We start from the raw sequence: 72089 nt of genomic DNA on the forward strand, positions 1-72089 counted from the left end.
GACATCAGGGTGAGGCAGACGGAGATCCTGAAGAAGGACTTCAGGAGCCTGGTGGACCACATCGCCCCCGACAAGGATCATCGTGTCAGGACCACTTCCCACGTTCCAGTGAGGAATCAAAAGGTTCAGTAGGCTATTTGCATTTAATGAATGGTTACAGTCTTTGTGTCAAGAACAGAAAATACCATTTGTTGATATTTGGAATGTTTTCTGGGAGCGTCCTAGGCTCTACTGTTATGATGGCCTGCACCCTAGCAGAGCTGGAGCAGCAGTCCTCTCCGACAACATATCCAGGACACTGCGCACCATCTGACTGGTAAGTCATACCTCAGATTACATCCATAATAGCTACTGTTCAACCCGCCAGACTAATACAAGCAGGTTAATCCGACCGTCTGCTAACTGCAATGAGTCGTCACTCAGGGTTCATAACATTGAGACTATGTCTATTCCCCGAGGCAAACGAAAATGTTTTAACAGAAATCAGAAAATTTGTTTTAGTAACCTGATTAACATAAAACTAGATCATAGTGAATGCACAGCCAGCACCTTTGATCTGAAATTAGGACTGTAAAAATAAATATAAATATAAGATCTGTCAACTAAAGCACTTATTAATGAAGTGATTACTGATCAGGAGTTTAGTCTTCTGTGTTTAACAGAAACATGGATTAAACAAAACAAGTATGTAGCATTAAATGAAGCTTGTCCGCCTGGTTTTAGCTATATGCACCAACCGAGGAGGTGTCGCAGTTTTTCATGATAATAAGCTAGGCCCCACACAAAAACCCATACATCAATTCAACACATTTGAAGTTCTTTATACTAACCTAATGTATGCAGCCACAAATAATAAGTTCACAAAGTCAGTCCCACTAATTTGTTTACAGACCCCCAGGGCCATACTCTGAATTCCTCAGTGAATTTGGAGACTTTACTTCAAACTTTGTTGTTTCTTTAGACAAAGTATTAATAGTAGGAGACTTCAACATTCATTTTGATAAGCCAGAAGACCCTCTGAGAACAGCAGTTGTATCCATCTTAGATTCAATAGGTGTTAATCAAAATGTAATAGGACCCACTCATAATGGAGGTCACACTTTGGATCTCATTTTTACATTCAGATTAAATATAGAAAACATAGTCACTCTTCCACAGTCAGAAGCTATCTCAGATCACTATCTTGTTTAATTTAAAATGCGGCTTAGACACGAGATGTGTGACCTGCCACGTTACCGTATGAAGCATACATTTACGTCTGCTACTGCAGATAGATTTACCAATAGTCTCCCAGAATTATCTCGCATGATTGGTTCACCATCTGACCCCACAGAACTTGACCAGGCGACTGATTACCTGGAGTCAATGTTTCGGAACACCCTAGACACTGTAGCTCCACTTAAATGGAAAATAATTAAAGAGAAGAAACTAGCACCCTGGTACAATGACCACACACAAGCTTTAAAACAATCAGCTAGGAAACTAGAGCGTAAATGGCGTCAAACTAAATTAACAGTATTTCAGTTAGCGTGGAAGGAAAGCCTTCTGAGATACAAAAATTCTCTTAGTGCTGCTAGATCAGTGTATCTTTCTGCCCTAATCGAAAATTAGAAAAACAATCCTAAATTTTTATTTAGTACTGTAGCAAAACTAACTAGGAGTAAAACCACTGTAGAAAAGCGCACACCATCTATATGTAGCAGCAATGACTTCATGAATTTCTTCAATGATAAAATTGACAATATCAGGCAAAATATTCAGACTATTAATTTAAAACCAAATTATTTGTTAGATAATTCCTTAAATAATATAACTATTTCTGATCAGAGCTTAGAGTGTTTCACTCCACTTCAAGAGCCTGATCTAATTTCACTAATTTCCTCTTCAAAACTCTCTACCTGCATCCTAGATCCTTTACCCACATCTTTCCTTAAACAGATATTACCAGTAGCTACCGAACCCCTTCTAAAAATCATTAATTCTTCCCTAAGCACTGGCTATGTGCCTAAATCTTTTAAGCTAGCAGTTATAAAACCCTTGATTAAAAAACTGGACCTCAACCCTGGTCAGCTGTCTAACTATAGAGTAATATCAAACCTGCCCTTTATCTCCAAGATCCTAGAAAAGGCTGTAGCACAGCAGTTATGTTCAGACCTGTATAGAAATAATATTTATGAAATGTATCAGTCAGGATTTAGGCCTCATCATAGCACAGAGACAGCACTGGTTAAAGTGGTCAATGATTTGTTACTTGCTTCTGATCAGGGTTGTGTCTCCTTACTGGTGCTACTGGATCTTAGTGCAGCTTTTGACACCATTGACCACACTGTTCTACTTGATAGGCTAGAACATGTTGTTGGGGTTAAAGGAACAGCGCTCTCCTGGCTCAGGTCTTATCTGACTGACCGATATCAGTTTGTAGATCTAGATGGTCACTTCTCTATGCATACCAAGGTTATGTTCGGTGTTCCACAAGGTTCTGTTTTAGGCCCACTGCTTTTCTCCCTATATATGCTACCCCTTGGTGCAATTATTCATAAACATGGTATTAGCTTCCACTGTTATGCCGATGACACATAGCTATATGTTTCAGCTAAGTCAGATGAGAGACACCAGCTTATTAAGATAGAAGAATGTGTAAAGGACATTAGACATTGGATGGCCACTAACTTCCTCCTGCTTAATTCAGACAAGACAGAGGTGCTAGTACTAGGACCACATGCAGCTAGAAGTGAGCTTTCTGATTACAAAGTAATGGTGGATGGTCTTTTGGTTTCATCTTGTCCAGCAGTAAAAGATCTTGGTGTGATTATTGACTCTGGTCTTTCGTTTGAAGCTCATGTAGATAATATCACTCGGGTAGCCTTCTTTCATCTCAGAAATATCGCTAAGAAATATGATGTCACTTCGTGATGCAGAAAAACTAGTTCATGCTTTTGTTACCTCTAGGTTGGATTATTGTAATTCCTTACTGTCTGGATGTTCCAGTAGGAGCATACACAAGCTCCAGTTAGTCCAGAATGCAGCAGTTAGAGTCCTAACTAGAACCAGACGATATGAACACATCACTCCTATTTTAGCCACATTACATTGGCTCCCAATCAAATTTCTCATTGATTATAAAATACTGTTACTAACCTTTAAAGCACTAAATGGTCTCGCGCCGCAGTACTTCAGCGATCTTTTAGTCTTTTATGATCCGCCACGCCTACTCCGATCAAAGGGTGCTGGTTACTTGGTAGTACCTCAAGTAGCAAAGGCTACAGCAGGGGGCAGAGTGTTCTCTTTCAATGCCCCACAGTTAAGGAACAGCCTTCCAAGTAGTGTTCGGGATTCAGACACAGTCTCAATGTTTATGTCTAGGCTGAAGACACATTTGTTTTGTCAAGCTTTTAATATATAGTTCTTAGGTAAAGGAGCAGATCTGAAAGGTTCATGGGCATAGAATGTTTGGTGTACTGGGATGTTTGGCTGCTGTCATTTTACCACCCTCACAAGTTGCTCAGGTTTGCTGACTGTGAAGTGGTTCGATGCCTTATGTCCCGGGAAGCCTTCATGTCTGTGACCTTCTGGCTCTCTCTTTTAGTTATGCTGTCATAGCTAGTCTTGCCGGTCTCCCTGCCTGCACTTTATACATAATCTACATTGTCTTAAACATCACATGATCAGAATCATTCTTAATATCTTTCTTTCTCTCTGTCTTTCTCTGCCAAGCTATACATCCCACTCCTGAGCTCCCACTGTTTGCCAGTTCCAGTGTGACCACTGCCCTACCCCTGGTCGTAGTCTCGTCGCTTGTTGGTGCCCACTGATGCTGTGGATGGATCTGTGTGGACCAGGAGACAGCCATGGACAGAGCCACTTGGGGACTTTCATACAGTCACAGATCTGCCATTACATCTGTCAACTTGTGACAGCAAAGAATTAGTGTCTATAATGACCTTAGAAACTACACTGACCTAATAGTTCCTCGTGGGCCATTGATTTCTGTCGTAGAAAGGACATTAATCAGTTACAGTTACATTATTTACTGTTTAGTGTCACCCAATGAGGATGGGTTCCCTTCTGAGCCTGGTTCCTCTCAAGGTTTCTTCTGTTTCCATCCCAGGGAGTTTTTCCCTGCCGCCGTCACCACAGGGTTGCTCATTAGGGATAAAATAGGGATAAAACAGTTTAATTATTAAATTTAATGATATACTCTTATTTCTAGTTATTTAGTTATTTTATTTTATTTTATTTTATTTTATTTTTATTTATTTTTCACATAAATATCCTGGAACTGGACTGGAATGTCCAAGGCTATCCTGCACCCGAGGATGGGATATGTCCCCAAGGTGCCCAGGATGGCCAGTCATCCGGTCATCTTACAGGCCTTCTGTCCTTTGCCCCATGAGTCATTGGAACAGGAGAGGCTGCACTTGCTCTGCCTAGTAAGGGCCCTAAGAACTTATGTCCACTTATGTCCTCCTCCCTGTTCATCTGCTTTGGGATCCAGAACAAGGGCTCCAAACAGTGCTTGGCATACTGGGTAGTAGTGGCCATTATCCAGGCCTACAAGGCACATGGTATTGCTTCACCTCTAGGTGTTAGAGCTTACTCTACTAGGGGTATCACCTCATCCAGTGCCTTGGCTAGTGGTGTTCCCCTCCAGGAAATTTGTGCTGTGACAGGCTGGTCCTTTCCACACAGCTTTATCAGGTCCTATAATCTGGACCTGTACCCCAATCCTGAGTACCAGGTCCTTCAGGGCTAATTGATGTTCTATTCCTGGTTTGCTCATGCTCTCTCATGGCCCCTGGGAGAGATATCGACCAGCGTGTGGCAACATGGGTATTGACATTCCTATAGCATCAGTCATGATGCACCATTGAGTTCCCTCAAAAGGGAACTTCACCAGGTTACGTATGTAACCCTGTTCCCTGAGAAGGGAACAAGATGCTGCTTTGCTTACCCCAGGCGTCCACTTGGGCTTAGTTCAGACAGAAGAAGCTGGAGTAATGTAACATAGATGTCCTTATATGGACTTATAGGTGCATATTCCTTTCGTCATGGGTCCTATCAGAGCCTTTAAATTGATATGTGCACACAGAGCTTCAGACACAACTCAGTGAAGCATTCCCATAGCATCAGTCATGACGCATTTTGTTCCTTTCTCAGGATGCAGTTTTCTGGGTACAGAAGCTGAAATTGTGCTACATTCTAGTTTTATAACTCATCAAGCTTTCATGCTTCTTCCCCCAAACTCAGCAGCCTCTTTAAGGCTATTAGGACTGATAAAGGTGTACATTTTCTAACTGATCGGAATTGCGGTTATCCTGTAGCGGATGATCGAATATCTCAAAAGCTGTAGCTGTGAAGACTCTCAATTCATTTACCTATATGGCATCCTATATATCCACTCACCTTACCACATGCATGTATCCACTTGCTTTCAATAGTATTGGCACCCTGTCTGTCCACTCGGACAGAGTCTCCCATGTTTGATCCTGAGGTCAGGATAGTTCAAACTGATTTGATGAAATGTTCAGTTACAGATCATAAGAGGAGTAGTTCTAAGAACCAGACATGTAACACTGACTAGCTGAGTGTATTTAAACTGCTTTTTGTATTGAAGATGTTAAGGATTTTAAAATAATTTTAGTAATTGATGCTGATGCTTAGAAAGAGATAATAAGTACTGTTTTATAATGCTGTGTCTAGATTATACTCCACCTCTATGTACCTTTGGACATTTCTGTACTTCTTTTGTGCTGTTTGTATTTTATCAAAGTAGCTGCAGCTGTCTTTTCTTTGTGCTTTTTGTTATGGGGTGAACTTCGGTAATGCTAGGAGGGGTACCGGGTCAGCCCCGTCCTCCACGAGGATGCTGAGGGGAGAGTGGACTGGTGTTTGGGGCAGATAGAGGGAGTGTGCAACTGAACAGGGGGTGATGAAGCAATGTATGGTGGAATTGTTGGGTGTACAAGTTATGAAGGATGGGAAAATAATATAATGGGATAATGAGGGTTTAATGGATTGCAGATGAAAAGTGGAGTAGAGTGCTTGGGGTGTGGAAGGCACGTCCAGAGCAGGGTTCAAACCAAGACAATTGCAACCTTTGGACACGGGCCCAATGCTCTACCGCTTCGCCAAGCAAAGCCAGAATATTTGTTTGTGGAAATGTGCAGAAGAGGATCAGGAAGCTGCACCACTGCTGAAACTCTTGTGCACAGCACACTTTTGATAATACCTCTCAGAGCGCTGTGCACGCCAATACGAATTACCATGCTGTGACCTTAGTGAAACCTTTCTTAAATTTCTTTCGAGAAATTACCTCTCAGAGCGCCTAGCGCTCTGATACAAATACCGAGAAGAGAATTCAAGGGATGCCTTTAGTAATCCCAGACCTCTAGAAATTACCTCTCGCCGCGCTATGCACTTCGATACAGCATACCACCCTAACTCTAGCACAGACTATGTCCGCACACAGAGTGAAGGAATTCTGAGGTTTAAATAGCAACGCATGCAGGTGCCATGCTGGCACGTGAGCCGGAGGCAATAAGGGAGCGTGCTGGTGGCTGGCCGGCGACGTTACACTTTTGATTGAACCAGAGTTGTTTATGGGATTATTCTTCAGAACTTTCACACTTTGAGAGTAAAAAAAAAAAGAATCAGCCAGAATTATAAGAAATTATTCAATTAAGGTGGTTTTAGTGTTGTTTAGTCTAAACAAATCAAATTATAACCAAAATGACAAATGTAAACATGACCCTAACCTTTAGCCCTTCATCTTTGTGTGTATGTTTGTGAAGTAGAACACAAAATGCAGAGAAACACTAAAACACATACTTAAAAAAAATATTTTTATTTGATAGGAAACTAAACTGGCAGCAGTCATAAGTCCATATTCTTGCACATTAAAGAAGCAAGTACAGAAATCATCAACATGTAATTATGCAGATATCCTGATAACACACTCAAAAAGCAAACAATTAAGAACTGCACAAAATTAAATAAGAAAAACTATTTAAAAAAAAAAAAAAAAAAAAAAAAACATATTGAGGCCGCTGGTGGCTCAGTGGTAGGCCAGAGGTTTGAGTCCCAGCCAGTGCCCAAAGCCCAGCCATTGGATGCAGTGCCAATCCCAAGGGCATCTGGTGTAAATCCTGTGCCAAGTTGTTGTGTGGACCACTTGGTCTGTATGGTTCCCTATTCTGAGAAAGAATTTTAAAAACAATTAAATGTGCAAACTAAAGACACTGTAGTTTAAACATCAGGTAAATAGATTCCACCTTAATTACCCATAAACCCTCTATTTGTAAGAACAGTAAGTAGTATATACATAACATACTACAGATCATGCTGTATGGAGACAGTTGAGTTTACTGAATACAACATTAAAAATATGATGAAACATCTGTATTAAGAGGATACAATAATAATAAAGTGTAGAAGAGTATAAATGAGACAGTACTGTAGATCAGCTGATGCTGGATACAGATGGACCACACCATGTCTTTAGTGCTCATATTTTATACTTCAACTCTACAAAACAAAGAAACAATTTTAATTTCAATATCAAAAAAATACATAATTACACACGCATAAAAAACCTTGGTGACTAACCATCATAGGTAGAACAGATGAAGTTGAGCTTGTGGCTCTCATGCAGCTCGATCCACTTCCTCTCTCCTTCAGACTGCACTGCTCCACTTCTCTTCTCATGGCTGCAGTCTTCATTCCAGGTCCCATTCCCCGGGGCCCAGTCCTCATAGCAGATCATTGATCCAAAAACCCAGAACCAGACACGCTGGACACAGTCGTAATGCAGGCCGAGCCACACATGTTCAGTGGAGGCATCTTGAGCCACTTCCTTCACCCAGAGCTGCATCTCCTCAGTGCGCACTGAGACCAGGTCATGATAATGGTTCCTGCAGTATCTCAGAGCTTCCCCCCAGGTCAGATTCTCCTTAATCAGGATCAGAAATTCTGAAAAAAAGCAGCATTTACTAAAAGCTAAAATGAATATTTACAACACAATATTGTTTTTTTCTGTCTTTTTTTCTAGTAGAAGAACATTAAACCAGGAATCTGGATATAATATTCTGAAGATAATGTTAACATAAATAGTATTTTTTTTGGAAATGTTTATACAAAAGTTTCATTTTACCCAGAGATCCAAGTGCAATGTATTTGGAAAAGAATGTATAGTATACAGTTCATGGCAATACAAAACAGCATCAGTAATCATTAATAAAAAAAATTAAAAAAAACATTCTGTTGAAAAAACATCATTTATCTCACCCTCCTGGCAGATGAATGGGAGTTTTTCTGTGCAGTCCACATCACTCCAGTAACGTTGCTCAGACTCAGATACTGCAGCACAGTTAAAACCACCACTGGGTTTATTAGAGCCCCAGTATCTGAATGAGGAGTTACTCTGATCTGACCACTTCCAGGAGTCATTAAACAGACCAATCCAAACTCGCAAACCCACTGGACTTTGAATCACTCTCCAGATCTCCTCATTCTCAGTTTGGTTCCTCACACTGACCAAGTCTGCGTGATTCTCTCTGCAGTAGATCTGAGCATCATACCAGTTCTTTCTCTCATTAATCAAGACATATTTTTTAGTGTTTGTGTTTATTTCTACAAAAAAATAATAAAAAATAAAAATAATTATAAATAATAATAATTATTATTATAATAATAAAATAAAAATGGAAAAGAAAATCACGGAAATAAATAATATGATTCGATACTCCAGACATTTACCTTCATAACATACAAAAGGATTTAACATCTCACACTGGTTATCATTCCACAAGCCATTGCTGAACATTTCAACACAGTACTCATTTCCCCCATAATTGTTTGGTTCTCCACTCCTCCAGTTTCTGTAAGTGTCTCCGTCTCTGTAGAAAGTTTGGTCTGCCAGAGACCACTGCCATTTCCCAGGTCCCTCTCTCTGTAGACCAATCCAAGCTTTCTTTGCATTTTCCTTCATCAGTGTGTGATTCAGCTTCTTTATCTCTCCCATGTTGTTGATGGTTGCCAGATCAGTGTATTTCACTCTGCAGTAAGTCTGAGCTTCACTCCAGGTTTTATTTTCATTCACAAAGTGATAGCGATGAGGAATATATGCTCCTTTACCACATACTTTTATGAAAAACACAAGGAAGAGACTTGTATTTATATGGTACTATAATAAGATTTTATTTGTCATCTCTTACTTGTAAATAAGTGTCAGGTGAACATTGGCAGATAATCCTGTCTCCTAAAACACACAGCGGTCTAGGGACTTGGCCACCCTGCACTACGATACTCAGAATCCATCACCTTTTTGTAGAGCTCTAAACATGCAATTTCCAAAGTAAAACTTTTTTCATTCAGACTGTATAGCTATGAAAATGACTTAACCAATACACAGATATAATACAGTGTAGAAAGCTCATGCTCAAAATGAGATCAGTAAGTGAAAATTGCTCATTGTATGCTGAGACATATTGGGGTGTTGCAAATATACTTTGACATAATAAATATTCTATTGTATAGATTCAATAACAATGGGAGAATATTTATAACAGTAAATCGTAAAATAACGTATTAGAAAACTGAAAAAACAAAACAAAAAAGATTCTATCTCAAGTAACTATACCTTGATAATAATTTTTAGTTATAATTTTTTTCTTAATAGTCCAGGCTAAAGAAAGATCAAATCGAGTTCACTTTATTTTTTTCTGGAATAACAAACCAACTTTTCACATTATTGTGGGCTTCATACTTTCAAGGTTGTCAAATAATCCACAAAAAATTCCACAAAAAAGATTGTAAACTTATATTTCTTTCTTGAGTCCTTTGTTATTTAAACAAAGTGTCTTTTTAATATAAACATTTTAATATTATGAATTTTTGTGCAAACATTTAAATATTTTGAGGAAATCAGAAACAGAAAGCAAAGTATATAATGTTAATACCTATTTATTATGATACAACATTAACTAGCTTGAAAGTAATTGTGGAAGTGGAGGCAGAGTCAAATGGAGGGTTGTGAATGGAGGATGGAGCTTGTGGGAGAGCATGGTAAGGTTTATTGTTATATACCTATACTTATTGTTAGACGCACAGGGGGATAATTGGAGGGAAAAGAGAGCGGAGTGGGGAGAGAAAACTGAGCATGTGAGAGTGTGTGAGCATGTGTTTGATTACGTCAGAAATAGTGTAACCATAAATAAAGTTTCAGCTCAAGAAGTGTGAACTTGTCTGCCTCTCATTTCCACACCCACCTGGTCAGAGTTTTTACAGTGATGATATTCATCTTCATGATAACATGCTAATTTAACATATAGCGAGTTTTTATGGATTTCTTATGTGATTGTTTATTTTGCTGTGTGATCAGATCATCAAATTACCTTTTACTTCAAATAAAAGTAAACAACATCACATTCAAGTGTCACTGTTTAGATCTCATGCGGCTTGGAATAAATCCTAAATGATGCTGTCATTAAAAAGATTACAGTCTATTTTTGTAGATCAATGTGAAATATTTAGGTCAGGCACATATTAAGTATGTTAAGGATCTAATTAAATTATTTAGAATTAAAAGATAATATCTTCTAAACAGATACAAATACAGAAGGAGTACCAGTAGGAATACCAGTAGGACTAATAATAAAAACTTTCAACTAATAATTTTAGAAAGCTTCAAGACTTCACGATTGGGATCCCACAGAACAAAACATGTCATGTTACTGTTAATTTTTTAAAAAATATGACAAATAGTGGGCATCCACAAAACTGGTGTAAAAGTAGGACCTGGCCTTTAAAACTGATTCACTAAAATACAGTCTGACCCCTGCAATGGAATTTCACGAACTTCACTGGTGCTGCATCAGCAAATGTTTACACCCACTTTTGAGCTGCTCAGTAATTTAGCATGGATAGTTTCATTTATCTATACAAAAATAGCCACTGATTACAAACAGAAAATAACTTATCCAAAATATTTTCAAATTGAAGCTAAAGTGAAAATTCATGCACTGGCATCAAAATAAAGGCCCAAATCATTTTTGAAACCACATTCACAGACTTGATCTTACTTTTTCTAATAAACAGTACACACACACATGTACACACACACACACACACACATGCACGTATGATTCATGTGTACACACTGACCTGAGAAGAGCAGGCTCACTGAAATGAGGTGAACCATATCTGTAGAAAAACAATGTCAAAAAACATTTCCAACATTACGTCTTATATATATTATTATCAGGCTCTGTCTATATCTCCCTTTCTATGTTCTGCTAGCAATTATTCTCTCTCTCTCGCTTTCTTTCTTTCTTTGTCTAAAAATGACGAAGAATCTGAAAATAATAAAATCCTCTATGCAAAGTACCATGACTGTTACAAAACACTGAGAGCTAAGATGTCTTTCATACATGTCCCTGTGCAAGCTGTTACTATAGAAACAATGACGCATTAGAATGATTGTATTTTTATAAACCTATTGATTGTGTAAATGTGTTACTTTCTGACCAAAGTGTACATCAAATTCGAGAAGCCAACCTTGCTGTGATACATTTAGACATATGAAATTTAAATAAACATCTATACATTAAGAAATAGATATCTGTACCTCTGTTAATGTCATGTACTCCAAGCAGGGTGTGTGTTGTGAGTGTGCATCTGTTCTTCACTTCACCTTGTGCACCTGAACCTAATAAACCTCTTATTATACAGTATCACTGTTCTCTTTCAACCCCTCTCATTACTTTGCATATTGCCCTAAAATAAGACACAGTGTTTTTATTTCCAGGATGTTTTTTCCCCTGGAACATATTTGAATAACACACAAATATGTCTGTGTGAGATGTTCATGCTAACAGACTGAAGCTGCATGTTTTTTTTTTCATGAATTTGAATAAACTAAAGACAGGTGAACAGATAGAGCTGAATTTACAGGGTGGTGAATGTTAACTTAGTGCTGATGCTTATTATGCTGTCTTTAAAAAAGTCATCATTCATTAACTTATTTTACTCACACAATTAATTATCTAAATGTTACTCCTTCTAGGGCATTCATCCTGGTCTGACTTAAGTTAGTATTACTTTGGTAAATGATCAGAATATGAATATGAAGAAAATGCACCTCATACTTCAATCATTCAAATTCACTTTTGTCTAATTAATCTATTAAAAAATTGCAAATTTTATTGGTCATGTACATAATTGTACACAGTATGATATGCAGTGAAATGCTTACATTTATATAAACCACAATTCACAGTAGGTAAATAAAAATAGAATATAATATGAATAAAATAAAAATATAAATAAAGTAAGGTAGGGTATCTGTGTATACAGAATATATATATATATATATATATAATATAGAATATATATAAGAAATGTAAGATATGTAAAATGTAAACAATTGTATTATACTGTATTATACAGAATTATATAAAAATGTAAAATGTAAACAACTGTATTATACAGTGTATAGTGTGCAATAATGTGCAAGGTGCAGACAGCAGCAGTATGGAGTGGTCATTTAGTGAAATAAGGTGATGAGCAGTGGTACTGTCCATCGTAAAGCACAGGGCCTCTTTGTGTATAACGGGACCAGAATGTCCCATATATGTGCCATATACTGTATGTTTATGTTTTATGTATTGTGTGTCACAGTCCTGTAATGTGCAAATGTACGGTATGGTTTGGTGTTTTCCAACACATGCGTAGGAAGGATAGAGAGTCCAATCAGTGAGTCCTATGTGGAGTTCTGCTGGACAGACCATATAGCCTGCAGGAAGAAGCTTCTCCTCAGTCTCTCTGTTTTGGCCTTCAGGGAGCAGAAGCACTTCCCTGACCTCAACAGGGAGAAAAGTCCATTGTTGACTGAGGTCCTTCATGATCTTCCTGGCTTTGGTCCAGCACTGCTTGTTGTAGATTGAGTGTAGGTCAGGGAGCTTGGTACGGATGATGCACTCAGCTGACCGCACCACCCTCTGAAGAGCTACACCCAGTACCCCATAATATTAGTCACCAAGAAATTAGGACACAAAATACAAAATGCAACAGGGGTTAAGATAAAGAGACTTTAATGATAATTTAAATGAAAAAAAAAACAGGCCAATGAGCAGGTTTGCACAGGCTTGAGTCTGGAGACATGGAAGGTATGATGAAAGTGCAGAACTCTGGGGAGCTTGAGTTGGACCGCTAATGGGTTGAGCACTTTGGAGCTCGGGAATGGACCAACAAATTGTGGGGCATGCTTCCTGTAGTCAAGCTTCAGGGGCAGGACCCTGGTGGACAGCCAGACCCTCTAGCTGACACGATAAGAAGGTCCCAGCAGGTGTAGCTTCTCACAGACTTGAGCAGTGTTGCATGAGCCTTTTTCAAGGCATGTTGACACCATCTGACCAGGACAAGGGCAGAAAGGATGAGGCCTCTAGTTCCTGGGTGGAGAACAGTGACAGCTAATACATGTGATGGAGGCGATGCCCAACAACATAACCAGGTACTCGTAGTGTCAGGTGGTGGTGTTGAATGTCGTCTTCCACTTATCCCCTTCTATGACGTGGACAAGGTGGTAGGTATTATGCAGGTCCAGCTTGGTGAACATGGTGGTTCACTAGATGAGTTCAAAGGCTAAGGACATGACTGGCAGGAGATATCTCAATTCTTGACAGTGATGGTGTTCAGTCGATTAGTTGATGCTTGGGTGGAGTTACTTGTCATTCTCTGCGATAAAGAACCTGGCTCCAGCTGGGTACTCGTGGATGTACTTGGTGATTTTCAGGAGGTGCAGGTGGCCTCATGGGGGCATGCTTCCAAGCAGAAGATTCATGGTGCAGTCATATGGTTGGTGTGGAGGCCGTGGCTTTACTGAAGACAGTAGGTCATTGTAGTCGGCAGGAATGGAGCTGAGGTTGGGAAGGGGCTTGTCAATGACAGCACCAGGAACTGGAAAGGCAGGGCAGAGACAGTGGGCATAGCAGTGAGTGTCCTAGTCCAGATCCAGGTCTGCTGGTCCAGTTAATGTAGAGGTTGTGCTTCTCGAGCCAAGGGAAACTAGGAAGGATAGGAATACTTAGTGAAGCTCCTTGACTGCCTGGGCTTGGGGCAGCAAAGTGCTCGGTGCAGGACATGGCCATCTTGGCGGGAGGCAGATGCCGATGGCCAATCTCCATGGGCTGGGTGGAAGGTGGAAGACCCGAGAAAGAAGTTCTTGGTGCTGGTGATGACAGTGAAGGAGTGTGTAGCTTGTCTCAGTCTGTGGTGCTAGGTGCATCGCTGTCAACTGCTGCTGTACGAAAATCCACTGTTCATTTCATTCAACACTCGCATGGCATCGTGTTGGGGTACGGTGGTGTCAAAGACCTTGCACAGCTCGCTGGAGAAGACCTAGTAGGAAGCACAGATTGACTGACACTCCCACTTGCCGGTTGCCAACAGACTGGCCTTGTCTGAGAGCTGAGAGATGACCTATGTAACTTTGGAGCACTCAGAGGGAAATGAGGAGGGCTGTAGCTCGAACACCATGGCGCACTGCATTGCGGACAGCTGACAGAGTCCAAGCTCTCTGGAGAAGTGTTCTGCATAAGGCAGATGTGGTTCTCGAGGCACGGCTGGCGAAGATGCTGGTGGTGCTTCTTAAGCCTGTGACAGGGTTAGGAGGCGCTTTTGCATATTTGAAACATCTGCTGGGTCCATGACTGGCCAGATGGTACTATCAGGCAGCAAGTAATTAGGAACGCAGTAGTGGTTAGGATAAAGAGTTTTTAATGATAGAAACAAGCAGTCCTTGTCCTCTTGCTCTCTCTCCCAACTTGGATTTCCCGGCTTCGACTCTGGGAGCTCATTTTGGGAATTCTCCCAACCCGAATGGGGAATTACAGTATTGTCTTCATCGGACTCTGAGGAGCTTGATGTGGGCGATGATGAGTGGTATGTTAATGAATTGATTCTTGAAAGAAAGAAATTAGTGCCATTCATGCTGGTGAGTTTCATGCACTGTCGCATGCTTGTATTTCCAGCTTGAGTACCACTTCTGTCGAGGCAGCGTGCTGGATTCGGTCATTGTTTCATGGCTTTGTGAATCCCTTTTGTCCTCTGAGCTGACTCTAATACCCCCATGTTTTATATATATATAACATACATATATATACACTATATTGCCAAAAGTATTCGCTCATCCATCCAAATAATCAGAATCAGGTGTTCCAATCACTTCCATGGCCACAGGTGTATAAAATCAAGCACCTAGGCATGCAGACTGTTTTTACAAACATTTGTGAAAGAATGGGTCACTCTCAATAGCTCAGTGAATTCCAGCGTGGAACTGTGATAGGATGCCACCTGTGCAACAAATCCAGTCGTGAAATTTCCTCGCTCCTAAATATTCCACAGTCAACTGTCAGCTGTATTATTAGAACGTGGAAGTGTAACGAAGTGGTAGGCCACGTAAACTGACGGGGCGGGGTCAGCGGATGCTGAGGCGCATAGTGCAAAGAGGTCGCCAACTTTCTGCAGAGTCAATCGCTACAGACCTCCAAACTTCATGTGGCCTTCAGATTAGCTCAAGAACAGTGCGCAGAGAGTTTCATGGAATGGGTTTCCATGGCTGAGCAGCTGCATCCAAGCCATACATCACCAAGTGCAATGCAAAGCGTCGGATTCAGTGGTGTAAAGCACGCTGCCACTGGACTCTAGAGCAGTGGAGACGCGTTCTCTGGAGTCACGAATCATGCTTCTCCATCTGGCAATCTGATGGACGAGTCTGGGTTTGGCGGTTGCCAGGAGAACGGTACTTGTCTGACTGCATTGTGCCAAGTGTAAAGTTTGGTGGAGGGGGGATTATGGTGTGGGGTTGTTTTTCAGGAGCTGGGCTTGGCCCCTTAGTTCCAGTGAAAGGAACTCTGAATGCTTCAGCATTTTGGACAATTCCATGCTCCCAACTTTGTGGGAACAGTTTGGAGCTGGCCCCTTCCTCTTCCAACATGACTGTGCACCAGTGCACAAAGCAAGGTCCATAAAGACATGGATGACAGAGTCTGGTGTGGATGAACTTGACTGGCCTGCACAGAGTCCTGACCTCAACCCGATAGAACACCTTTGGGATGAATTAGAGCGGAGACTGAGAGCCAGGCCTTCTCGTCCAACGTCAGTGTGTGACCTCACAAATGCGCTTCTGGAAGAATGGTCAAAAATTCCCATAAACACACTCCTAAACCTTGTGGACAGCCTTCCCAGAAGAGTTGAAGCTGTTATAGCTGCAAAGGGTGGACCGACGTCATATTGAACCCTATGGATTAGGAATGGGATGTCACTTAAGTTCATATGCGAGTCAAGGCAGGTGAGCAAATACTTTTGGCAATATAGTGTATATTCAGATATGGGGTATGTACACAATGTAAAATGAGATAAGTATTGCATACAAAAGTGTGAGTATTGTGTATAAAAGTGTAAGTTTGAATGAACAGTAGTGCAATTTAGAATGTGAAAGTGAGTGTCCAGGGTGGGAGGGGGTCATCTGGGGGTAAGTGAGGCACTGTTCAGCAGGCTGACTGCAGTGGGGAAGAAACTGTTCTTGTGGCGTGAGGTCCTGGTCCTGATGGTCTGGAGCCTCTTGCCAGAGGGGAGGGACTGAAAAAGTTCGTTTCTGGGATGAGAGGGGTCGGCTGCGATCTTGGCTGCATGTCTCAGGGCCCTGGAGAGGTACAGCTCCTGGAGAGATGGGACACTGCAGCCGATCACCTTCTCAGGAGAGTGGATGACATGCTGAAGCTTGGCCTTGTCCCTGGCTGTAGCTGCAGCAAACCAGACTGTGATGGAGGATGTGAGAATAGATTCGATGATGGCAGTGTAGAAGTTCACCAGCATCAGGAGCTGGGCTTGGCCCATACACCCATCAGAGATGAAGCTGATGAGGGTGGTGTCATCAGCAAACTTCAGGAGTTTGACAGACTGGTGACCAGATGTGCAGCTGTTGGTATACACAGAGAATAGCAGAGGAAAAAGGACACAACTTTGGAGGGATCCAGTGCTGATGTTCTGGCAGTCAGAGACATGCTTACCCAGACTCACAAACTGCCATCTCTCTGTCAGGAAGTCCATAATCCAACTGCACATGGAGTCAGGTACATTCAGCTGGAAGAGCTTGTCTCTAAGTAGAGCTGGGACAATCATATTAAACGCAGAGCTGAAGTCCACAAACAGTATCCTGGTGTAGGATCCTGGGGAGTCTAGGTGTTGGAGGATGAAATGGAGGGCCATGTTCACAGCATCATCTACAGATCTGTTGGCTCTGTAGGCGAACTGTAGTGGATCCAGGAAATGGTCTGTAATGTCCTTGAGGTAGGACAGCACGAGGTGCTCAAAAGACTTCATGACCACAGAAGTCAGGGTGACAGGTCTGTAATCATTGAGTCCTGTGGTCCTTGTCTTTTTGGGGACTGGGATGATGGCTGAGGTCTTGAAGCAGGCTGGCACATGGCAGGTCTCCAGTGAGGTATTAAAGATGTCTGTGAACACTGAGGACAGCTTGGCACAGTGCTTCAAGCTGGAGGGGGAGACAGAGTCTGGGCCTGCAGCCTTTTGAGTGTTCAGACATTTAAATAGCCTATTCACATCTTCCTCTTTGATGGTGAGAGGTATCAGGGGTGGGGGGTGGGGTGGAGCTGAGGTGTGGAGATGTGTGGGTGATCCAGATATGGAAGTGTGTGTGTGTGTGGGGGGGGGGGGGCGGCTGCTGATCAATGGCTGGTGCGGGGAGGAATGGGGGAGGTCAGGTCTGTCCCATTGTCTCTCAAAACGGCAGTAATACTCATTCAGGTTGTTGGCCAGGTGCAAGTCGTTCACAGAGTGGGGGGCACTAGGCTTGTAATTGGTGATCACCGTAAGCCCTTTCTAGACAGAGGCAGAGTCGTTGGTTCGGAATTGCTGTTTCATTCTTTCACTATGCTCTGATTTAGCTCTTCTCACCTCCTTGCTAAATCTGTACTTAGCCTCCTTGTATTTTCCATTGTCCCCACTTCTGAATGCAGCCTCTTTCTCTGACCTAAGCTGTCTGAGTTTAGCTGTGAACCAGGATTTATCATTGTTATAACTCACCCTGGTGCATGATGGAATGACGCTGTCCTCACAGAAGTTAATGTATGATGTCACAGTGTCTGTGTACTCATCCAGACTGTTGGTGGCAGATCTAAAAACATCCCAGTCTGTACAATCCAAACACCCCTGTAGTTCCCCCACAGCCTCACTGGTCCACTTCTTTGATGTCATCACAACAGGTTTGCAGAGTTTGAGTTTCTGTCTGTATGCAGGAATCAAATGCACCATGATGTGGTCGGAATGGCCCAGAGCAGCACGGGGAACAGCACGATAAGCTGATGGTGGTGTAGCAATGGTCCAGTACGTTCCCCTCTCTTGTCGGGCACTTAATAAACTGTTTGTATTTGGGCAGTTCGTGGGAGAGATTACCTTTGTCAAAGTCTCCTATGACAATAACCAAGGCATCCGGGTTTGTCCTTTCCACACACAGTATCTTGTCAGCCAGCGCGCGCTGCGCTTTGCACATATTGCCTTGCGGTGGGATGTAAACACAGACGAGAATGACGGAGGAGAATTCATGGGGCGAGTAAAAGGGCTTACAGTTAATGGTGAAGGACTCCAGGTCCGTGTAACAGAGTTGAGACAGTACTTTCACATTGTTGCACCAGCTGTTGTTAATATAGCAACAGATTCCACCACCTTTTGTTTTGCCTTAAAGCTCCGTGCATCTGTCCACTCTAAAAAGATTAAATCCACCCACTTGTAGCGCAGAGTCCGGTATACGATCACACAGCCACGTTTTCCATGAAGCACAAAACACAAAATGTAGAAAATGTTTATTTATATTTACCTCGCCCTTTACATTTACTTCACTCTTTACATTTATCTCCACTCTACACTCCACTCACTCTATTTTCTTCGCTGTTTACAATGGCTAGCCAAGGAACTGAAGAGGAAGAGGTGGCTGCACATTCCTAAAATTGTGGTAAGTCTAAATTCTTCTAACAACATAACCCATGCTTTCATTTGGCAGAACCAGTGTAAGTTTTGTAACAAAGCATTTTTACTTGTATTTTGTAGGAGGCAGTCTGTTGGCTACACAACTCTGAGGCAAACTGTAGGCGCTATGACCCGGAGCAAGGGTACAGATGAAAGATATGGGCTAACATGCACTCTGTTGTTTCAGAAGCAAATAAACACATTGTTTTAACTCTGTACTTTTTGCCTCCACAGATTAATTACATCATGTACATCATTACAGTTTATACTAATGCAACAGAAATAAGTAAAAACAAATTTAATTCTAATCTGTCTTACCCTCTTCCTCCTCTGGCGACTCTGGGCTGAGGTCTTATTAGCTGCAGCCACATTTGCTAGCTCTGGCTGGCTGTACCGGAAATTTCTGTGCACGGTCTCGTAGTATGTCTTGCGGGCAACTAGAAAAAAAATGAATGGGTTTTTTAAAAACCACAACCAACCAAACATAACTACACAGATAAATAGCAAAAACAGAATTAAGAACAACAACATGGTGACAACAAAATATAATAACACTTTACACTTTATGTGGCTTGGGCAAACTTTTGGACCTAGCTCTGTGTTGTTCTTGTGTTTGAACTCTATGTTGTATGTTTATGTAGCACCAGGTCAATTACAGATTATATGTAATTGTATTTTCAGCTCTTGGAGGCGAGGCAAAGTGTACTGGCTGTGGATGAAGTGGACTTCTGGAAGGGAATCACCGCTGACATGAAGTCAGACGAAGAAGATGATGCCATTGATGGAGTCTCGGGGTGGATTGTGAGACCTCCATTGTTCCGCAGCCAGCGAACCCCAGGCAGCAAAAAGACATTTGATGCCAAACGTGATGCCATGAAATAATCTCTGGCTACTTTTTGTGTATTTATATTTCATATGTCTATTTAATAAAACTCTTACATTTAATCAGCATGTCTCTCTCTCAGCATGTTTAACAATTTTTATGGATTAATATAATAAATAAATATAAATGAAAATTTTATATATATATATAAATATATATATATATATATATATATATATATATATATATATATATATATATATATATATATATATATATATATATATATACATATATATATATATATATATATATAATAACAAAAGGGAAAAGGGGGGTTTACTCAAAACGGTACTCAGCCAATCATAGGTGATCTTTCTGTTTTGAAAATTGTGCTTTCATCCAGTAGGTACTGTAGAACATTCAAGGTGGTTTCATTCATATGCTAATTCTCATTTCGCACCTTGTACCTCCACACAAACCTCCCTCCCTATACACCCCCTGGTACGATAATGACTGTTTCTGTCACTCGCAAATGGGAACTTCCCAGGCTGTGAATTGCCGGTGATTAGAGAGGTCATCAGGCATTCACAGGGATGAAAATCTGCCTTTTTCATGAAGTGTGAGGGAAGGGGCTTATCAATGAGGTCTGAACTCTGCCAGGCCACAGATTTAGACATCTGTGCCACAAAGCAGATGTTTCATGCCATATCATGACTGGCTCATCTTGGCTCACTCAAAGGAAGTGGCAGCCAGGCATTGAGATGCTGTGCTTGCCCACATGAGGTCCCTAGGCCTCAACCCAGTGAAGTCTGTGCTTTCTTCCTCTCTGAGAACCACCTTCTGGGGGATAGCCACAATGCAGATCGCTCTGGGTCTCTCGCTCTGGGGAATTCCATCCTATCTGCCATAAAGGTCTGACTTTGAAATCTGACTAGGCCAGTGCCTCTCTGCCTCTCAGGCTTAGAGGGTGCTCAGCTCACGACTGTAGCAGTCAAAGCTATTCCTTTGGATCTTCTACACATGAGACTATTTCATCTCAGGAGCAGGGGTTTTCACCCCCGCAGACACCCTTTTCCTGGTCACAAGGGTTATGGCACCATGAGCTTCATACTATTCTATGTGGACAGACCCTGGTTTCTCACCCTGGGTCCCACTCTTAGGGCATGTCCTTGTCGCAGGACTCTTTCGACAGATGCCCTCCCCTTGGGCTGGGGAGCAACCCTGGATGGCTGCCCTGCCCATGGCATTTAGAAGGGCTCCTGTCTCTCTTAGCACAACTTGCCTGAAGATGGGGGCTATGTTTCTAGTGCTGAAACCTGAAATCCTGTTCACCAGATCTGGCCCTAGGTAGAGACCAGGGCCCGTATTCACAAACCTTCTTAAGCCTAAAAGTTGCTCCTAGTAATGAAATTCTAAGAAAATTCTCAGAATTATGACATTTTCTTATAATTTCCCCTTAAATTTAGGACTAAATCTTAATGAAGATATAAATGATTCACGAAATATCTTAGCCCTAAAACAGCCCCAAAAATTGTTAAGAGTAGAGAGGAGGACTTTTAAGAGGCTTAAGAATTTCTATAGCAGAGGACAAAATGGCATAAAGAAGAAATATTCTCCAAACCCTGAAAGAATCGTGAGTTAATTAAATGTTACCTAACCTTACCTCCACCCAGACCTAGGACCACAGCTAAATTACAACATGTACCTAAACAGTAGACTAACAGTGAATCATTATGTACGAAAATAAAATGTAGTTACAAATGTGCTTGAATATACTACAAACAAGAGATAGGCTATTTAATCAAACATATTCATATTATTGTTGAGTGCATCAGGCCACCTTAACTTGTGATGTCTTTTGCACTGACTTTTAGAGCCCACAAGAAAACACGCTCAGTAGTTGAGCGGGGTATTGGCCAGCTGAAGAGGAGGTTTCATGTGTTGCATGGAGACGTGCGCCTGTCACCAGTTAAGGTCTGCAAAGTCATTACAGTCTGTGCAGTGCTTCACAACATCTGCAAAGCACGACAAATCCCAGAACCTCTCGAAAGCAGCCATGGTAACAGTGATGAAGATGATGGTGATGAAGACATTCAGTTTACCCAGTGGAGAGACATGTCCCAGAGTGGGATTTGTCACAGAGCTAAATTTACAAATTTGCATTTTAGGTAAGTAACAGTTGATGTAATATCCAAACTGGTGTCTGTAGCTTATTGAACATATCGTATTCCATACAACTGTAGATGAACACAACTGCTGTTATAAAGACCATGTCAGAACTCAGAGCCCCCTCCGAGTGGACATATCACTGGGTGGAATTTAGTTTGTGTCTATTTCTTTTAGCTTTCCATAGTCTTACCCAATAAACTCAACTCAACTATCGAAAACTTAGTCAAAATAAAGATCTCAGTCAGCAGATGAGAAGAAGCAGGTTTCTATATTCAGCCATGCAGTCAATCACATGCATTTCTGAAGAGAGCAGCTGGTCTGAACATCTCCAAAAATTCCCCTCTACTTATATCTTGAGTGCCCTATGGTGCCTCCTTCTTTAAATTTGAATATGCTGAGCAGTTTCCGATTATTTTCATGTTTGAGCCACTTTGGCCCCTCCTTTCCCATTTCCCATTATTTTCTTATTTGTCCCGATACCGCCCCCTTTTTCCCTCTCAAGTTCCCCTTATTTTTAGGCACATGCAGCTAGAAGTAAGCTTTTTGATTACAAAGTAATGGTGGATGGTCTTTCTGTTTCATCTTGTCCAGCAGTAAAAGATCTTGGTGTGATTATTGACTCTGGTCTTTCATTTGAAGCTCATGTAGATAATATCACTAGGGTAGCATTCTTTCATCTCAGAAATATTGCCAAGATAAGAAATATGATGTTACTTCATGATGCAGAGAAACTATTTCATGCTTTTCTTACCTCTAGGTTGGATTATTGTAATGCCTTACTGTCTGGATGTTCCAGTAGGAGCATAAACAAGCTCCAGTTAGTCCAGAATACAGCAGCTAGAAAAAGAAGATATGAACACATCACTTCTATTTTAGCCATGCTACATTGGCTCCCAGTCAAATTTTGCATTGATTATAAAATTCTGTTAATAACCTATAAAGCACTAAATGGTCTCATGCCACAGTACTTGAGCAATCTTTTAGTCTTTTATGATCATTGACCTTTTACTCCGATCAAAAGGCGCAGGTTATTTGGTAGTACCTCAAGTAGCAAAGGCAACAGCAAGGGGCAGAGCTTTTTCTTTCAAAGTCCCACAGTTATGGAACAGCCTTCCAATTAGTGTTCGGGATTCAGACACAGTCAATGTTTATGTCTAGGCTGAAGACACATTTGTTTTGTCAAGCTTTTACTATATAGTTTTCTAGCAGATCTGGAAGGTCCATGGGCATAGAGTGTTTGGTGTACTGGGATGTGTTGGATGCTGTCATCTTACCACCCTCACAAGTCACTCAGGTTTGCTGACTGTGAAGTGGTTGGACGCTTTATGTCCTGGGAAGCCTTCGTGTCTCTCACCTTTTGGCTCTCCCTTTTAGTTATGCTGTCATAGCTAGTATTGCCAGAGTCCCTGCCTGCACTTTACACATAATCTGCATTGTCTTAAACATCACATGATTAGAATCATACTTAATATCTTTTTCCTTCTCTCTCTGTCTTTCTCTGTCGAGCTATACACCCTACTCCTGAGCTCCCAGTGTTTGCCAGTTCCATTGTGACCACTGCCCTACCCCTGGTTGGAGTCTTGTTGCTTGGTGGTGCCCACTGATGCTGTGGATGGATCTGTGTGGACCAGGAGACAGCCATGGACAGAGCCACTTGGGGACTTTCACACCATCACAGATCTGCCATTTCCTCTGTCAGCTTCTGAGAGCAAAGTACTAGTTTCTATAATAACCTCAGAAACTACACTGACCTAATAGTTCCTCATGGGCCATTGATTGCTGTTGTTCAAAGGACATTAATCAGTTACAGTTACATTATTTACTGTTTATTATCACCCAAATGAGGATGGGTTCCCTTCTGAGCCTGGTTCCTCTCAAGGTTTATTCCTAATATCATCCCAGGGAGTTTTTCCTTGCCACCATCGCCACAGGCTTGCTCATTAGGGATAAAATAAAATAGTTTAATAATTTAATTTAATAATTTCTTATTTCTAGGTATTTAGTTATTTTTTTATATTTTTATTTTCATTTTTCCCCTCCCTTTTCTCCGTTTCTCTTCTTTTGTAAAGCTGCTGAGACAATGTTCATTGTAAAAGGTGTTAAATTAAATTAAAATAAATTGAATTGAATTGAATCTTGACCACGTATACTGTTTTCCACAATGAAGTGTAAGTACCCTGACTTTTTCTCTATGTCATCTTGACATTGCATTAAATGATTAATCTAAGTTAGATGCACTTCTATTTTTTAATGTAAGTAAGCCTTGCCATTATACTGTTTCGCATCCTCCGTGCTTCATTGCCATTAATTACTAATGTTCCAATGCTGTTGATTACCATAGACCAGGTGACAATACTCAACAGCCTACTCCTGTTTTGACTATGTCACAGTAACCTAGCTTACTGCCCACACTGCCTTCCCCAACCTTGGTGCATATCCTGGGCCCTGAGCCTTTAAGCGTTTCATTGCTTTTTCTCGCTGCCTGCTAGGCCTTATTTAAGATTACATAGTCACATGATATGCACCTCACTCATCCCATTCTATTTTTCCCTTTAGCTCAGTCAGCCCGCCGTGCTATCTTCCGAAGAAGTCCCAGGGGTGCTTTGTGATGCTATTGCCAGTATCAGCTGTCTTTCCTGGCCACTGAGCTTACTGGTTTCCTGGAACACCTTTCTGAAACTTCTATTCCTTGGTCTCCTTACCTTGCTCATCATATTGTGAAGGACACCATCTGTCATGATCAGAGCACCCAGTTCTTTCCCAAAACCCGTGACCAGTCCACCCAGACTTTCTACTGGCATTGGACATGCACCACTTCTCAAGGCACACCACTTCTCCTCTTTTGACACCTCTTCGCCTCCTAGCTCTCCTGACATTCCCCTAACTTCCCCTGGCTTTGTGCCTTTGCCTTACAGTTCTCCTCCTTCTCCTGTGTATTCACCTACAATTTCCCCCACTGATTACTCTCCCACTTTTCCTAAGCAGCCTGAGGTCCCTTCTTCTACTACTAACCCTCTGGTCCCACTGATCCCATTGGATTGGCTGACTGAGCTGTAACTCCTTATGTTTCAATAAATTTCTCTCTCCTTTTTCCAGTCTCAGTGTGGTTATTACACTAGTACACTAATATTAATGGTTATGCATGATTATTATAAATTTGCATTAATCAAAGCCAGCTACTAATCAATAGCTAAATAATTTTGATAGATAAACACTACTTTTAGACAGAGTATTGCTAATTTAAAGCAAAGCACAAAATTTTCTCTGACAACCGCGTGACAGTGATACATTTTTTATTTGTCATTCTTCTTATATTTTAGCAGCTCAATTTTTAGCTTATAATACTCCTCCTGTAAACAGAGAACTTTTTTGTGCTGTGTGAGGGTATCAGTTTCGATCTCCAATTTTCTGTCCAGCAGGGATGGTGTTGGGGTGGCTGCAGCAGGCAGGCTTATCTGAAACACTGGCTGAGGCTGAGGGTTGCACACCTGCAACATTGATGGCCCCGGTTCCTCTAATGGCTCCATGCTGCAGAAAATACAGGAAACAATTCTTTTATTTATTGTTTTGTTTGTTGTTCACATGTGAGAGCACAAAAGATGGCACATGGCCTATATATTAAATAGCACTTGTTCTTGTGATTTCTCTTTATTTGCCTATTGCCTACTTGTCCTACCTTTGTTGTATTCCCATAAGCTGGATCATTGAGCTGTCTGTGCCTTCCTTCAGCCCAGTGACAGATATTTCCAAGTGTCCAAGTACATTAAATACAGTTTCCACTACCTGAGACAGTTGTTTAGTGGGTGGTCCTCCACATAAAAACAAAGTAGCTTAGGTATATAGTTCTGTAGGCATATTTAACCAAACCAGATATAGTAAGAAACTGTAATATCACTCACCTGTGCTTGAAGAATCCCGTTTGTGTACTGCAATCTACCTCCTGGCTTCAGACTGCAACACATACCACCACTTTTCACATTCCTCGCTGGTGCACACAACCAGAGGGAATGAGGAGTTTATCTGCTGAGATATTTTCTCCCAGGTCTTTCCTTGAGCTGTGATGCCAGAGCCAAATTTACCTTTTAAAATTGCTTTATTTTCTTCAACTAACTGAGCTAAAAGTAAACACTGCTCTTCTGTCAAATTTGGTTTTCTTGTTCTTTTACTTCCTTCCATCTCTCTTGGATTGTTGGCTACATACTATCCAAAAGTGCAACTTAAATAGACTGTTCTGCAATCATGTAAATTGGTAAAAGGTGAGCCAATTTGCTCCCATCAATCTGAAATGCTGATTACAAGTAATTAAATCAGTATGGTAAATAAATGTAAGAACATAAATATAGTAATTACTGCATGCAAATTGGTTGCTTCAAAAGTAGACACATTTTCAACATTTGGCTGTTTTAATTAACTTTAAGATATTTAGCCTATAACAGAAACTTTGCATAAAGCAGCCTTTATTCATGATTATACAATTTCTTTATATACAGACATTATGATTTCACTGTCCATTCTAAGAGCGCATTTTAAGACCTTTACAGATTTTTTTTATCATCCAATCACTTCTTGAATTGCTGCATCATCCCTAGCAACGGGGTCAACCACACCTCCTCACTAAGATAAAGGTTTTTGTACTTTCCTTACTCAGAGTTGCTCTGAGAAGTTTCCTATATCACTTTTAGTCTAGGACTCCCAGCTAGGACTTTTTAGGCTAAGATAGGAGCTATCTGAGAGAATTCTAAGAAGCTTTGTGAATACGGGACCAGATTTGTCTTACTGAGAGCTTTTTACACTCCAGAGTTCCTGCAGACACACCAAGTTGGTGGAGCAGGAGAGACTGCATCTCCTGTGCCCAGTTCAGGTTCTTGGGACTTATGCCTATTGCTCGAGCACAAGATATCAGTCCTTTCCCTTTTCACCTGCTTTGGTGGCCACAACAAAAGCAATCTTGTCTCCAAGCAGCACCTTGTGCTGGGTAGTGTTAGCTATCTCCTATGCTTATGAGGTGCATTGTGTGGCTTCAAGTCTAGGGATTACAGCTCGCTCCACTTGGTGTATCACCTTGTCCAGCACCCTGGCTAGGGGCAATCCCCCCAGGATGTTTCTGCTGTGGCAGGTTGGTCCTTTATCAGGTTCTATAACTTGGACCTGAACCCCACTCCTGTGTCCTGGGTCTTACAGGGCTAATGATGCTCTGCTCCTGGCTCATTTGTGCTCTTTCAGGACCTCTGGGACAGACATCTCCTGGCGTGTGGAGGCATTGGTATTGGCATTCCCATAGCATCAGCTATAATGCAGCATGGAGTTCCCTCGAAAGGGAACTACACCAGGTTATGTATGTAACCCAGTTCCCTGAGAAGGGAACAAAATACTGTGTCATAGCTGGACACGCCCAGGGTGTCCACTTGCACTTCCTTCAGACAAGTAGAAGCTGGAGTGATGTGATGTAGATGCCATTTTATGGTCTTGCTGGTGGGCTCCGCTTCATCAGATGAGCTACCCGAGTCAATAAATCGGCCAATAAGCCAATCAACTTTATTTCCCAGGTCCATCTCCCTGTAGACCAATCCAAGCTTTCTTTGCATTTTCCTTCATCAGTGTGTGGTTCAGCTTCTTCATCTCTCCCATGTTGTTGATGGTTGCCAGGTCATTGAAATTCTCCCTCCAGTAAGTCTGAGCTTCACTCCATGTTCTAATCTCATTCACAAAGTGATAGGGATGAGGAATATATGTTCCTATACCACAAACTACTATGAGAAATATGAGAAAGAGTGCTGTGAGTTATTGGGGTGTCCCATGTCATATACATTTTGATATGATAAATGCTCTAATGTATGTATTTCAATAACAGTGGGAGAAAGTTTATAACAATAAGTAGTAAAACTTTGGAGAAAATTTAAAAAAGAAAATTTCTAAGCTAAAAGCTGTAGTGCCTTGCCTTCACATAGAAAGCTCACATAGAAAGATTCAAAAGCAATTTTATTTTATTTTATTTTTCCTTGAATAACAGACCATTTCTTCACGTCATTGTGGGCTTAACTGTTACCTCAAGCAAATTGTTTCACTCCTGGGTACTTTGCTATTTAAACAATGTGACTTTTTAAAAAGACTATTTTTTGCACCTGGTACAAATATTTCAATAATTTAAGTTATAGTAAGTGAATTAATACAGTCTAAGGGAGACAACATTTCTAATATGCATCCTGATACAAAAAGTCAGCATATTGTTGGACAATATTTCAGATATTAGCTGTGGTATTAAATCATAAAAAGTATTTTTTTTTTAGTCTGGCTTCTTTATATTCTGATGATATGTTCAACCTTGAGGTGACTTTTACTTATAGACTACATGACACCTGAGTTAACACAATGTTACGTTTTACACTAACTTGATCATTTAAATTTTATATTTTAGCCTATATACAGTATAAGCAACTATAAATAAAAAATATGAATTCTGCCTGGCCACAAATTAAGAATTAATTCACATCAGTTATTTTGTCATGGTTAGATGTTGTGAGTTGATTCCATTTACTTGAGCTTGCTCTTGTTGCTGTAACTTTGGCAGGATTCCTAACACACAGACAGAGTATACTCTGAGCGAGACTCAGAAGCGGCTGGTTAACAGGATTGGAGATCTGCAGCGAGTGCAGAAAAAGAATCAACAGCTGGATGAAAAGAACGGTAAGGGGTTTATAATTGCATGGCTTTAGTGGGAAGTGACACTTGCCCAATTTTCTGATATACCCGTTGATTTAAAAAATTGTAAAATAAATAAATTTCCATGTTAATTATGGCAGACCCTGAAATATAAGTCTTAGATTGTAGGAAATATTTTTGGGATTTCCATTACAGTGTTCTTCCTAGGTTCATCGCTGCTTCTCATCTGTGGTTTTCTCTTGAAATTATGCCTAGATGTTTATTTTTTTTATTTATTTATTTATTTATTTATTTTTTTACTATAATTTAAATATTTGTTCAAACATTTTAATATTTTGAGGAATCTGAAACAGAAACTAAAGCATGTGATGTAAAACTACAACAGGTTACGTATGTAACCCAGTTCCCTAAGAAGGAAACGAGATGCTGCATCATGACCGACGCTATGGGAACACTTTGTTGAAGAAGTGTGTCTGAAGCTCTGTGTTCATTGGCTTGGATAGGACATGTGACAGAGGAATACGTGCCAGCATGTCCATATAAGGGCATCTACATCACATCCATTCAGCTTGCCTTTTGTCTGAAGAAAGGGCGAGAGGACGCTTGGGGTGTGGCCAGCAATGCAGCGCCTCGTTCCCTTCTCAGGGAACCGGGTTACATATGTAACCTGTTCTAGTTCCCTTTCAAGGGAACTCAATGCTGCGTCATGACTGACCCTATGGGAGCATCAATACCCATGCCACCACACACCATTCGATGTCTGTCCCAGGGGCTGTGAGAGAGCATGAGCGGACCAGGAACAGAACACCAATTAGCCCTGAAGGACCTGAGACCCAGGAGTGGGGTCCAGGTCCAGGTTATAAAACCTGATAAAGGTGTGCGGAGAGGACCAGCCTGCCACAGCACAAATCTCCTGTCAGTGAACACCCCTAGCCAGGGCACTGGATGAGGCCCCCAGAGGCGAAGCAATATCACGTGCCTCATAGGCCTGGGTAATGGCCTCTACCACCTAGTGTGCCAAGCACTGCTTGGACACCGGAATACTCTTGTTCTGGCTCCCAAAACAGACGGATAAGGAGGGGGACATTTGCAGAGCAAATGCAGCCTCTCCTGTTCTGCCAAGTCATGGGGCAGAAGACAGAAGGCCTTTGGGACATATCCAGCCCTGGGGTGCAAGATAGCCTTGGACATGCCAGGGGCAAACTCCAGGCAGGCAGGGGCAACCGACAGAGCCTGCAGATCCCCTACCCATCTAAGGGAAGCCAAGGCTAAAAGCAGAGCCGTCTTAAGGCTCAGAAACTTCTCTGAGGTTTACTCCATGGGCTCAAACCGGGCTTCCAGCAACCCATCCAGGACCACTGAGAGGTCACAGGAGGGGAGGCGTGGTCTGCAGGAAGGCCTCAGCCACCTGGCCCAGTGCAGAAAGCGAGAGACCAGACGGTGCCTACCTAGGGAGGCACCAAGGACAAGTGAGTGGTTCACAGCAATGGCGGCCACATACACCTTTAAAGTAGAGGGGGATAGGCCCCGAGAAAGGTGAGACTCTAGGAATCTTATCACTGTACCGACTGGGCAGTGTACTGGCTCCTGCTCGCACTGAGTGCACCAGAGACTAAAAGGCCTCCACTTTAGAGCATACAGCTTCCTAGTGGAGGGTGCCCTAGCATTCAGCAGAGTCTCCACAATCTCTAATGAGAGGCCTGCCTCTAGGTACTGGTACCCCTCAGGGGCCAGACCCAGAGCTTCCACACTTCACCCAAAAGTGAGGCATCCATCAAAGGAGTCCCACAATGATGACATGCCTCTAGAGTGGGACCCAAGGTCAGAAACCAGGGTCTTCCCCATAAGAAGGGTATGAAGTGCATAACCCTTATGGCACTGAGGGGATGCCCATAGGGATAAAAAGCCCGCATCTCTGAGCCAGAATTGGAATAGCCTCATGTGAATCAGACCCAGAAGGATAACGCTGGTTGCTGCCACCATGAGGCCGAGCACTTTCTGCACCTCAGTGACAGAGAGGCTTCAGTCTAGCTGAATAGCATTCACTGCTAACAGTATGGAAGCCACCCAAGCAGGAGATAGACATGCCAGCACCGCAGTGGAATCCAAAGTTACCCCCAAGAAGGTGGTTCTCTGAGAAGGAGAAAGTACACACTTCTCTGGGTTCATCCTGAGACCTAGAGCCTTATATAGGCAAGCACAGCATCCCGATGACTGGCTGCCATGGCCTAAGTCTGTGCCAGGACGAGCCAGTTATACAGGAAATTAAGTACATGGATGTCCTGGAGACGCAGCGGTGCCAGGGTAGCATCCATCCACTTCATAAAAGTGTGCGGTGACAAGGCCAGACCGAAAGGAATAACCCGATACTGGTAAGCTTCACCCCCAAAAGCAAACCTGGAGAAATTCCTGTGTTCTGGCTGAATACCTATATAAAATAGGCATTCTTGAGGTCTACTGTCACAAACCAGTCCTCGGACCTGATCTGAACAATGAACCTGAACGTCATTAGGGCAGAGCTCAGAGCTTGCAGGCCCAAAATTGGACATAGTCCCCTGTCTCTCTTGGGACTTCTGTAAAAGCCAGAGTCTTGATCTTGATCCATGTAGGCCTTCCCCCCAAGGGCTGAAGTGTCTTTATATGTTTTAGAAGGGAGTGCCAGCCTCCTCCATGCCAGTGATTTAGTGGAGAGATAGCTCACAAGCGTCTCTTCCACCTTAACCATAACCATGTATATCCAGCTCCATAATGGCTGAATAATTAGAGGAGGCGGGGGAAAAAAAGGTGCACCAAATATACTGTAGGTTCTTCCAGGACCTCAATACCTCAGCATGGAGGTCTGGAAAAAATGGCAACTGTCTGCATGATGATACTTACACACAGCACGCATTATTACATCGAGAAGCTCCTCGGATGCCACGGATTGTGGTGGCAAATCAACGGAGGGATTCCCCTCATTGCCTACTATGTAGAAAAATATATATCCACTTCCGGGTCAGTAGAAATCGCAGAGTGAGCTCCCGGAGCCAAAATGCGGACATCGGAGTCAGGAGAGCGGACAAGAGAAAGGGAAAGACCCGTCTCTTGTTCTGCTTCCGCTAACTCTATCTGTGAAGCGTAGATAGACAAACAAACAAACAAAACCACACAGGATCGGATTTGCGAGGAGTGAATCTCCAGCAATGCACACAGCCAGATCACTCGAGAGCCGACTAGGCATGCTCCTCACCCAAACAAAGCACACAAAGAGTGTGTGTGTCATCCTCCCTAATTCAATTCAATTTATTTTGTATAGCACCTTTTACAATGAACGTTGTCTCAAAGCAGCTTTACAAAAGAAGAGAAACGGAGAAAGGTGAGGGGAAAAATGAAAATAAAATTATTTTAAAAAATAACTAAATACCTAGAAATAAGAATAAATTATTAAATTAAATTAATAAACTATTTTATTTTATCCCTAATGAGCAAGCCTGTGGTGATGCTGGCAAGGAAAAACTCCCTGGGATGATATGAGGAATAAACCTTGAGAGGAACCAGGCTCAGAAGATAACATATCCTCATTTGGGTGACAATAAACAGTAAATAATGTAACTGTAACTGATTAATGTCCTTTCTACAACAGCAATCAATGGCCCATGAGGAACTATTAGGTCAGTGTAGTTTCTAAGGTCATTATAGACACTAATTCTTTGCTGTCAGAAGCTGACAGATGAAATGGCAGATCTGTGATGGTGTGAAAGTCCCCAAGTGGCTCTGTCCATGGCTGTCTCCTGGTCCACACAGATCCATCCACAGCATCAGTGGGCACCACCAAGCGATGAGACTCCGACCAGGGGTAGGGCAGTGGTCACAATGGAACTGGCAAACACTGGGAGCTCAGGAGTAGGATATATAGCTTGACAGAGAAAGACAGAGAGAGAAGGAGAAAGATATTAAGTATGATTTTGATCATGTGATGTTTAAGACAGTGTAGATTATGTGTAGGCAGGGGCTCTGGCAAGACTAGCTATGACAGCATATCTAAAAGGGAGAGCCAGAAGGTGACAGACATGAAGGCTTCCCGGGACATAAAGCATCCAACCACTTCACAGTCAGTGACCTGAGTGACTTGCGAGGGTGGTAAGGTGACAGCATCCAAATATCCCAGTACACCAAACACTCTAGGCCCATGGACCTTCCAGGTCTGCTCCTTTACCTAAGAAAACTATATATTAAAAGCTTGACTAAACAAATGTGTCTTCACCCTAGACTTAAACATTGAGACTGTGTTTGAATCCCGAACACTAATTGGAAGGCTGTTCCATAACTGTGGGACTTTGAAAGAAAAAGCTCTGCCCCCTGCTGTTGCCTTTGCTACTTGAGGTACTACCAAATAACCTGCACCCTTTGATCGGAGTAGGCGTAGTGGATCATAAAAGACTAAAAGATCGCTCAAGTACTGCAGCGCGAGACCATTTAGTGCTTTATAGGTTGTCGGAACTCAGAGCCCCCTCCGAGTGGACATATCACAGGGTGGAATTTTTGTTTGTATCTATTTCTCTTAGCTTTCCCAATGACCTCCACAAGCTATAAAACTTAGCCGAAATAAAAGAGATCTCAGTCAACAGATGAGAAGAAGCGGGTTTCTTTATTCAGCCATCAACAACATGCATATCTGAAGAGAGCAGCTGGTCTCAAAAACCCCGAAAAAGTCCCCTCTACTTATACCCCAGGCGCCCCGGGGCGCCTCCTTTTCTCTAATTTAAATATTTCCAGCAATTTCCCATTATATTCAGTGTATGGCTACTTTAGTCCCTCCTTCCTTAGTTTACATACGTTTCCCAGTTCCCATTATTTTCGCATTTGTCCCAATACCGCCCCTAAATTGATACCATCCTCCCCTCGATGACGTCAATTTTCCTCCTCTCCAGTTCCCCTTATTTTTAGGCTAAGTCAACAATTTTTAGAAAAAATTGGCGCTTACTTATAGTCGCCACTTCCTTATTGACTTCATTTGACCGTCACCTCTTAAAGGTGCTTCCTCGGCTCATCCTGACCTCGCGCGTTGCCCTCCACAACAGTGTGTAAGTACCTTGCTCTCTTCCTCTATGTCATGATGACTTTTCCCTCTACCTACTTAAGCTGCCTCATATCCTTTTCTCTTTTCATCACTGTTGATTGCTAGTATTCCAATGCTATTGTCTCCTCTACCCGCCTATCACTGTCATGTCACAGTGACCTGGCCTACTTCCCACACTGTGTTTCTTTTGCCTTAGTACACGCTCTCTTTTGCTGATTACATAGTCACGCAATATGCACTTCACTCATCTTCACTCATCTCTCCCCACTTCCCATTTTTCCTTCCAGCTCAGTCAGCCCGCCGCGCTATCTTCTGGAGAGGTCCCAGGGGTGCTCTGCGACGCTATCGCCAGTATCAGCTATCCTGTCTGGCCATCGAACTTACTGGTTTCCTGGAACACCTATCTGAATCCTCTATTCCTGAGTTTCCTTACCTCACTCACCATATCGTGAGGGATACTGTCTGTCTTGATCAGAGCACCCAATTTCACCCCACAACCTGTGATCAGTCTACTCAGACCTTCTACTGGCACTGGACACGCACCACCTCTCAAGGCGTCCAGACTGAGGATTTCCCTGTTGAGATCTCCTCTAATGATTCTTCCTCTGACTCTTCTTCATCTCCTAATTCCCCTGACATTCCCCAACTTTCTCCTGAATTTGTGCCTATGCCTTACAGTGTTCATGATATTCCTCAGTCTTCTCCTGACTATTCGCCCCCAACTTCTCCCACTGATTACTCTCCAACTTCTCCTCAGGATCCCGAGATTCCGTCTTCCACAACTGACCCTCCGGTCCCACTGATCCCATTGGATAGGCTGGCTGACTGAGTTGTAACTCCTAATGTTCCAATAAATCTCTCCTCTTTTCTGTTTCTTCAGTCCCAGTGTGGTTATTACGCTAGCATGCTGCCATTAATAATTCTGCATGATTATTATAAAGACTATGAGGCTATATCTGATTATTATAGCTATTATTAATCAAATTAACTACTTAATCAATGGCTAAATAATTCTAGATAGATACATACTACTCTTAGGCAGAATATTGCTAAGTCAGAGCTTAGAGCATTGAGTACATTATTACTTAAGCTACTTTTGAAGCTAGGTATATAATTCAAAGCTGGGTATATTATTATTTTTTCTCCGACAAGGTCACTAACAGAATTTTATAATCAATGCAAAATTTGACTGGGAGCCAATGTTGTGGGGCTAAAATAGGAGTTATGTGTTCATATCTTCTGGTTCTAGTTAGGACTCTAGCTGCTGTATTCTGGACTAACTGGAGCTTGTTTATGCTCCTACTGGAACATCCAGATGGTAAGGCATTACAATAATACAACCTAGAGGTAACAAAAGCATGAACTAGTTTCTCTGCATCATGAAGTAACATCATATTTCTTATCTTGGCAATATTTCTGAGATGAAAGAAGGCTACCCTAGTGATATTATCTACATGAGCTTCAAATGAAAGACCAGAGTTAATAATCACACCAAGATCTTTTACTGCTGGACAAGATGAAACAGAAAGACCATCTACCATTACTTTGTAATCAGAAAGCTTACTTCTAGCTGCATGTGGTCCTAGTACTAGCACCTCTGTCTTGTCAGAGTTAAGCAGGAGGAGGTTAGTGGTCATCCAATCTCTAATGTCCTTTACACATTCTTCTATCTTAATAAGCTGGTGTCTCTCATCTGACTTAGCTGAAACATATAGCTGTGTGTCATCGGCATAACAGTGGAAGCTAATACCATGTTTATGAATAACTACACCAAGGGGTAGCATATATAGGGAGAAAAGCAGTGGACCTAAAACAGAACCTTGTGGAACACCGAACATAACCTTGGTATGCATAGAGAAGTCACCATCTAGATCTACAAACCCTGCAGACTCTCTACTGGTGTCCCACAAGGCTCAGTACTTACTTACTGCACTCACTCTCTTGGCAAAGTTATATCCTCACATGGTTATTCATCCCCAGCCCAGAATCTTGCATTATCTCTGAACAACTCAATGATCTCCCCTTCAGCCACTGCTCGCAACCTTTGGGTAACCATGGACAATCAACTGTCCTTTTCCTCCCATGTTGCTAATGTGACACGCTTATGTCTGTTTCTTCTGTACATCATAGGATTCAACTATTTCTATCCACACAGGCTACTCAAGTGCTTGTTCAGTCTCTGGAACACCAACTCAATTTTAGGCTAATGGTATCCTAAGTCTGTAACCTATTGAACTAGTGGATATATATTTACTGATAGAGACTTAAAGCACTTTTGTACATCACTCTGGATAAGAGCATCTGCCAAATGCCAGAAATGTAAATGTTTCTCAGACTGAGACACTGCAGAACAGTTCAAACTTCCACAGGGTTTGTTAGAGCCCCAGTATCTGAATGAGGAGTTACTCTGATCTGACCATTTCCAGGTGTTATTAAACAGACCAATCCATACACCTGAATATGTGGGGATTGAAATGTTAATCACTCTCCAGGGGCCTCATGTATCAACACTGTGTAGCGAATCTAGCTCAACATTTAAATATTTAAGTGTAACTATAACTGGTTATAATTAATTATAAATATTCAAATGGGGGTTCTTAGAACTAACTGTCAGAGAATCAATAACACAATTATTTGATTTGTTCATCCAGCGAACAGACAGTATAATTATGCATTAATTCCAGGGAAAGTTATCTTCCTGGCCAAGAAAGAATAACTACTTTATAAAGTACTAGCTGTAATTTAGCACGTAGCAAGAGCAATGTTCAGGGAGCCCGAAATTGTGAGCAAAGCACAGAGACAATCACTCGTGAATGAAATGCATTTAATAAAACAAAAACACACAACACATACTGACTACGACACACATACATAAAATACAGAATAAGGATTATAGAGAGGGGATAAGTAGGCGAAGAGAGATTGAGATTAAGGAAGAGAATACGGAGGAAATCAGAACGAGAGAGAGAGAGTGAGAGAGAGAAAGAGATAAGGAAACAGTGAAGAGATCAAATATGGCAAGTTTCAGATCGAGTTTTAGTTACCACGTGTGAGAATCGTCAAGGTAATTTCACCTTAATAAAGGGGCTTCAGCTTAAAATTGCGGATCTAAAATAATTGGTAGTTTTTACTTGCATTGGTTCGTTGACAAGCGTCCTGATGTACTGGATCAAGGAGGTTCGGAGATTCAAAGTCCTCGGAGCAAGCAAGAGATTCTGCTGGAACGAAAAAGGTTTCGGTGGTGCAAAGTTCCTCGATTGAAGCTGCCGGCAAAGTCTCAAGAGAAAGTGAAAGTCTTGTCCTGAAGAAAGATCGGCGTCGAGTCGGGCGACGATAGAAGAGATCATGCCGGGAAGAAAAGGCGCACGGGGGCCCCCCCCCGACCGCGGAGCGGAGAGGTGGTTGGCCCCCGAGCGGGCAAGCCGAGCTGAGCAGAGCAAAAGCTGAGCAAAAAGCCAAAGCTAAAAGAAGCCAAAAAGCCACGATAGATGGGTGCTTAGGGTTTTTATTGATCCCTTGGTCGCTCCCAGTTTTTCAGTGACCAATCCAACACCTAAAACTTTTGGAGGGAAAGAGTTTCTTTGTCCCCGCTCGGGCACTCATTTGCATACTTTATGGTGAAGTCAGGAATGGATAAAGTTTCAATTAAAGTAACGTAGGCTCATATTATGTACTTGGATGACCATATGGCATACACTATTGCTTATAAAAGTAAAAGAGGATCATTTTGATAGTAGACACGAAAGAAACAGTATGAGAGGAAGGGAAACTGGGTATAGGTAATTAAAACATACATTCTTATCTTATAAAACAGGTTCTATTTCATGAAAACACAGAACAACAGGTCATGAGTGGTAATACAACCATAGAAATATAAAGGCAAAAGGGGAATACATATACAGGTGTGTTAGGCATGGGTCAGGTAGGGTTTTACTATTGTTTTATTGAAACTTGGATCAAGGAACTCTCCTTATGTGTGTGCGTGTGGGGGTCAGGATGAGCGTTTCCAGACGCTTTGGGTGTGTGTGTGTGGTTGTGGATGTGTGTGTGTGTCTTCAGTCAGAACTTTGGTCATCCCCTGGTCAAGGCATTGATTTGGTTTAGATTAGGGAATTCTTGTTGACTTTTAACGGCAGTAAAACTGCTAGGCGTAGGGTGATTTGCATGTTAAGGTCACAAGTTGATGGGAAGTTCCAGGGGTGTGAGGCTAGGCTATCAGTACTGATGTTCTGAAGAACTCCAACATTCATGGAGGCAGGATTCCTCCTTTGTCTCCAGTCTCGTTGGGGGGGTCATTGGTTATCCAGAGCCATCAGACATCCTGGAGCCTGGCTCCCATGAGTTACAGCATGTCGGTTGAGGTATAATGAAATGACTATAAGTAGTGATAGCTCAGTTGTGAGCTGTGTAATAGTTAATTGAGTTTTTGAGAAGGATGCAACGGACCCCATGAGCAAGTGAGCCGACCTGGAGACACTACACTGTGTACGCACAAAAACCTTGCGTACGCCAGCTTTCATGCTCGGATTTACTAACAGAGAAATTAACGTGAAAATGTGTGTTCCTCCATGCCAACTTCGTGTCTGGTGTACGTACATTTTTCGTGTTTTTTGTCCGTTGGCACCTCTTATAGAGGCAATAAGTAAGTTAAGGATGTAATCAAATTATTTTAAATGAACAGATAATATATTCAAAACAGATACAAATACAGATACCAGTAGTAGATGCTTTCTATATATTTTCATTAATTTTCATTAATAATTCATTTTAGAAAGCTTCCTCAAGATAGGACTTCATGGTTGGGATCCCACAGAACATAAGAAGGTTTGTTGAGCTCACAGCTAATGCCATGTTCCTGTTAGGATTTTTTTTTTTCTTTTAGAAATATGACAGATAGTGAGCATCCACAAAACTGTGGTGTAAAAGTAGGACCTGGCCTTTTTGATTCATAAAAATACAGTCTGATCCCTGTGACAAAATTTTAGGAATTTCACCAAAGATTTTTACACCCACTTTTAAGCTGCTCAATACTTTAGCATGGACAACTTCATTCATCTATTCAGATTGCAAACAGAAAAAAAAAAAAAATTCCAAAATAGCTTCAAACTGAAACTAAATATAAATTTATGCATTGGCATCAAAGTAAAGCCTCAAATTATTTATGAACCCACATTCACAGACTTAATCTTACTTTTTCTTTTAAACAACACACACACACACACACACACAATTCTTCAGTACTCACTGACCTGAGAAGAGCAGGGTCACTGAAATGAGACAAACCATATCTGTAGAAAAACAATGTAAAAAGACATATTTTTCTATGTCCAGTTATCAGTTTTATTACTTTGGTAAAAAGTTATTTATTCACCAGTTCTCTCTCTCTCTCTGTCTCTCTCTCTCTCTCTCTCTCTCTCTCTCTCTCTCTAAAAATGACCAAGAATCTGAGAATAATAAAATTCCCTATGCAGAGCACCATGACTGTTACAAAACACTGATAACTAAGATGTCTTTTATACATGTCTTTGTGCACACTGTTACTATAGAAACAATAACACATTAGCAATTGCATTAATGTAAACCTATTGACTGTGTTACAGCCAGACATATTACCCAAGCCATGCAACTGGACAAAAATAATATACACTTTCTGACCAGTCAAATTTGAGAAGCCAACCATGCTGTGGTACATTTAGACCTATATCTAAATATCTATCTATACATAAATAAAAAGATATCCATACCTCAGGTAATTCACGTACTCCATGCGGGGTGTGTGTTGTGAGTGTGCGTCTGTTCTTCACCTCACCTTGTGCACCTGAACCTAACAAACCTCTTATTATACAGTATCACTGTCTTCTTTTAACCCCTCCCATCACTTTGCCTTTAGCATCAGAGCTGCTGGCTACTTTGCATTAAAACCTCCATAAACCATATATGAAATGTAGAAACATTGAGGGGGAGTTTTGTGGGGGTAAATAATGCACTACTAAACACTGTCTGTATTATGTACTAGTGATATGTGTGTCTCTTTTATTGGTCCTCTCAGCAGCCTTAGAAACCAATGTTATCTTAGAATCAGCTGTTGCAGTGACTGTAAATAAAATAAGTGACCAATTAAAAAGGGTGTTTTTTTTCCATCTGCCCATTATTTGAATAATGGACAGATATGTCTGTGTGAGCAGTGGATGTTTACAGACTAGAGGCTGCATGTTTTTTCTATGAATTTGAATAAAATAAACACAGGCAAACATAAAGAGTTGAATTTACAGAATGGTGAATGTCAACTTGGTGCTAATGCTTATTTTTAATACTATTTTCATTTCTAAATCAGAAAGAATGATAAGCTCAGAATTTAAAATGTGAAATTCAAGCTCCCTGGTTTGATCCTGAGCTCAGGGTTAGTAGAAACGTGTCCAACCTGATTAGCTAAAATGTTCAGTTACAGATCATAAGAACAGTAGTTCTAAGAACAAGATAAAACTAACTAGCTGAGTGTATTTAAACTCCTGTTTGTAAGTAAGATGTTATGGTTATAAAATATTTTTAGAAATTAATGCTGATAGAGAAAGAGATAAGTACTGTTGTATAATATTGTGTCTAGATTATACTTTAACTCTGTATACCTTTGGACATTTCTGTACTTCTTTTGTGCTGTTGGTATTTTATCAAAGTAGCTGCAGCTGTCTTTTCTTTGTGCTTTTGATTGAACCATGTTTGAAGATGTTTATGGGATTATTCTTCAGAACTTTTATACTTTGAGAGTAAAAAAAAAATAATCAGCCAGAATTATGAGAAATTTTTCAATGGAGGTGGTTTTAGACTAAACTTTACACATGGCCCTAACTTTTAGCCCTTCATCTTTGTGTGTATGTTTGTGAAGTGGAACACAAAATGCAGAGATACACTAAAACACATACTTGAAATTTATTTTTATTTGGTCAGAAACTTAACTGCCAGCAGTCATAACAGTCCATATTCTTATACATTAAAGAACCAAGTGGTATAGAAATCAACATGTAATTATGCAGATTTCCTGATAACACACTCAGTTGTTTTAGAACTGCTGAGAACAACTGAGAACTGCACAAAATTAAATAAAAAATATTAAAAAAAAGAATTTTGATGATTTTTACATCACTGTTTGCAGGTCGTGGTAAACTTCCTGCATGTGTGTATATGGTATGGTATGGTTCCCTATTCTGAAAAAGAATTTTAACAATTAAATGTGCAAACTAAAGACACTGTAGTTTAAACATCAGGTAAATAGATTCCACCTAAATTACCCATAAACTAATGGGTAATGGCTAATGACTAATAAACCCATTACCCTCCATTAATAATAAAAGTAAGTATAATATAGGTAACATAATACAGATCATGCTATATGGAGACTGTCATAAAAACACCAGAAGCGAACAGACAATGGAGCATCAAAACCCGGGATGGGGTGTGTTTACTGAGGCTGAATGCGGATAGAGAGAAGAGAGAGGAGGATACTCAGCTGTAGGAGTGGTGATCTGGAAATCGGAGCTGAGGGGAGAAGAAGACATGGTAAATGGTAACGGGAAGAGCAGCAATAGAGCTGAATACGAGGAGAAGGGGAAAAAAGGCAGTTAGGGCGAATAGGCTCAGCCTGAATAGCGCAGAGGCTAAAGCTAATAGGTGATTAACTAATGAGGTGCAGGTCATCTAAATCAATACTCTGGAGAATGAGTGCACTGGTGAGGTGTCGGGTCCGGCGTGTCTGTGACAGAGACAGTTGAGTTTACTGAATACAACATTAAAAATATGATGTAACATTTGCATTAAGAGGACACAATAATATTAATAATGTGCAGAAGATGAGATATTAGTGTAGATCAACTGTTGCTGGGGACAGATGTTGCACCACACCATGTCTTCAGTCTTCATATTTTATGCATCAAATCTTTAAAAATAAAGAAACAATTTTAATTTCAATATCGAAAAAGTACATAAATACACACGCATAAAAACCTTGGTGACTAACCATCATAGGTAGAGCAGATGAAGTTGAGCTTGTGGCTCTCATGCAGCTCGATCCACTTCCTCTCTCCTCCAGACTGCACTGCTCCACTTCTCTTCTCATGGCTGCAGTCTTCATTCCAGGTCCCATTCCCCAGGGCCCAGTCCTCATAGCAGACCATTGATTCAAAAACCCAGAACCAGACACGCTGGACACAGTCGTGACGCAGGCCGAGCCACACATGTTCAGTGGAGGCATCTTGAGCCACTTCCTTCACCCAAAGCTGCATCTCCTCAGTGCGCACTGAGACCAGGTCATGATGATGGTTCCTACAGTATGTCAGAGCTTCCCCCCAGGTCAGATTCTCCTTAATCAGGATTAGAAAATCTAAAAAAAAAGCATTATTCACTCAAAGCTAAAGTGAACATTTTACAACCCAATATTGTTTTTAATCTCATCTTTAGAAGAAGAACATTAAACTAGAAATATGGATATAATATTCTGAAAATTATTCTTTAAAAATAAATAAACATAAATCATCATGTAACTCACTCTCATGGCAGATGAATGGGAGTTTTTCTGTGCAGTTCACATCACTCCAGTAACGTTGCCCAGACTCAGACACTGCAGCACAGATCAAACCTCCACTGGGTTTGTCAGAGCTCCAGTATCTGAATAAGGAGTTTGATCTGACCACTTCCAGGAGTCATTAAACAGAACAATCCATACACCTGAATATGTGGGGATTGAAATTTTAATCACTTTCCAGATTTCTTCATTCTCAGTTTGGTTCCTCACACTGACAAGATCAGTGTGTTTCTCTCTGCAGTAGATCTGAGCATCATACCAGCTCTTTTTCTCATTAACCAGGATGTATTTAGTAGTGTTTGTGTTCTTTTCTAAAAAAAAAAATGAATAGCTTGTTCTTGGCTAAATTAAAAGTACATCTGTACTGTAATGTTATTAAATGGTTTTTACTTTTTATTAGCAACTATTGCCTTCATAACATACAAAAGGATGCAACATCTGACACTGGTCATCATTCCACAAATTACTGTTCAGATAAAACTCCACACAGTACTCAGTTCCACCTTTACTGTTTGGTTCTCCATGATACCAGTTTCTGTAAGTGTCTCCGTCTCTGTAGAAAGTTTGGTCTGCCAGAGACCACTGCCATTTCCCAGGTCCCTCTCTCTGTAGACCAATCCAAGCTTTCTTTGCATTTTCCTTCATCAGTGTGTGATTCAGCTTCTTTATCTCTCCCATGTTGTTGATGGTTGCCAGATCAGTGTATTTCACCCTGCAGTAAGTCTGAGCTTCACTCCAGGTTTTTCTCATTCTCAAAGTGATAGCGATGAGGAATATATGCTCCTATACCACAGACTACTTTGAAAGTCACAAGGCAGAGACTTGTTAATATATGATGGTTTGATTTTCATTTCATTTCATTGTCTGTACCGCTTATCCGATCTATCCTCGAGTCTTGGGGAGCCTCAGGCGTCATCGGGCATCAAGGCAGGATACACCCTGGATGGAGTGCCAACCCATTGCAGGGCACACACACATTCACTCACGCAATCACACATTACGGGCAATTTAGAGACTCCAATCAGCCTAGAAGCATGTCTTTGGACTGTGGGAGGAAACTGGAGCACCTGGAGGAAACCCACCAATCACAGGGAGAACATGCAAACTCCACACACACAATTTTAAAATGATTATCTCTTACTTGTGATAAAGTGTCAAGTGAACACCAGCAGAGAACCCTGTCTCCCAGAACACACAGCGGTCTACAGACATGGTCACCCTGCACTACAATACTCAGAATCCATCACCTTTTTTATAGCTTTCTATATATGCAATTTCCCAGGTGGAATATTTTTTTTTCATTCATAACATATAGCAACATATGTATGAAAATGACTGAAATAATATATATTATAATACAGTGTAGAGAGATCATGTTCAAAATGAGATCAGAAAGTGACAATTGCTCAACTCTCATGCTGAGAGTTATTGTAATATATAATGCATGCATTTCATTAAGCACAGGAGGACGTTTATGACAGTAAATAGTAAAATAGATTTTAGGAGGGGTTTTACAGTGATTATGTTCAACTCCACATCAACATGCTAATTTAACTCAGAAAATCTGTCTAAATGGTTAAATGAATTAAGTTCCTTACATTACATTACAGTCTGGTTTATGTAGATTCATGTGAAAGATTTATGAGGTCAAGTGCATATTAAGTATATTAATACAATACAGTAGGAAATGCATTATACATATTTCCTTTCAGTTAATTTGATTTTAGAAAGCTTCCTCAATACTAGACTTCGTGTTTGGGATCACACAGAACAAAACAAGGTTTGTTGAGCTCAGAGCTAATGCCATGTTCCTGTTTAGATTTTTAAAAAATATGACAAATAGTGAGCATCCACAAAACTCTGCTGAAAAAGTAATACCTGGCCTTTAAAACTGATTCAATAAAATACAGTCTGACCCCTGCGACGGAATTTCAGGAATTTCACCGGTGCTTCATTAGCAGATTTTTACACCCACTTTTAAGCTGTTTCTTGTGTACACACTGACCTGAGAACAGCAGGGTCATTGAAATGAGGTGTACCATATCTGTAAAAAAAGAGTGTCAAAAAAGTCTTTTCTCTGTTCAGTTATCAGTTATATTACTGTGGTAAACAGTTATTTATTCACCAGTTTCTCTCTCTCTCTTTCTCTCTCTCTCTAAAAATGACCAAGAATCTGAAAAGAATAAAATCCTCTAAGCAAGGCACCATAACTGTTACAAAACACTGACAACCAAGATGTCATAATAGTCCATATTCTTACACATTAAAGAAACAAGTACTCAGAAATCCCAGGTCTAGGAACCATCAACATGTAATTATGCATATATCCTGAAAACACACTTAGTTGTGTACATGTAAAAAAGCAAACAATTGAGCTGCACAAAATTAAATAAGAAAAAAACTATATAAAAAAGAATCATAATCACTCTTTGCAGGTCTTGCATGACTGTATATGGTATGGTTATGAGAGAGAATTTTAAAAACAATTAAATATGCAAACTAAACACACTGTAGTATAAACATCAGGTCAATAGATTCTACCCTAATTACCCATAAATTCTCTATTAATAAGAAAAGGGAGTTTGATATAGGTAACATACTACAGATCATGCTGTATGGAGACAGTGGAGTTGACTGAATATATTAAAAATATGATAAAACTGAACATCTGCAATAAAAGGAATAATAGAATAATAATAATAAATTGTAGAAGAGTATAAATGAGACAGTACTGTAGATCAGCTGATGCTGGATACAGATGTTGGACCATAGATTGTCTTCAGTCTTCATGTTTAATATAACAAATCTTCAAAAACAAAGAAACAATTTTAATTGCAATATCGAAAAAGCACATTAAAACACATGCATACAAAACTCTGTGACTAACCATCATAGGTAGAGCAGATGAAGCTGAGCTTGTGGCTCTCATGCAGTTCGATCCACTTCTGCTCTCCTCCAGACTGCACTGCTCCACTTCTCTTCTCATGACTGCATTCCAGGTTCCATGCCCCAGGGCCCAGTCCTCATAGCAGATCATTGATCCAAAAATCCAGAACCAGACACGCTGAACGCAGTCGTGATGCCACACGAGCCACACGTATTCAGTGGAGGCATCTTGAGCCACTTCCTTCACCCAGAGCTGCATCTCCTCAGTGCGCATAGAGACCAGGTCATAATGATAATAATTTGAAAATTATTAATAAATAAAAAATAAACATAAATCATCATGTAACTCACTCTCATGACAGACAAACGGGAATTTTTCTGTGCAGTTCACATCACTCCAGTTACGTTGGTCAGACTCAGACACTGCAGCACAGTTCAAACCTCCACTGGGTTTGTCAGAGCTCCAGTATCTCCAGCACCTCCAGCAGACCGATCCAAATACCTGAATATTGTGAACTATTAATCACTCTCCAGATCTCATCATTCTCAGTTTGGTTGTCACACTGACCAGATCAGTGTGTTTCTCTCTGCAGTAAATCTGAGCATCACGCCATTTCTTTGTTTCATTAATAAATACATATTTTTTTTCTGCTATCAAAAGAATTTCCACAAAAAATGACATTTTTCATGACTATAATGTTATTAATGGTTTTTACTTTTTATTAACATTTATTACCTTCATAACATACAAAAGGATTCAGTGTCTGACAATTGTCATCATTCCATGCGATACTGCTCTCATAAAACTCCACACAGTACTCATTTCCCCCAATGTTGTTTGATTCTCCAATATTTCAGTTCCTGTAAGTGTCTCCGTCTCTGTAGAAAGTTTGGTCTGCCAGAGACCACTGCCATTTCCCAGGTCCCTCTCTCTGTAGACCAATCCAAGCTTTCTTTGCATTTTCCTTCATCAGTGTGTGATTCAGCTTCTTCATCTCTCTCATGTTGTTGATGGTTGCCAGATCAGTGTATTTCTCTCTGCAGTAAGTCTGAGCTTCACTCCAGGTTTTATTCTCATTCACAAAGTGATAGCGATGAGGAATATATGCTCCTATATGACATACTACTGTAGGAAACATGAGAGAGATTCGTTGTTCTGGAATGTTATGTGGATATAACAATATCTATAAACAGTGTAATGTCTAATATTTTTTATTTCATATTATTTTAAATTCAAATTTAATAACAAAATTAAATGTCGCTCTGTTTAGACAACAAGTGTGTTGTTTATATTTAATTGAAATAGAATCATTATCAGTTTACACATTGGGGGAAAACTAGATTTGAAAATGGCTATATATGTGTAATATAGAGTCAGAGGTACACTACCAGTCAAAGGTTTGGACACATCTTCTAATTCCATGGTCTTTCCTGATGTTTATTTCTTTCTACATTGTAAAACAATGCTGAAGGCGGCCGAAATCCACAATAATCTCGTTTGAACAGTTGATATTGAGATATGTCTGCTACTGATGCTCTGTAAAGCCTTCATAACGCCTCTAATCTGAGGCGCTGTTAATTGGTGATTTCTGAGGCTGGTCACTCTAAATGAACTTCCTCTTTGCAACAGAGGTAAGTTTTGGTCTTGCTTTACTGGGATGGTCTTCATGTGAGCCAGTTTCATCATGGTGCTTGACACTTATGCACTTGACAATACTGTTTTTGCAAGAACTATTCCAGAACACCTGACCTTCGTGTCTTAAAATAACAACTGACTGTTTTTTGTTGTCATTATGGTGTAAAACTTAGCAAGAGTAGATAAGTATCGTACTCAGAAAAAAATAAATAAATAAATAATTTTTTTTGTAAACTGAATTGTTATATTATTGATGTAATGCTGCTTCATATGCTATATAAGCACTTACTAGCCACTATAATAGGAACAACTGCACATACTTATATAATTACTCAATCAGTCACTGTGGCAACAGTGTAATACATAAAATCATATAGAAGCTTTAATTTGTTAGCCATGCTACTACAGTAAACAAAAAATAGTCTTGGGCCCAACCACAATAGCATGTTGACATTAAAACAGTGGTCTTCCACCTTCCACAGTAGACTTCTCAGTGGAAATCAACATTTGTACCGAGATCCAACATATTATATAACATTCTACCAAAAGGAAGAAAAATAGAACCTAGCTACCAAAAGAAATGGCATTAAACTTTACCAACAGTCAAGCAATTAATCAGTATAGGATTCAGTTACAGCAGTAATATAGTTTAAATATCAATGGACTAGTATAAGAACAGAAATGCAGCAGTACCCTTAAAATGTGTCACAGTTGCCTTTTTTTATCAGTCTTTGCTTCTTTTAAAAATGGCTTCTCTTTCTTACTCCTCCCAACACACACACACACACACACACAAAAAACAAAAAAACACACACAATCATTACATACACACTAACCTGAGAGGAGCAGGTTGATTGAAATGAGACCAACCATATCTATAAGAAACATAAAAGCTATTTAAAGACATTTACAACATTATGCTATGTGTTCTTAAAGTATTAGCAATAGGATTAATGTGTATATATATATATATATATATATATATATATATATATATATATATATATATATATATATATATATATATATATATACATAAAACACCAGCTATACATACCAGTAATGTTTCTCATGTACTTCTCTGGTGAAGTGAATGTAATTTGTCCCAGGGTGTTTATCGTGAGGTTTGTAGAAAGGCGTATTTGTCTTTTGACCTTCTGTTTGTGATCCTGGTGATCCTGTTTGTAGATTATATCTATGTCCTCTTCTACCCCTACCATCCATTTGCTCTCCCATATTATGTCTCCTCTATATGCTATGTATAGTTCTGTATTTCCACGAAACTCTTTGCATAGAGGGTAGATGGATTCATGTATCTTATTTGCAATTCATTTGAATAATGTACAGCTCTGTTTGTGTTTACATACACTACCAGTCAAAAGTTTGGACACACCTTTTAAGTTCAATGTTTTTTGTTTAGTGACTTATTTTCTACATTCTAGAACAATACTGGAGATTTCAAAACCATGAAATAACACAAATGGACTTAAGTAATCCATATGTAACGACAACAAAAAACAACGGTCAGTTGTTATTTTAAGACACGAAGGTCAGGTGTTCTGGAATAGTTCTTGCAAGAACAGTATTGTCAAGTGCATTTGCAAAACCCATCAAGCACCATGATGAAACTGGCTCACATGAAGACCATCCCAGTAAAGCAAGACCAAAACTGACCTCTGCTGCAGAGGAGAAGTTCATTTAGAGTGACCAGCCTCAGAAATCACCAATTAACAGCACCTCAGATTAGAGCCGTTATGAAGGCTTTACAGAGCATCAGTAGCAGACATATCTCAATATCAACTGTTCAAACGACATTATTGTGCATTTCGGTCGCCTTCAGCATTGTTTTACAATGTAGAAAGAAATAAACATCAGGAAAGACCATGGAATTAGAAGATGTGTCCAAATTTTTGACTGGTAGTGTATATACAATCTAAAAGTCAGACATGGCTGTATGTATCTTTATTCTTTTTTGCTGTTTTTCATGTTAGTCATTGATTCCTCATGTTCTATTTCTGTATGGCAGAGCTGCCACTAGATGGGAGAGTAGGATGGTAGGATGGAAGATAGTAGCAGTTGAGAGTAGCCTTGTGTGATTTGTCTACATTAAGTATCCTGTGTGCAGTAAAAACTGCATGAATAGATTCTCACTTGAACCCACAGATTTCTTACTCTAGTCTAATAAACAAAAGTGCCCTGGCCACTTGATTACAGTACACTGCTCTAAATTTTCAGGAATTCTTTCTGTATAGAATGTCCATATAGTAAATGAAGTGTTGTTTCTCTTAGATATGACAACTGATATAGACACATAGAACCATTGTTTGTCATGCACACACACACACACATACACACACACACTTATCAGTTTCACAGCACCAATGACACAATTGCCAAGGAATTACGGAAATGAGGCAGCTGCTTACCTCGGCAGTCAGCAAGATCATTTGCATAAAACAACACAAAATCTGAAAAAATAAATAAATAAATAAATAAATAAATAAATAAATAAATAAATAAATACATTAATATACAGGAGGTCAATAGGTAAGTGCAGGAGCATGAGTCCTCAGGCAATAGCAGCATGTCAGGTAATGATGAACTTTTTTCTAAACTGCAGCCTATGTTGGATCGATGTCGGGACCTTTTCTCTGAAGACAAAAAGAGAGAGACAACAACTACAAACATGATATTTTTAATTTTGCTTTTGCACTATTTCCATCAGCAGAGCAGTAAAAGTCTGTTTTTTACATGATTCATTAATTTTTAATTTAATTTTAAACAATTACTTTTCATATTGCCTAAACCCTATGATCACATGGGAAATGTGTAAGATTTTTGTTTTGTCCACTTGGACTGACAAACAAATATGATTTAAGGAAATATTAAGTAAAAGGTAAAAAGGGTAACGTCATTTAGGAGAAATCAGTATAAGAGGAAAACTTCCCTTTATTCCAACGGAACAATGCAATCTGATCCGAATATGAATGTCTGTAACCCTTTGTCTGTGTGAAGGAGGTGTGGCCTCTGTAACCATTAGTCCCAGTGAAGGAGGTGTGGCTTTTCTAAGAATTAGTCTCAGTAAAGGAGATGTGGCCTTGTAACCTTTAGATAGATACAAATAGATAGATACAACTTTGTCATTGCAAAGTACAGGTACATAGCAACGAAATGCTGTTTAGCATCTACCAGAAGTGCAGATAGTAGAAATTGTGCAAATGAACAAGATAAAATATAAAGGTAAATATGTAAATATGTACATCGATAAATAAATAAGGCTATTTCAGAGTGTGTATAGAAAAGTATGTGCAGGTAGTATTTACAGCAGATAAAGTGACAGGTGTAATTATAATTGTGATAAAAATGTGTGCACTATGTACAATGTATGTACAACAGTAACAGATAATATACAATGAATATACAGATAGTATGTGGTATGTATAAATAAAGTATATATAAATGTATATAAATAGATAGACAGATAGATAAAAAAACTAGGTGTAATCTATGTACATTACATTACATTAAATATGTACATTAATTATATTACACAGTGAAAAATATTATATTAACAGAATGTACAAAAGAATGTATAACAGTGAAAAATATTATATTAACAGAATGTACATGATGGAGCAGAACTGTAAAGTAGTAAGTGTAGTAAGACATGAGTGTCCTAGCGGTGTAGTGTAGAGTTCAGTAGAATTATGGTTGAGGGAAAAAAAATGGCCCTAAATCTGCTGGTTCTGGTGAGGATGGACCTGTATCTCCTCCTGGATGGAAGGAGGTTGAACAGTTTATGACTCAGGTGGGAGGAGTCCTTGATTATTTTGTGTGCTCTGCACAGACATCTACTGTGGTGAAGAGACTCAATGGCAGGTAGTTGGGTGTGGATGATGCGTTGGGCGGTTTTCACAACCCTTTGCAGTGATTTCTTTTCACACACTGTGGAGCTGCCATGCCACACTGTGATGGAGCTCATCAAGATGCTCTCAATGATGCAGCGGTAAAGGTTGTTCAGGATCTTGGGGGATAGGTGAATTTTTTTCAATCTCCTTAGGAAGTAAAGACGCTGTTGCACCTTCTGAACCAGAGTTGAGGTGTTCAGATGCCAGGACAGATCCTCAGAGATGATTAAGATTAAGTTCCCCAGGAACTTAAAGCTGGAGACACACTCTACTTCAGACCCGTTGATGTAAATAGGGGAGTGTCTGCTGCTGTTAGATTTCCAGAAGTCCACGATGAGCTCTTTGGTCTTTGTGGCATTGAGGGTGAGGTTGTTCATGGAACACCATGCTGACAGTCTATGGATCTCCTCCCTGTAGGCTGATTCATCATTGTTGCTGATTCGGCCAACAACTGTGGTATCATCTACATACTTGATGAAGACGTTGGAGTTATGTTGCGGAACACAGTCATGGGTGAACAGGGAGTAGAGCAGTGGGCTCAGCACACAGCCTTGTGGGACACTGGTGTTCAGGATGAGGGTTGAGGATAAGTGATTACCCAACCTTATAGACTGAGGTCGATTTGTTAAAAAGTCCATAATCCAGCTGCATACGGATGTGCAGATACCCAGGTCACTGAGCTTAGTGATCAGTTTACTAGGGACAACTGTATTAAAAGCAGAGCTGAAGTCAATGAACAACATCCAAATGTATGTATTGTTATTGTCCAAGTGGGAGAGAGCAAGATGAAGAACAGTGGAAATAGCATCCTCTGTTGATCTATTTGGGCGATAGGCAAAGTGATGTGGGTCCAGTGTAGGTGGGAGACATGCTATGAGGTGACAGAACCAGCTTCTCAAAGAACTTCATAACAATGGGAGTGAGTGCAACAGGGCAGAAATCGTTCAGACACTTTGCAGAAAAATGCTTGGGCACTGGTATGATGGTTGTAGTCTTCAGACATGTTGGAACAGTGGCCTGGGCCAGTGACAGGTTGAAAATGTCAGTGAAGACTTGCATCAGTTGGTCAGCACAACTCCTCAGCACATGTCCAGGTATGTCATCAGGGCCAGCTGACTTACGTGGATCTACTCTGCTCAGTGCTAAGTGTACCTCTGTTGTGGAGAGTGATATTGGAGGATCAGCTGTAGAGGAATCATCATTCCTGGTGTGTGTGACGTCCTGGTCAAAGCGAGCAAAGAAGTGGTTGAGCTCGTCTGGGAGGAAGGCATTGCTGGTAGGTAGAGACTGTATTGTTGGTTTGTGGTCAGTGATGGTCTGGATGCCTTTCCACATGCGTCTGGGGTTAGAGTTGCAATGGAAGTGCTCCTCAATACGCAGTTTATGTGCATGCCTGGCTTTCCTAGTGCCCTTTTTCAGGTTGGCCCTGGCTCTGCTGTAGTCCTCTGAATTGCCGGATTTAAAAGCAGCATCTCTTGCTTTCAGCACGAGGGGGACCTCAAAGTTCATCCATGGCTTCTGGTTAGGAAAGTGTTTCACATGCTTGACAGTGGTGGTGTTGTCAATACACATGTTTATATGATCCAGTACAGATGACGTATAGGTGTTAAAGTCTGTCTGTGTGTCTGAGGTGGCCTGTGAGTGGAACATGCTCCAGTCAGTGTCTTGTAGTTGTTGCTGTAGTGAGGAAATGCCCCTCTCTGGCCATACCTTCATCGTCTTCACCAATGGTTTCACACGTTTGATGAGTGGTGTGTATTTGGGTAGCATGAGCAAAGAGAGGTGATCAGACCCAAGTGGGGGAGGGAAATGGCCCTGTATGCCTCAACAATGTTGGTGTAGACATGGTCCAATGTGTTGTCCCCTCTAGTAGTGCAAGAAACATGCTGATGAAATTTGGGAAGTACAGATTTCAAGTTGGTGTGGTTGAAGTCCCCAGCAACAATAATAGCTCCACCACGGTGTGTGGCCTGTTGCTTGCTGATAGCTGCATGCAGTTCTTCCAGAGCAGCCTTAGCATTAGCATCAGGAGGGATGTATACTGCAGTCACAACAATGGCTGATAATTCTCTTGGTAGATAAAAATGTCTGCATTTAATCATCAAATACTCCAGATGAGCAGAGCAATGACTTTCAATAACAGTTGAGTCTGTGCACCATGATTTATTAACATAAATATACAGACCTCCACCCTTGTGCTTACCAGAGTCCACTGCTGATCTGTCTGCCTGGAAAACACTCTGTCCCTCTAGCTTAATGGCGCTGCTGGGAATGTTGTTGTTAAGCCACATTTCCGTGAAAATCATGACATTACATTCCTTGATCCTTTTTGTCATTGTTAGCCATAGTCGCAGTTCATCCATTTTATTCACCAAAGATCATACATTAGCAAGAAAGATGCTTGGGAGCGATGTTCGATGAGGGTTTAGCTTTAGCCTCGCTCTAATGCCGCCATGCTTCCCAGGTCTCTGTTTACACTCGGGGCGCCGGCACTGTGGTCTCTCTACCGGCTGAGCTGGAGCGGAGATCAGCGGTGTTTTAGCGATTTCTGGAGGGAGTTGAAAGGTCGGTGAATTATCATTAATCCAGTTATGACCGACAACAGTGCTTGTCGGCTGTACGAGATACAGGCTATTCTGAGTGAATAAACTTGCAACTAGTAGAGAAATAACTACTAAATCGCAGAATCTGGGGAGAGACGCTGAGCCTTGCGTTGTGCACATGCCGCCATCTTGGTCTTTTTTGGTCTTTACTCTCAGTGAAGGAGGTCTGGCCTATCTAATTATTAATTCCAGGAAAGGTGATGTGGCCTCTGTAACTTTTAGTCACAGCAAAGGATATCTAATCATTTTCTGAGGAAAAGAAGTGTGGCCTCTGTAAACATTAATCCCTGTAAAGGAGGTGTGTCCTCTGTAAACATTAATCCCTGTAAAGGAGGTGTGTCCTCTGTAAACATTAATCCCTGTAAAGGAGGTGTGTCCTCTGTAAACATTAATCCCTGTAAAGGAGGTGTGTCCTCTGTAAACATTAATCCCTGTAAAGGAGGTGTGTCCTCTGTAAACATTATCCTTGTAAAGAAGGTGTGGACCCTGTAACTATTAGTCGCAGTAAAGACAGTTTGACCTCTCTAAGCTCACATGATGATCTCTTATAGCTAAGTTGTTTGTAAGTTGTTAAAAAAGTTGTTTGAGCTCTGATTTCAGGGTGAATTTTTATATCATTTAATATTTTTCGTTCATGAAAATATATAAAAAGAAATATATATGTATATACACTACCAGTCAAAAGTTTGGACACATCTTCTAATTCCATGGTCCTTCCTGATGTTTATTTCTTTCTACATTGTAAAATAATGCTGAAGGTGGCCGAAATCCACAATAATCTCGTTTGAACAGTTGATATTGAGATATGTCTGCTACTGATGCTCTGTAAAGCCTTCATAACGCCTCTAATCTGAGGTGCTGTTAATTGGTGATTTCTGAGGCTGGTAACTCTAAATGAACTTCTCCTCTGCAGCAGAGGTCAGTTTTGGTCTTGCTTTACTGGGATGGTCTTCATGTGAGCCAGTTTCATCATGGTGCTTGATGGGTTTTGCAAATGCACTTGACAATACTGTTCTTGCAAGAACTATTCCAGAACACCTGACCTTCATGTCTTAAAATAACAACTGACTGTTTTTTGTTGTTGTTACATATGGATTACTTTATAGTCCATGTGTGTTATTTCATAGTTTTGAAATCTCCAGTATTGTTCTAGAATGTAGAAAATAAGTCACTACACAAAAAATATTGAATTAGAAGGTGTGTACAAACTTTTGACTGGTAGTATGTGTATATATATATATATATATATATATATATATATATATATATATATACACACAATATATATTTGTATATATATACAATCTAGTATGCACCATATAATCCGATAGACACCTAGTTCACTCACATTTAGCGGATGCAGATGGTAAGCACCTGTCAGGCCTGGCAGCTTGCCTTGACACCAAACACATACTTGAACATGGAATGAAATTACTCCCCAGAGTAAAGCAGGTGTTCTCACCAAAGCTGTCCAATACCTTGACCCAACTAATTTCTAATTATTGCAAAATGTAAAAAAGTTTGGGAAGAAACCATCATGTAATGATCTCAGAAAGATTTGGGGAAATTCCTGTGATTCCATTAGGAGATTTAGATTTAAGGATTCATAGTTCAAATTCAAAGCTTTTAAATCAAATCACCTACAAATGCCTTCACAGTCAAATTTCCATGACTGAATGTTCTCGACGGCTGATGCTAGCTTCTCATAAGGACATGGTCCAGGAATGATAAGTAGATGAGAAATAATTCCAGTCATTCTATTTAGATTTATTCTGTGAATATTTTACCTGGATATTTGGAAATGATAACTACTACAGGATATATGCTACAGTCAGGACTAGTGACTGGTAGAGGATATTTATTATTTCTACTGCAACTGGTACAGGTCAAAGTTTGTAGGTTCTTGCATGTAGGTTCTAGTCATGGAAATGGAGCATGTTTCTCTCTTGGGGTTCCACATATATCACACAAATATCACAAACAGTAGCTTAGAACAGCAAGCATTCCTCCATTTTTCCCATGTAATTTAATCTAAAAAGAACTGGCACATCTTCTGTCTAACACATAAGCAACAATGCATTCAGGCAGTTTTTTCTTTTTGGGATTCTGAAGAGTGTTTGTAATCATTTGCTATTTCTGGATAGCTTGGAGCAAAATACAAAGTGGTTCCATTTGACTTCCACCCTGCGTCACCCATTATTTGAGGGAGGCAACATGTTTACGTTGCTGCTGTTGCGTTTTCAAAGGTGAACATGTGAGCACTTTGGTTCCAAATACTTTTTCATTTTTGGGGGGAGGGGAGGATCAAAATGACTTCCAGCTTCATCAGAGAAGCATCCAGCAGTGTCAACTATGGACTCGACACAAGTTCCAAATCAGACACATAAAATATACAATTGTGGTAGCTTATGACATTATAGCCAATAATTTAACTTATTTTTTACACACAAAAAGTAGTATCATTGTGTCATGTGTATGACTGTTATAAGAAATTGGTGTACTTTAGATTTTAAAAAAATCTACTATGTCTGTCATATAGTGTTAACACTGATTTAAGGGAACATGTTTATTTTAGCTATAGGAAGCAAAAGTTATTCACAAATGTTAATATTTCCTGTTAATATACACTGCCCAGTTATCATTATTATCAGTTTGCATCTTGTCCAAGATGAGTGTTACATCCGAGGTGGCTGAAGTGATGTATCGCCAGTTCTGTGCTTCAGCCAGCCACTAAAACATAAAGCCCTGGACATGATGGTCCAACAGAATTCCTTCGGTGGTTAGCTAAGGACATGCACCATTACCTGCTCTTTTCTGCGGGATATTTTATGTCCCTATAAATGGGAGAAAATGGGCAGTATTCCTGCAAGGTAATGGCTTCACATCATTTACACACACACTGCAGGGACACTGACATCACGTGGCACAATTTGCAACATCGCTCAGATCTCAGTATCCATCTCTAGCTTTATATACGCTTATAGTAACTCAGTAGTGGAGCTTGTTCTCTCTCTGTCTCGCTCTATTCTCTTACTCCCACTGCTGACATTTCTGAAGAGCTTCTCATTTATTACAGGTCACAGACACTAAAGCAGCCGTTTAAATAGACAAAGAGACTCACTGTGGTCCCATCAGCAACTCTTTCCCCTGGTCTTAGTCATACACTGTCCTCATATTTTATCACATGGCAGCACCTCACACTGGTGGGCCTCCTTTAATTTGTCAGAAGTCAGCTGGATCTCTTTAAAATACAGCCTGAAAATACAGTCTTGATATGAACATTGTATGGAAAACTGCCAAAATGCTTCCACATCATAAAACATCAGGTGGCTTTTTAGGTAATATACACACAGCTAGTCTAATTCAAGATGCCAGTCAGACTAGTGAGGTAGAACTAGAAGACTAATACCTAGTCACGTTGGAGGTAAGATATAATACCACAGATAGGTCTAACCAAATTAGTACAGCTCTTTTTTTTCTGAATTTTTAATAATAATATGTTGCTTAATGGTGGGAGCTATTATGATGATCATAATAATGATCACCACTATCTGTCAAGTGGCTTTGCAACATGTTTCATCTTTAATTTCACAATGGAAGTGTGAAAGGAAAACAAGTGGAGAAGCATGCAGTGATAGGAAATATAAGAACAACGAAGTGATGTTTTTGTAGCCACTGTCAAACATAGCATGTCTCAAAGCGATTTATTCCTCTTACACCACAGCAGGCTGTTTATAACAATTTTTATTTTCTTCAATGTCATGTAACATTCAAGAAAAAATTCCTGTTAACGTTTACATTATATCAGGTGTAAATAGTTGTTGCCTTGGTATCCTGCCTTTTCTCTCTCTCTCTCTCTCTCTCTCTCTCTATCTATCTATCTCTCTTAATAACATATTTCAATAAACACATTAATGTAAACAATATAAGCTACTTATCCAACCCTGCAATCACATAAAGCTGACTGAAAAAGGTAAAGAAGAGTTTACTAACATACACAAAAATAGCCCTAGACCTTAAAACAATATTAAATATCAGATTGTTAAAAAGAACACTTAAATCCATATCTCAGACCATATGAGTACATAAGGGACCACAAGATAATGTTCCCAAGATACAATGGCTGTAGTAATGACAAACAACATAAGGTATAAACAATCAAAACCTCAAACAACATAGGCTTAATTGGTTAATTATTGAGTTCAATTCACTGAAATTGATATTATAAAATTGCTTATTTTTTTTCGCTGAACTGTATACTTATTTAAATTAAACGGACAAGTAAACTTTTATCACGTACAGTTTACTGAAGGTCAAATTCATTGTTTTCAGTGTAGGTTATTTTAATCTATCATGCACATTTTTAGTACTTCATGTTTACATGGGGTAAAAAAAAAAAAAAAAAAAAAGCCAGTGCCAGTTGCCTTTGACTGAGGAAGTATGAAGCACCTTATTAACTTACTCATTGTGATTCACACACAGTCACAACGTGGTCTTTCAAATGGAGACAGAGAAAAAGGGTGAACATGAATGTTTGCGTCACATGTGACAGCCTGTTTATTATATGGTAGGTCATCATGCTGACACCATCATCATCATCATTAGCACCATGATCATCATCATCATGGGAGGAAAAAAAAGAACGGAGTAACGGGTCGATGAGCACGCAAATATCCCATTTTTATTGTTAGGTTCGTGAAAGTACATTTTTCAAGACAATTAGACCCTGAGGAAATCAATGTCTTATTACTGTATTCATTATGTAGGCCAGTGAACACAGACCTAAATGGGACGGAGAGAAGTCAGAGTGAATGGGCATCACCGACATCTCATTTCCATTTCCGACACCAATGGAGGAAAAAGAGCAACAACTGGTGACACTAACAACATAACATGAATTATTTAGCAGATAACTATTTACATTGCATCATACACCAACTCTCTCTCTCTCTCTCTCTCTCATAGATACAAATCATTGCTTTTGAGCAGATCTCAAGTCCAGTGTTTCAGTCCAGTGTATTATTCCATCACAGCACTCTTGAATTCTTTAATACTTTAATACACTTGTTCTGATGCATTATCATTTACTATTGTTTAATAAACATGCAAGTACTGTTTACAGAAGGAGACTCCTGTCAAATATTTTTGGTACAGAGGAGTGTACGCTTTTGTGGGTTCCAGATAACAAGACAAGCTTGTGTTTTTTAAACTTGTTCAGTAAAAAGAAAGCCTGGGGAGGAAGTGTTTATAGAACAGAAGCTATAAATGGATAAAAAACTTGAAATGTTTGTTTTAAGGAAAAAATACTGCAGTGTAAATGGAAAAAACACACACTTCAGGATGTGCTGTTAGTGAAAAATCCATCCATCCATCCATCCATCCATCCATCCATCCAAAGGGCCCTTGAGCTTATCCCAAGGTGTAAGACACTGTATATGTGGTGCTAATTAATTGCAGGGAAAAATCAGATGCAGTTAAACAATTTAGAAATGCCAATCAGACAATAATGCATCTTTGGACTGGAGGACGAAACTGGAGAACCCAGAGAAAACCCCTGAAGCATCTAGGGAACATACTCTGCAAGTTGGAGTGGGGAAGCGAACCTGCAACCCTTGAGGTGTGAGGCAAACATGCATGGCTTACAACAGAACTTGTTTTACTTCATACTTCTTACTTATACACTGTATATTGTCCCAGTGTCCCAGACAAATGTGTGTGTTTTTCTCCTGAATGAATTTAATCCATCATCTCACTGCTCCTGAAGCTGCTGTTCCACATGGACACCCAGGATACAGATCAGCAGTTTTGGAGGACACGAGTGTCACTTTAGGGATTTTTATTGTGTTAGACAGTAATGTGGGGGGTTCAAAGTTTTGGGAAAGACTCAGTACAATTTAGCCAGTACCATGACATAGGACAACAGGACAGACAAATATGATCTTCACACTTATTCACAGCAAATGAATAAAGTAATTGTCAATCAATTAAGGTTATCTTCTTCTTCTTCTTCTTCTTCTTCTTCTTATTATTATTATCTTTGCTTTTCGCTAAGCCAGTAAACGGAGAATGGACTTTCAGTGCAAGTGTATTAAACCCAGATTACTCCTGGGTCTTGGACAGATAATCAATAGACACACTGATTACAATAATCCTGCACACCGGGATGTTTATTATCTGGATCGTTTAAAGAAAGACTAGAACCGTTCATGACGTTCATTTATACTCTTTGTGATAAAGATACCAAGATGGCATCAATAAGGTTGTTAACAAGTGTAAACAGCATGTACATTACATTATTACTATTTTTTATTATTATTATTCTGGTTTTCATTTGGGTTTACTTGTCTTATCCCAACCAAATACCACAGAGTGTATAAAAGTAAACAAGAAATAAGATATGAAATGAATTTATGTATGAGGATCAAGCCTAAGAGAAGAAGCAGGAAGTTTTCTGAGAAGAGATGCTTATTAAACACAAGTCTCCAGAGTCAGAGCTGAATAACACTCAGACGTACTGTAAAGCTGTTTAGGTTTTCAACGTTTGCATCTTATCAGCTTCAAGACAGAGAGATTCTATGCAGCGTTTCTTACTTTACAACAAAAACACTTTGTTATTGATCTGTAAAGGCTTTTACACGTTAAATACAAATAAGGGAGATTAAAAAAAAGCACAATTCCTGATGTATCACACATGATTCATGATTTATAAAACAGATACAGGAAATACGCTGTCTTGCATAAGTATTCACCCCCTTTAACTTCTGCATAATTTATAAAGCAATTACAACAGACTCTATCAGGATTTCGAGATTTTTCTTTTTATATAACTTTACAAACTCTACAAAAATAGAAAAGTTCAAGAAGGATGTGTGTAGGGAGGTTTAATGAATCCTTATGCAAGCCATTGTAGATATTTAGCCAGACAGTCTCATATTCTCTCCTCTCCCTCCTTCCAAATGTCACCATTCACTTAATTAAATGCTACTTGATGTGAAATTTACATGCGCGAGTTTGACTGTGTGATTTGGCGACAAACTAAACAGGGGTTTTGGAAAGAAAGGGAAACATAACGTAATGACTGAATGACCTTTTTATTCAATAATTATTTTTGTTTAGCATTTTGTAGCACCACTTTCTTTAGCAAGGCACACATTCATATTTTATATTTATTTACTTGCTTTGACTTAAAACACCCAACACAACGCAAATCAGACAAAGACAAAACCCGTTCTAGATGTTTCTCTGTTGAAAAAGTACAAACCACTAATCTTTACCTTTAAAAAAAAAGCACTCCGACATGTCTCCTCTTCCTCACAGGAAATCTGCACAATGAGTTCCACTACACTGTTGATTAAAATACGACGCGTTTTATTCCTTATGTAATTAACTGCAAATTTAAAAACACTTGCTAGCAAAGAAATGATCTATTCCCTGCTATAACATCTAAAAAAATAAAAAAATAAATAAGTGCATGGTTAACAGTTTCAGTTAAACGTAGAGACAAAATGTAGAGCTTAAAAATTAACGTCCATTCTGGTGACTTATTACAGAATGAGGTGTTAGACTAACAGTAAGTACTAATACTTTTATCACAGAGGCGTTTAATTTAGGACGACATGCTACGATCCTGCCACACAGTAAGGCTCAGTATTCATTAGTTTATTGCGAGAGTGAAGAAGCTATAAGCCGAACAGCAGGAAATTCATTTTCTATCTTATTTTCTGCTTAGCCCAAGGGAGTCCGTATCTCCTCACTGTCAAATAGAGTTAATCTGCTTTAAATATGTCATCTGCTATTACACTAATCTCATTCCAGCAGCTTAGTTTTTACATCCTGCCACCGTGAGAGAGATTTTTTTTTGTCTTTTTAAATGTATCATTCTTCGCAATTAACGTCCTCGGTTATAGTCTCTGCCAGGAAGGTAAAAAGAAGGCGAGGAGAACCCTGGATGAACATAGCGGGATCACCTCACAGACAATTTGAGAACAATCTTTTAATCATCAAATGATGAGCTGCTGTGCTATGCTGGAGGTATGAGCACACACTGCTAAATCTTCTTCGGGTAAAGTTAAACAAGAAGCAAAAAGGAGGAAGTGAGGAAGAATTGACAACTTTGTACATCAACAGACAGAATCACAGGAAATGTTTTTGTTCTAAATTCTAAAATTTAATTGAAATTCGGTTTAATGTGACATTTATTTGATGTAAATATTAACACACATGATTAGGTACTAAAATTTGCTCACAACAGACAAGCTGATTAATAACTGGTTAATGACTGATTAATAATTATTCTCATTTTTTCTGTACTTTATTAATTCCTGTATTAATATTTACTCACATATGAACTAATGATGACTTAAAGTATGTACAGATGTACAGAAATAAACAAAGAGCTACTATGTCTTATGAATTCATGCGTGAACAAAGACCTCCTTAAGTACACATTAGTACATGTTTTGTTTAATGCATTAATTAACACATAGGAGTAAACTAAATCTGCTCTAGTGAAGACTAAAACACCAGAAAATAATCAAATACAACACTGGTTTTAAATGTCAATAGACAATAACATCTGTTAAATGAGTAAACATTACTGTATTCCTTTCACCCCGAGGATCTACTGGTTCTACAGTGGGATTTGAAGAGAAATGGATGGAGATTGATGGAAAATGATTTAAATAAATGGTATTTCTTATTATTAGTACACCTTTCTATATCTGTATATCTGAGGAGGATCAGTGTAAATTATGAACGTGATCCAGTGTTATCCAATAATTTTTGTTGATCCACATTTAAATGTTTACGCAGTAGTGAATACATTACCCAACAATTACGTATTAACACGTACTTAAGGTGGTCGTTATTCTTGTATGAATTAATAAGACTCGCATTGTAGTTAAGGTTAACTTGTCATTACTCTAACTTGTGATCATCATTAGGTTATATTTCAAGTATAAGGGTTTGATTTTTCATGTGCATTGTAAAGTGTTTTTTTTTGGGAAATGTGTATTAATCTTATTAATAGGTGATAAACACTTAAACATATTCTTGACTGGATCTTGGCCTGCTAAGTAATAACAAAACAACTGTCAGTAAAGGCGAATGTGCAGTTTTTACCCAAACCCCGGTCGTTTATTATTTTCTTCAATCAGCCATGTGGTTCAGGTGGTTTTCCTTAAAACAGTCTGAATTGCTGGAAAAAGTTGCACTAAAAACGCCAAAATGCTCATTTGCATGAAAACAGCATAAAGCAATAATGTATGCAATCTATAAGCTTGTAGAGTCATTTAAACCATAATCATTTTATTGTGTAATGATCATAATCCAAAAATATACATCATAAAAGACACTGTGCCAGTCCACAACCAGGAATAATACAGCATGTAACAGATTTACAACACTGAGAGGGAAAACATTCAATTATCATCCATTTAAAAAGCCACCGGTGAGATGTTCTTGGTCTTCACGATTGTTCTTCAGCACTCTATGTTTTTATTAAATAACATCCACGAGTGAGTCAGGGAGGATTAACCAGCCTCTTGATTAAGGATTTGCTGTCTCAGAACAGCACACAATTTCTCACGGAGCACGAGAAAAAAAAAAATTATATATAATATATATATATATTTCCAGGTAATTTTATTCCTTTTTATTATATAAGAGTGATGTGTAAACAATCTGGCGCCTTCGGTTTTCTAAAAAATATACTATAAATCCCCCAATATCTTCCAGAATTTACAAAGTTTTAATGTTTCCCACACAGGTTGAAGGAGAGGTACAAAAGTCTGAAAGGTACAGTTTGTTCTCTCAGATGTTTGGATATAAATATATACAGTGTATATATATATATATATATATATATATATATATATATATATAAATATAAATATATACTGTATATGTATGTATGTATATGTATGTGTATATATATATATATATATAGTATAGAATGGTATCTCAAGAGATGATGCTGAGGAACCTGGTATTTCTTCTCTTTAAAGGCATGAATCATTCCAGCAAGTGAGTTCCAGGAACTGCTAAGGAAGAAATAATAGCTTTAACGTGCTGGTAGAAGAAGCTGAGAAGCTTCTCTGGATGATGGAGATGTTACACTACAGTGTTTCTGTGCCTGTATGGTGGAGGAGGCAGAAATGTTCCTGGCTTCATGCTGGCCTCCGAAGGGTTCTCTAGGTTCTCACGGCCATTTTGCTTGTATATGAAATTGTTTCTGCAGACCAGTGAGGGATCTGGAGGATGCTGTGGAACGCTGGCCGGAAGGCTGTGATGCCGCTTCTCTGGATTGTTTGTGTGAAAAGACTTCTTGTTTGTTCCAGCATGACCCGTTTGTGTTGTGCTGCTTTGATGGACCACATGGCCTGGTAGAACAGAGGTGCTACTTTTAACGCCATCGCGAGCAGGACCAGGAGAACCAGGCTGGATTTGGTGGCTGATGTGACCTATTTGTCCTGTTATTGAAGGAAGGATACACTTACTGGGATGGTCAGTACATAGACCATGACCTGAATGGAGATGGTGGCCATTTTGACTCAGTGGTCCACTTTGAGGAGGCTGAACTGGTGGAAGTGTAAAATGAACATGGGGTCTCTCTGTTTGAGTGCTGAGATTTATGTGGCTATTTGTAGTCCTGCTTGTTGTTCTGGACAGCAGAGGAAGAGCAGAAATGTTGCTTTTCTTCAGTGTCTCCTGGATTGTTTCATCTGCATTGTGTTCGAGAGGAGTTTTGATGTTCTCATCCTCAATCTTGAGCTGTCCGTCAGGGTTGCCATGGTAACCTGGGTTGTCCAGGGCATGGATCTCTCTGCTTTTCTGGTGCATGATAAAAGGATTTTCCTCAATGGGGTCTGGAGTTGAAAGAAAACAGCATTTTTAATATGAGATCTCAAAGATGCTGCCAAGAATGGGAGTGGAGAAGGCCACAATTTATTGATCTATCCACCTACATAACTTGACACAAGGTTTTGTTCAAGATCGCACTGCTTATTATTATTTTTTTCCCCCACCAGCTTGAAACACTGGACTACTGCAGAAACAAGACAAGGTTACCTGAGGAACTCTTGTCGCTCCTGGCAGCCACACAACGATCGTCATCGGCACTACTCCTCTGTGTTTTTTCTTTTAGGAATGCAGCAGGATCTGTACTGTAGCGGCGACAGCTGCTGTCCTCCACAAAGGCAGTGCTGAGCTTCTTTTTCAGCTTTCCATGACAGAGCTGCTCCTCCTTCCCAGCCCTCGGGGGGAAAAACAGTTCACCAGACGACGTGGCTGCCTCACAGCTCTGTGTTCCTATTGTCACGTCGCTCAGTCCCTGTATGTCATTCGGTAAGCAATAGAAGAACAGCCATAAAAAAAGACCCTCTTAATCCTGAGTCGTGATATGTACTACAAGTCTTACCTGTGTGGAGTCCAGATGAGGGCTAGAATGATGGGAGGAAACAGGAGCATTAACATTCTGAGGAACCAAATACTCCTCAGCATCCATTACATCTCTGAATTCGTCCTCATCCAAAAGACTGTGGAAGAATTTAGTGTCGTTGGGACTAGGCAGCTTCATGCAGTCATCCCCCTGAAACAAAAATGTACCCTCTAATACTCTCCAGAAGCGTATTGTCAACTAAGAGAAGAAAATCTTTGGATTTTTTACTACTCACCTGAATGACTAGGTATCTCTGAGGGTCTCTTGCCATCCTGCAGAAATCTGTAGCGAGCTCTCTAAACCTGGGCCGACTGTCAGCATCGATCATCCAACCTTGAGCGAGGATCATTAATGAGTCACATAATGAAGCAGCCCTTTCAGCAGGAAATGAATCAATGCAAAATAAATAAATAAAAAATTTGCCTGCACTATGACTTTTTTATTGGCTCATGAAGACTAAATTTTGCCTAAGCAACTATCCCGCTTGCTGATGGAATCATTTATTCCCTGTCAAGCATTTTCGTGTTTCCAGTTCACACTGGGTTAATTCCCACTTTAAAGCTCATGCTACAACTGTAATATCTGCGGACACGTCTAAGGAAACATGGTTAGAAGATTTTTTGAGAGTTTTGAGATTACATTTGACCATGACCATGTAGACGTCTATGGTACACATAGGAGGTTGAGCCAGACGTTCTCCTTTCTCCAGAATATCTGGGATCTCACGATTGGGAACTCCATCATATGGCTTAGCTCCGAAAGTCATCAGCTCCCAGATGGTGACTCCTGATGAAATAAATATTCACAAATGACTCAATAAGTTTGAATGACTTGTTCAGTGTGCACAGTGAGGCAACCTCTGAAGAGTGAATCTGCACAGATAATTTGTATATTAAGAGTAACCAAAAAAATGTACAGTAATCCCCCATTTATTGTGGGGATTACGTTCCAAAACCACCCGCGATAAACAAAAATCCGTTATACACGGATGCCACCCTCAAATGTTTTTTTTTTTATTGTTTAAGCCGTAAATTACCCTCCCACACTCTTTAAACACACACAGAAAACATTTGCAAGCATATAGCGAGATGGATTTTGGGTAAATTCATAGAAATATCACATTTATAGTGAGTACTGTATGTATGGCATGTTCCTTGCCAGAAGCCTTAGAAGGTGCAGAGCGTTTTGGCAACATAATAGGACCGTACACAGCAAAAAATGAAACACTCCGGACAGTGATGCGCAAAGAAATGGGATAGTGGACAATTCTGCTTCCCCTTCCCCAAATGCACATAGCCAGTAGCCAATCACAACCATGATTAAATGAATGGGGCATTCCGATTGGCCAGACTCGTTCCTCCAGCTGCACTGTATTTTGACTTTCAGCATCCCCGCACCGCGCTTTCCTAAACAATGCTACGCTGTACAGTATTTTACATATTATTAACATTTTACTTCATTTGAATTAATGTTTATATGTTTATTTTGTAATAAATAAAAATATTTTTTCATTAATAAATTACCTTATTTCAACATAAAAACAATTCACTATAAGATTTGCGGATACCGCGATATACCGGGAAAATCCGCACAATAAATTAGTTATGTTCCAAATAAAAATCTGCAATATACCGGGACCACGATGTATGAACCGAGATATAGAGGGGGATTACTGAAATTTATTAGTCTTTAATCAATCTTAGAATGGTTTTGAACCATTTTTCTTGCAGAACAATGGCTAGGTCACTATGTGATGTCTACGTATTCTTGGTCAGTCAACTGGAATCCATATGAGCAATGAGCATATCCCTTACCGTAACTCCAAACATCACTCTGGTGCGTAAACTTTCTGTAGTGAATACACTCCAATGCCATCCACTTGATGAGACCCTGCCCACGAATGGGAGTAAAAGAAAACAGACAGCTACTCAGTAGCATTAAGAAATACTCTAGGTTCGATGGTGTTTATGTGTAAGTTTAAAGAATGTCACTGTGGCTTGATGTAGACTTTCAAACCTTCTCTTCGTCATTATTGTACTCCACACCAGCACCCATAAGCTGTGGAAGCCCAAAGTCGGTGATCTTGATGTGGTTGGGGGATTTCACCATGATATTACGGGCAGACAAGTTCCTATGGACCAGCCTTCTCTCCTCCAAGTACATCATACCCTGAAAAGTTATGTAATCGTAATTAATGTAAGCATGTCAGCGCTCTGTAACTACGCTTTTGAAGGACTCCCTACGGGTTCAGTATTAAGCCCTGCCATATTTGTATTCGGTCACTGCAAACCTGTGTGATACTGAATCCTTTAGCCGTTCCCACATGTTCCTTTAGAGATATGCATGATGATGAAAGGCAGAGCAACCCAATCAAAATCTGCTGACGCTAATTAGCATACCAGCCAGCCCAGTGCATGCCCCATAGTTGAGTGGGGCGCATTAGCACAAAATCAATCACTTTTGCTTTACACACATAGCAATGTGGTTTTAGAAAAGAGGCTCCCTGTGTATCCTATTACAGCAATATCATTTTACTATAACAGAGGAAACAGAATTTATGTGACATTATTCAGAGAAAAGGAGGAAGGAGGTTGAAGAAGAGCAAAAGGTTCGCCTCATTAAGAGAAGAAGGTCATAAATCAGTTACAGTGCACTGAACCAAAATAAATTGGAATCTGTTAAGATTCAAGGATGTTGGTGCATTTGTTCTAGACTGAAAAGTGTTCATTTACCAATTATTGGCCTTCACGTTTAGGGTTCCTGCCACTGCCCTATATGTGTAGTTTGCATGGGTTTTTTTCTCTGGGTACTCTGTCTGTTTTTTTTTTAGTAGTTAGTGTTTGCCTCACACCTCAGGGGGTGTGAGTTCGCTTCCCCACTCCATCCTGCAGACTTTTCATGTTCTTCCATGCATCTGGGGCTTTCTCTGTGGAGTCCAGATTCCTCCCCAGTCCAAGGACTTGTTTGGCAGGGTGGCTGGCATCGCTAAATTGTCTGTAGTGTGTGAATGGGGGTGTGTGTGTGTGTGTGTGTGTGTGTGTGTGCGCAATTATGCCCTGTGATGAACTGGCACCCCTACTAGGTTGTCTGCTGTCTAGTTCCTATGAGTTCCCTTGCATTAGCTCTAGGCTCCTTACAACTCTATGTAGGTTCAGAAAATGGATGGTTCAGAAAATGGATGGATGGATGGATGGATCGACATGAGGTATATAAAAAAATACAGCTAACGTTGGCTTCTATAAACATTAAAACCTCTTTTAAGAGAATTGAGGTTGCACAGAATGATCAGGTGTTAGGATTCCAGAGTTTTCTTGACAGCTTTATTGAGCATTTTAATTTACTAACTGGGCACACAGAAACAGGAAAGAAAAAAGAACCACACAAAACCCTATTCAGCATGCTGTAGTTCTGTTACAGCCAATTAAAATGTACTTCTACAGTTAATTAGTTCATCAATAATCCATTATGCAATGAGATGACACCACAGTCCGAGCGGACGAATAGCCAGCATTCCTGGTTCAGCTGGAGATACTGGAGAATCCTCTCTGCTAATACATCATGCCTCCATTACCATAAACCCGTTTATTATTCCTCTGTGTGCCGTGCAGCGTCTCTAAATGAGGATCTGCTACCGATCAGGCTGAAGGTGTGACCGCGACAACCTCCAACAGCAGGGATGTGTCACAGGTGGGCGCATGATTGATAGAACTCGTTAAGTCAGTGTCCGAACCTCTTTACGATGAAGAGCCAGTGTCTGTCTCTTCTGCTAGAGCCAGCAGTTCACAATGGACAAGTGACTTGACAGTGCTGCAATTTAGCGAGCAGGACAAGGGGAAAGTAGTGCCGAAAAAAAAAAAAAAAATTACATGACAGCATGATGCCATTTTACAACAGCAGCTTCTGTCTCTCACAAATAAACACATCACTGTCATAATCCGTGCCCAAATTTAGCTAAGATGTAGTCACTAGAAAAGCTTATATGCATAATTCCCATGCTTGGAAAAAAAAGCGTTATAAGACAGTGGACATCTTAAACAGATGAGTGGCAGCTTTTTACTCTGTATGCGCTTTGTGGTTACTGTAAAACCCTGTATATAAACACACTCCAGATTCTACTGTAGCAGACTTGACCATGCTGTTTGAACATTTATTAGCATTACTATAATGTTATGGAAAATTTTTTTGAACATTCGTAGCCATTTTTTGTGGCAATGTTTCTATAAATAATAGTAATAATAAATATTTTATGTTAACTATATACATGTTCATGAACACTGAGAAGATATGATAAGATATTCATAATGTGAGATGAAGGAAAGGGGGCATGGCTTTCTTTTTTTTGCATCAATCATTTCAGATTCATAGATCGAGTTATTGTTTGCATCGGTGTTCTTTTATTGTGAGAAAATGGGTGAAAACTGGCAGGTGATGGACGTGAAAGTAAGTCAATGAAGATGACCTCTGAAGGTGATCTGTTCTTGGAACTTATTTACTCTGCACCTTCACAGCTCCTGGAGTCTCAGCGTGAGAGTGGAGGAGCTTTGTAGGTAGGATGGAAGCCTGAGGATAAAGGCTACAAAAAAAAAAGGCTAAGCCGGATAAGGGGGTTAGAACATTCCAAAAAGAAAAGAAATGGAGATAGAGAAAGAGTATGAGCATGCTGTGCAGACCCAGCATGATTTTATCACTAATAGTTTATATGGGCAGATGATGAACAAAGAAATCAAGGACATCAATTTCCTCAAACAGCAATCCTTCTGGTGAAGTCTGAACCTCCTTCATTTCCTCCAGCTGTTTGTGATTGCAGCTTTTGATTGAAGAACCTCTTTTACTGTACACCTTTGAGCTACTCAGAGGACAGCTGAAGTGTCTATACCCGTAATCATCAGCCTCTCAATGAAGGACATTGTGACTTATACTGTAAATAACAGCAATTTAGAGGATTTGTGTCCTGATGTCCATATGGAGTACAAAGAGAGAAAAATATACGCCAACACACAAGTAGAAACAGGACATGCTTACCTTGGCGATCTGCACACACCAGTTGAGCAGCAGCTGAGAGCCGACGTTGTCCTTGTGATCATGAACGTAATCCAGCAGGCAGCCGTGGGGCATGAACTGGGTCACCAGCTGCACATTCGGGCTCACACACACCGCAAGCAGACGTAGCAGGTGTGGGTGATCCATGCTGGACATCATCACTGCCTCCTGAGGGAGAAAGGGAGAAAAAAAATGACCTTGTAATAGAAAGCTGTGAAGATCAGATGCAGGTTTAGATCCTGATGCAATGCTTTTAATAGATGTTTGTTTTTTTTTTGTTTTGTTTTGTTTTTTTATCCTGAATGGATAGAAAAGGCTGTGCATTAACACTGGCCTTGAACAAAAGTACGAAAGAGCAAAGAATGAAGACTCTTTCAACATTCTATTAAAAAGAGAATATCAATATCCGGCCTCTTAAATCCCAGACTAAACATTATCCATGAAGCCTTACAGATTGAAAGAACGAGACAGAAAACATAATGAGAGAGTGTGTTTAGTGTTCCTTCACCTCTCAGAAGAGGTGACCACCATTAGTGAGGGTGACCCTGAGAAGGTACTCATCTGTGTGTGTGTGTGTGTGAATTGATGCACTTATTTTATTTAGAGTGCATGTGCATGAATATATTTTATATCGCTCTTCTTGATAATTACAGATTTTTTATGTGTGTAGAATCCAGTGTTGCTGCGACTCACATCTAGAAACTTTGTGTTGGATTTCGGTCCTGGTGTATCATTGACGACTTTTATGGCCACTGGGATTTTTACACTCTCACCTTCAGGTATCCAGATGCCCTGATAGAGAAAAAACACACTGAATAATAAAACACACACTTATCACAAACAGACTCTCTCTCTCGCTTGCTCTCCCTCCCTCCCTCTCACCTTGTAAACAGTACTGAAAATTCCAGATCCTAGGATTTTAATCATCTTGAGTTCGGTTTCCTTCAATAAGCGCAGCTGAGTCTGATTCACTGCAGTTCCACTGGATTTAAGAGGCTCCAAGAGCTGATCAACACACAGATCCCAGATCAGTTATTACAATAACACACTCACATACACTATTCACCTTTATACACACACAGCAGATCCCAGATCAGTTATTACAATAACACACTTACATACACTATTCACCTTTTCATACATAAATAGATCCCAGATCAGCTATTACAATGACACATTCACATACACTACAAGGCTTTACACACACACACACAGCGGATGCCAGATCAGTAATTTGTACCTCAGATTCCAGAAAGCGGCGTAACACTCTTTTCTTTTTGATGCTCTTGCGTCTGATATAAACAGCAAAACCGAGCACCACAATCACGAGCACAAACATCATCCCAATCACTCCGGCTGCAATCAGAGGAGTCCTGTAATGAAAAATGGCTAACGTTTAGGCGGCCAAAAAATCTGCCAAAACAAACAAAACCTAAATAAAAAAGAAAGAAAAAATAAAATAACTTTACTTGAAGTTATTATTATTATTATTATTATTACCTGTCCATCATTCCTATGCAGTCTTGAATGCGAGGTCCAGTGCATCTGAAACACATAGCAATGTGTAAAAACAATAATTATTATGTTTGTTATAATTATTATGATTTTCAAACTGTTATTAGGGTATGATGTGACATAATGGACAATCAGTCATAAAGATGTTCATACAGTTTTGATTATTCCTCGTTTTTGCAGAGTGAGCCGAGTCTCAGCCTTAGAGGTCAGGCACACAAACCGCTGGCTGAACGTCTGATGTAAATTGCACACATAAATGAAATCATCTGTTTGGTTGGATTCTACAGTATTTCTGGGAAACCTGTCATTTTATTAAAACGGAAACAAAGCTGTTATGATGCTCTGCTTCTCTCATAGAATAAGGAAGCTGCTATGTTTACAACTGTGACGATGATTTAGCTTAACTCTGGATTTTCTAAATTCACGGTCTCATTATAGGTGTAAGAATTTCTTAAATGAGAGACTTATCATTGCTGTTTTTGCATGGACATTGACTTTTCATTTTCACACCCCTAAACATGACCCTGAACAAAACATGGGCGATTCCTTAGCTAAAAAGCTGCTCTGGAGTCCAGACCTTCTGCCGTCAGACAAAAGACTGAGGCCACGGACCCAGAATGCTTTTGCAGCAGGGAGTTCAGTCTCTCAGCTGGACTCCTCACAGTGACACCGAGCTCTAATGGACAATTTACTCCCAATTAAAATCATTTCTATTAAAGCTGTGAACTCTTAGG

At 40.0% G+C, this 72089-nt stretch overlaps 3 protein-coding genes, 1 long non-coding RNA gene and 2 pseudogenes across 4 annotated transcripts in view; all 6 read right to left on the reverse strand.

The window, feature by feature from the left end:
* Positions 1-7047: 7047 nt before the first annotated feature.
* Positions 7048-11282, reverse strand: LOC131346385 (macrophage mannose receptor 1-like). Its single transcript, XM_058379798.1, has 5 exons — positions 11161-11282; positions 8755-9138; positions 8284-8628; positions 7606-7968; positions 7048-7524 (listed from the first exon to the last, which is right to left on the reverse strand). Exons 1-5 carry the CDS (start codon positions 11195-11197, stop codon positions 7505-7507), a joined length of 1149 nt encoding a protein of 382 aa, XP_058235781.1. The 5' UTR covers positions 11198-11282; the 3' UTR covers positions 7048-7504.
* Positions 11283-25364: 14082 nt separating this feature from the next.
* On the reverse strand, positions 25365-39588 carry LOC131346683 (uncharacterized). Its single transcript, XR_009203657.1, has 4 exons — positions 39500-39588; positions 39005-39043; positions 25713-32591; positions 25365-25564 (listed from the first exon to the last, which is right to left on the reverse strand). It is a non-coding gene; the product is annotated as an uncharacterized LOC131346683 (long non-coding RNA).
* Positions 39589-41761: 2173 nt separating this feature from the next.
* LOC131346386 (macrophage mannose receptor 1-like) lies at positions 41762-43080 on the reverse strand (annotated as a pseudogene).
* A 1765-nt stretch (positions 43081-44845) lies between these two features.
* Positions 44846-45898, reverse strand: LOC131346387 (uncharacterized; annotated as a pseudogene).
* Positions 45899-45964: 66 nt separating this feature from the next.
* Positions 45965-48072, reverse strand: LOC131346389 (secretory phospholipase A2 receptor-like). The gene is made up of 3 exons (XM_058379800.1): positions 47910-48072; positions 47689-47727; positions 45965-46342 (listed from the first exon to the last, which is right to left on the reverse strand). Exons 1-3 carry the CDS (start codon positions 48070-48072, stop codon positions 46071-46073), a joined length of 474 nt encoding a protein of 157 aa, XP_058235783.1. The 3' UTR covers positions 45965-46070.
* A 15233-nt stretch (positions 48073-63305) lies between these two features.
* Positions 63306-72089, reverse strand: part of LOC131346663 (receptor tyrosine-protein kinase erbB-4-like) — a 46716-nt gene continuing 37932 nt past the window's right edge. The window contains exons 16-27 of the mRNA XM_058380218.1: positions 71341-71385; positions 71081-71213; positions 70723-70845; positions 70534-70632; positions 69823-70008; positions 66817-66969; positions 66615-66690; positions 65440-65586; positions 65036-65133; positions 64780-64950; positions 64431-64692; positions 63306-64228 (exon numbers count right to left, since the gene is read on the reverse strand). Of these exons, the coding sequence (XP_058236201.1) occupies positions 63474-64228; positions 64431-64692; positions 64780-64950; positions 65036-65133; positions 65440-65586; positions 66615-66690; positions 66817-66969; positions 69823-70008; positions 70534-70632; positions 70723-70845; positions 71081-71213; positions 71341-71385 (2248 nt within the window). The 3' untranslated portion in view covers positions 63306-63473. The remainder of the gene's footprint in view (positions 64229-64430; positions 64693-64779; positions 64951-65035; positions 65134-65439; positions 65587-66614; positions 66691-66816; positions 66970-69822; positions 70009-70533; positions 70633-70722; positions 70846-71080; positions 71214-71340; positions 71386-72089) is intronic.

This window comes from Hemibagrus wyckioides, linkage group LG26, assembly GCF_019097595.1.
Source record: "Hemibagrus wyckioides isolate EC202008001 linkage group LG26, SWU_Hwy_1.0, whole genome shotgun sequence".
In the NCBI taxonomy this organism is placed as follows: Eukaryota; Metazoa; Chordata; class Actinopteri; order Siluriformes; family Bagridae; genus Hemibagrus; species Hemibagrus wyckioides.

Excerpts from the sequence above, each read along its gene's own strand:
- LOC131346385 (XM_058379798.1), bottom strand. The coding sequence starts at position 11,197 with ATGGTTCACCTCATTTCAGTGAGCCTGCTCTTCTCAG. Across the intron at positions 9,139-11,160 it reads AGTGAGCCTGCTCTTCTCAG|TATGTGGTAAAGGAGCATAT; the intron begins GTCAGTGTGTAC and ends TTTTCATAAAAG. Across the intron at positions 8,629-8,754 it reads TCCTTTTGTATGTTATGAAG|AAATAAACACAAACACTAAA; the intron begins GTAAATGTCTGG and ends ATTTTTTTGTAG.
- LOC131346389 (XM_058379800.1), bottom strand. The coding sequence starts at position 48,072 with ATGGTAGGGGTAGAAGAGGACATAGATATAATCTACAAACAGGATCAC. Across the intron at positions 47,728-47,909 it reads GTACATGAGAAACATTACTG|ATATGGTTGGTCTCATTTCA; the intron begins GTATGTATAGCT and ends TGTTTCTTATAG. Across the intron at positions 46,343-47,688 it reads AATCAACCTGCTCCTCTCAG|TAGTATGTCATATAGGAGCA; the intron begins GTTAGTGTGTAT and ends TGTTTCCTACAG.